This window comes from Juglans regia, chromosome 2 (genome assembly GCF_001411555.2).
Source record: "Juglans regia cultivar Chandler chromosome 2, Walnut 2.0, whole genome shotgun sequence".
Classification (NCBI taxonomy): domain Eukaryota; kingdom Viridiplantae; phylum Streptophyta; class Magnoliopsida; order Fagales; family Juglandaceae; genus Juglans; species Juglans regia.
In genome coordinates, this window is record NC_049902.1 from 17,845,065 (window position 1) to 17,917,153 (window position 72,089).

The 72,089-nt window shown below is 37.0% G+C and overlaps 3 protein-coding genes and 1 non-coding gene across 4 annotated transcripts; all 4 read right to left on the reverse strand.

Annotated features, from left to right (window-relative positions):
• Positions 1-5,562: 5,562 nt before the first annotated feature.
• Positions 5,563-7,338, reverse strand: LOC109005259. Its single transcript, XM_018984100.2, has 3 exons — positions 6,390-7,338; positions 6,133-6,204; positions 5,563-5,905 (listed from the first exon to the last, which is right to left on the reverse strand). The coding sequence occupies exons 1-3, from the start codon at positions 7,059-7,061 to the stop codon at positions 5,900-5,902; spliced, it is 750 nt and encodes a 249-aa protein (XP_018839645.1). The 5' UTR covers positions 7,062-7,338; the 3' UTR covers positions 5,563-5,899.
• A 29,354-nt stretch (positions 7,339-36,692) lies between these two features.
• LOC118347804 lies at positions 36,693-36,799 on the reverse strand. Its single transcript, XR_004800951.1, has one exon. It is a non-coding gene; the product is annotated as a small nucleolar RNA R71 (small nucleolar RNA).
• Positions 36,800-46,512: 9,713 nt separating this feature from the next.
• Positions 46,513-49,659, reverse strand: LOC109005268 (probable E3 ubiquitin-protein ligase BAH1-like 1). The gene is made up of 2 exons (XM_018984113.2): positions 48,246-49,659; positions 46,513-48,159 (listed from the first exon to the last, which is right to left on the reverse strand). Exon 1 carries the CDS (start codon positions 49,038-49,040, stop codon positions 48,261-48,263), a length of 780 nt encoding a protein of 259 aa, XP_018839658.1. The 5' UTR covers positions 49,041-49,659; the 3' UTR covers positions 46,513-48,159; positions 48,246-48,260.
• On the reverse strand, positions 47,332-48,239 carry LOC109005033 (cyprosin-like). Its single transcript, XM_018983799.1, has 3 exons — positions 48,234-48,239; positions 47,667-48,075; positions 47,332-47,612 (listed from the first exon to the last, which is right to left on the reverse strand). Exons 1-3 carry the CDS (start codon positions 48,237-48,239, stop codon positions 47,332-47,334), a joined length of 696 nt encoding a protein of 231 aa, XP_018839344.1.
• Positions 49,660-72,089: the final 22,430 nt, after the last annotated feature.

Below are 72,089 nucleotides of genomic sequence, written 5' to 3' on the forward strand. Positions count from 1 at the left end.
TGATTCATACCTTCCTAACCAAGGGATTTCCACATCAACTTTACTAACTCCAGAGTCGGCCGAAGAAACCTTGTCAAGATTATATACCTTCCTGACTGTAGGTTCACCGTCATCATTTTCATTCATTCACGCATACTTTGTATTATGATATTTTATGAGGTAAATTCGGTCACACACCCCTTATTCTATACCTGACTTTGGATTAGCTCCTTGCGTTTTTTATTTTTATTTTTTTTTTCCTTTTAAAAATAAGACATTGTGGTTCCAGTTATTTAGAAACAGGTCACTCCACTAATAACTCTTCAAGGTGGCCAGAGCATGGCGCCACCACTTATGGCTATGGCGGAAGTCACCAAATGTGCCTGTCATTTGTTTTTTAATTTTAATTTTTTAATAATATATTTTTTTACTATTAAAATTAGTTTTGGCTAAACAAATTCGATTTATTTTTTTTAAAGACTATAGATGACTTGTGTAAGCTTGTGATTGGGACACGTGTTTCCCGTTAATGTTGATGGACAGAAAAGTTGAAGGATGTATTTCTAAATAGAGGGCTGCTTTGGAGCGATCCGGCTGTTTTTATTAGAGAAGCAGCCCTTCTATTATGAGTTGCCACATAAGATATCACACCAAATAGAGAATAGATGCACCCACAGCTAATTACAAACCAGGTCACTAGAGCCCCTCCCTTCTATCTTGATTCAATATCAAACTCACCATCGCTTTCATCGAAGCAGCCCTCACCATCGCGATTTGAAGCTCATCTCTTCCATCTTTTTGCTCTGCCGCCCAATAGTTGCTCTCGTTCCACCGCACCTCCCAGTCCAACGTCGACAGGTTTCAACTGAAATCCACCTCTCACAATCATTGCTCGCTGCGAGACTTGAAACTCTTCCGTCGAAAAATCGTGCGATTCTCTCATGTTTTTTTTCGTTCCAGAAACAGTCCATCGAGTGCTATGGGATTTCTTATGACTTCTTTCAAATATTGAATTGGCTCTCCAATTTACATTTTACGTACAAACACATCGAGAGATCTCAAATCCAATGTTTCTTCAAAATTGACTAAAACAATCATAGATGCAATGGCTCCTTTCTCTCTTTTTTTGGATAATATATTACTCGCTACATTTTCCTTGTGCCTTTTTGTTTACTTTTTCTTCCAAATATTGAACTCCCTCTGCAGCACAACTTCATCTTATATGTTAGCATGGCAATATTCGATTGACACCGTCAATCCAAAGGAAAGCACTACAATTGCCATTGCCTCCAAGTCAGCTCCACGCAAGGCCTCCTCTGCGCAAGACTCCAACTCAGCATCACAACAAGATCTCCAATTATCATTGTCAACAGAATCCTCTAGAATATCTTTTCTTTAATTCTGTTTTCATTTTGTTGTGAATTGTATAAAGGAGTATTTTATGTTGTGATGATCTTATGCTGGGTCTACAAGCACTAACGCGCACCACCTGTTTGTTGGTGTGCCCAACTTGTGCAGTGCTCTTTTGTTCTTTAAATAGTTCTATCTATTCAGAATATTTCTCGAGACAAATGAATATACAAGTCTTCAATTTTACACAGAGCAACAAGTTTATAAATTCTAAGCGGGACTGTAAGTGACAAAGAGCTTTCGTTTTTGGAGCAAGAGGGGCGAAAGGGATGACGAGGAATCGGGTGAAACGCAGTCACACCATCACTAAGTTGTAAGCCTACGTGGCAACCAACTATTGGAGGGCTGATATTTGTAGATTATAAGCCCAACCATTCCCTAGGTTTTCTCTTCTAAATAATTAAAACCACGAGATCTTACTTCTGAAAAAATGCCAGGCCAGTGAGCTAATCAAAAGTCGGGTATAGCACAAGAGGTGTGTGACCAAATTACCCTTTATGAAAAACTCAAAACGTTACTAAAACAGGCTCATTGATTAAACTCATCATGGCATGAAAACATGCTATATGCATAATGCAATGGGCTATAAAACATTCATTTGAAAGCTCATAAAGGTCATAAGAAGCAACTTACAAACTATGTATCAGTTTGGGCTTTTGTCCTTCTTTTCTACGCAGTCGTCAATTATGAGTTGAAATCAGGCTTTAACTAACGAGTTTTGCTATTCATTATCTTACATACCACACTTATTTTTATTTTATTTTTATTTTTTTTAGTTTTATTCTTCCTAAACTAATTGATTTCTTTTATTCATCATTCATACACCAGATATTTGTTAAGGAAAAAAATAAACAATTAAAAAATCATGTGTGGTGTGTGGTATGAGTACGATGAGTAGAATTTTTCTTAACTAAGAATTCTTACCAAGTTGATTAATATCCTCTTTAATAAAATATAATTTACAAATTAGCCCTTGAACTTTCACTAATTGAAACTTAGCCCCTATATTTTCCAATATTTGCATTTTGACCCCAACTCTAACCGTTTTCTATGAACTGAGTTATCTTCATATCTAGCTAGACTCATGTCTAAGTTCATTTTCAATTTAGCTAGTATATTAAACCTCCTAGGGTCGAAATCCTTGAACCTTTCCTAAACCTCAATTTTTGATAATTGACTTACTTCGTTACCTTATAAATTTTATTTCATCTAGACACAAGCTAAGATTCTAAATTTATAAACTCTTTTTGTTAGTACTAATCCATTTTTACTAATTCAGTCCATTCAACACCTAATTATGCCTAATTAACTTGACATTATGCAAAGCACATATTATAATACTCTTCATTGGTGATCATAAACCTAATAACCGAATCTATCTTAGTTTGTAATTCTAGTTCTTGATTCAAACGATTAAATCAAACACTTAGCACACTTTAGTGAGGCATGAACCAAACCCAAACTTCTACATTTAAAGCAGTTTCATAATGATGATCACTAACCCTAAATCCAACTTGTATCATCTAACTTCGAATCGATGCTAATTTCACTTACATTCTTTCATAATCATCAATTATATCACAAGTTAAGCTTTAAACAGAACCTAATCACATCATTTAACCATTAACTCATCACTTACATAATAGTTTACACATCAGATTTGCATCTTAAGTATTAGGTGGTGGCACTTTAAGTTGGTGGTGAGTTATAGGTATAAGAGTGATGGGTAGTGAGTTACTGACCGTGCACTTGCTTGGAGGCTTCTAGAGTTATCTTGGGCGTTTGGCTTACGTGTAGGGCTGTTGTGATGAGTTGGCACATGTTTGACACGTCACTTGCCCATTGATCTAATGGTGTACCACTTGGCACCATGTCATTCAAAATTCTTTTTGTTCTTAACAAATTCTAAAATTTCTGTCTAGGACTAATACAACTTCCTTTTTCGAGGATCTTGATTCCTATATACCTCTAACAAATCTTTAAAATTTTTTAGTCATATGCGATCATTTCTAGGATTTTAAAGCTATTATACCCGATCTCGCATTCTTTTTCTCTTGGTCATCATTAGGTTCCACAAAAACCATATAAAACAGAGAGAGAGAGAGAGAGAGTCATGAAATCATACAAGATTTCTATCATTGCGGGAATAACAGGATGGTCTACTTGTAATATATATGTATAAATAGCCACCTAATAAAATAACTAGATTGCTATTTTATATGCCTCTTCAGCATCATAAACCCTTTTAACAGGCACAACTACATATACGGGGAGAGAGAGAGAGAGAGAGAGAGATTGACCTAAGAAGGAATAATCCAATTGTATTTATTGGCTTGGTGCCAGGGAAAAAGTAGGCACCAAGTACAAAAGTGGCTAAGCTGCCGTTTTTAATATGTACTGAAATTTAAGGCAAAAACAGAGTACATAAACGAGATTGATACCCCAAACAAGGCTAATCTCTCTTGTTCACCCTCACAAACAAATGCACACCAGCATTTGCCTACTATAGGATTAGGCTCCACGGCCTCCCTCCAGGTGACAAAAATTAATCAAATTACATCAAATCATAACATACCTGCAAAATGTGACATAATATTGGTTGCCACTTTCATTAGCAAAGTAAAATAAGATATTACATTATTATTTATTACAACTCGAAAAATTCCCAGCCACTTTCTTCATCCCTAAAAATACTTTGTTATTCAGACAAAATTGGTATATGATAAAATAGGAAATATAAAAAGATCATAAATTTGATTCTGCAATAAAGAAATGGGATTGGGCTGAGCTGTAGACCCTGACATTTTGGATTTGATTATGCAATAAGAGCTCCTTCGAATTATAGGTGGAGTCATGTATTTGGGTTTTACTCCTTAGGGGGGGGGGGGGTATGAAGTGTCCTACCATGGTGAAGTTCTACGTCATCAAAGAAAATAATAATCCATGAATATTCTGACTTAAGATTGCTAAGAAAGTGTACTTTTGGTTACCAAATTCCTCTCAACTCATTTCAATTCATCATTATAATTTTTTCAAATTCTAATACAAAATATAATAAATAATTCAACTTTTGCAAATCCTAAAATAATAATAATATTAAAAAATAATATTGTAACAATATTTTATCATCTTAACTCAACTCAGTTTAACATCAAAACGCAATAGTTAGCAATTGAAAGACGTCCACACCTCTCCCTTCTTAAACAAGTTTCAGGGGCTTCGATGGTAAAATACTATAATATGGACTGATACACAATGTTAGGCATGAATATACTTCACACTTTTCTTAATTAATTGCATTACTGAGATGCCCAAGAGATCCAAATCATGAAGTAGCACTTCTAGACTCTTCGAATCTATTCAATATGCCTAGAAGGTTTTATCAGAACCACAACTACATGGTTGGTGCCTTCCACATTATGATATAGATAAGAAAAAAAAAAATTTTTTAAATGTGTACAAATTATAAGAATATGCCAACATACTAAAACATCGGAATTTTCAAAAACCAATATGCTAGAAATGTTTATCCTGTCAATCATTCTAAAATATCAGCATGTTTAGAGTTACTATCAACCAATATTAGGCATTATATATGGTTACCAAGTAAAAATGAACCCAAACGGATTGGCCCAAGTGGTGACGGCCTTGGTCTTGGGATATCATTATCTTCAAGGTCCAGGATTCAACATCTCATGGGTACAAACAATCCTTTGGATCCATACCCCCTGGTGAAAAGCTAGTGATTTAACCAGTTCCGGATATGGAAACTTCTAAGGGTGCAGTGCACGAGACCGGAGTTTACTCTGCAGAGATGAGTCCGAAGGACCCTGCCTTGGAGAGGTTCACCAACATATATATATATATATATATAAATAAAAAAAATAAAAAATAAAAGGATTTTTTAAGCATCAATTCAGGATGGGGAAACATAGAAAGGGGGCAGCAGTCAACATATAAACATTTGAACCGCATCAGGGGTTCCTCTTCATGAAGCTCTTCGAGCCAAGGAAGCAAGAAATGCCCCCACAAATAAATCTTGCATTGAATAATGGTTTTGTAAAATAACTAGAAGCTTGATACCCTACCCCCACGTTGATGTAGGGAAGCCTGTAAAACATTGTAAATAAATCAATTAATCAGAACTCTTTCAAACTAGACACAACTTGCCCAAAGTCGCAAAACCGTACACAGGCACACACAAATATTCATTCCACTATATTTTCATGTTTACATCTTCAAACTACTTACTACATGTAAACGACAACTTAACTGCACTTCGAGAAATATACTCCAAATGCGCAACATAAAATGAAAAAAAAAATAAAGGACAGAGAAATTAATCCCTCTTCTTCTTTTTTCTTTTTTATTTTCTTCCTTCCATTGATAACTTGATTTCCTCTTTTTAACAAAATGCATTATACCTCCAATTGAAGACTCAATTTTGCAGAAGCAATGTCTCTAACCTTTCAAGAGTTCACAAAATCATGATTTTTTGTGGTCGTGTCTCCTACCTCTGCAGAGCCCGTCAAGAAAGTATTAGTTTCCCCTCCGAAACAATCAAGTATAAAATTACCAAGAATTTCAGAAAAATAAAAAATAAAACTAAGAAACTTGCCGAACAGATTGAAATGAAAACTTTCACGGATAGGCATGCCGACAGAATCTAGACCATTGTATCAGAAATTAATCTAAGCATAAGCAGAGCATATCTAACTCAGCAATGAGAGAGAGAGAGAGAACCTTTGCGGGAGCTTCGGTCATCCGATACGAATCAGCCGTCGTCCCCACCAACCACAACCCGGGAAAAACATTCTGAAACCAAAAAAAAAAGGAAATAATCTTTCAGCCACCATAACAGAATCTAAGCGCATCGAAAACAATCAAACAGCAAAACAAATATATGTATACACATATATACATAAGCATATATATGTGTGTATATGGAGAGAGAGAGAGAGAGAGAGAGAGAGAGAGAGAGAGAGAGAGGAGAGTTATACGTCGATCTGCTTCTGGATATTCCTGGGCCGCTTCCTGGGCCGGCGAGCGGGCCTGGACCCAGTGATGACAAAAATGTCCTCCTCGATCTCCTCCTTGGACAACGCGATCCAGAACTTCCTTTTCTCCTTCTTCTCCGCGCAGTGCGACTCCGCCGCTATCCCCCGAAGCCGCAGCGACTTCGGCTGCGCGTTTTCGCTCTGATGCTTCGGAGCGGCTGGAATCGCAAGCACCGCACTAGCGGTATTCTCCGTAAGAATCTCAATCATTGTGCCCCTCTGTACGGTCTTCCTCGGCCTCAAGTTCCACGGCTTCTGCGCCGCTTCCTCGGCCGCGGCTTCGGCTTCCTCTACCACCTCCTCCTCCTCCTCGGCGGGTTGCAGCATCCTATGTCCGACGTCATCTGTTTCTGCGCCGCTCTCTCCTCGCCCCGGCTGCTTCTGAGGCCTGTCGGCATGGTAGCAAGGAAAGAATCCGAATCGGTTGCGCGATGAACGGGATCCGAGGCGAGCGGGCGGGTCGGAGTCGTGTTGGTCGGAGTCTGGTTCGGAGGAAACCGGTGAGACGGTTCGGCGGCAGCGAGTGGCGGTGTTGGTGTGGCTCTTGCCTCCCCATTTTAAGAAAGGGAGGGAGAAGTTGTGCAGTGGCTGAGACTTCACCGGTGCCGTAGCCATTGCACATAAACAAAAATAACCTTCCAATATATATAAAAGAAAAATGGAATATGCAACTCCCCAGAGTGCCTCTCTGCGTAGCTTTGCTCCAAAACATAAAACCCACGAACCAGAACTTGAAGGTCTCTAGAGGAAAAGGAAGAGAAAACCCCGAGGACGTAGAGAGAAAGAGCGGAGCAGAGAGAAGTTGAGGATATGTGTAGCTGAAGCCATTACTTTCATATACAAAGGGGAAGGGGGAGGAGGAGTTGGGGTTGTATTGACTATTCCTAGCCTACCTCTACGTTTTGCAGTCTGCCCCATCTTTCTTTGTGTATTTCCATTGTTGTCCTTTTACCGTTGCTGACCGAAAAACAAAACACGGAACCCCGTAAGAACAGTTAGTACCCGTATTTTATTATTATAAATTTTTTAAATTTTAATATAAAATACATCAAACAATTCAATTTTTAAAAATTTTAAAATAATAATAATATTAAAAAATAATATTTTATTTAAATTTAAATTTTCATCTAAAATTATTACATCATATCTCACTATCTAAATGCAGGCGCTTAATTTTATATCCAAAGAAAAATTTACCAACTCTTTATGATACGAATGAAAATAATGATAGTAATTAAATAATAGGGCGAATCTTGCTAAATGTAAGTAATTGTGTCCGAAAATAATTATAATTTTTTTAAAAAGAAATTGTCATTATTTATTTATCATGAAAATTTACATTTATGACTAGATATATTTTAGGATGTCCTCATATTAAACATGACATGATAAACTAAAATAATACATTTAGAACTCTATCAGTACACTATTTTCTTAACAAACATTAATCTAGTCGAGTCAAGTTTAGTCGATAATGTGTCATTTACTAATCGAATAGGTTTCTGCTTTTACGTTTAAACTTGTTTTCACAAGTCAAGTCCAGTTCGAATTTAAACAAGTGACTATCGGGCGAACAATCATACAGAGCGATTCATTTACAACTCTACAAATAACAAAATTAAAATACAAATATTTTTTATATTAACTGATTTAATAAGTTTTACACGCTAATAGAACGGTTCAATCAATTATTTCTTTTTACACGGTATAAGTATTTATGTGTGTGCGCGTGCTTGGTATTGTTCTCGTTCTAGAAAAGGCACAAAAAAAAATTTATCTTTGGAGAATGAAATAGCATCAAGATAATTGTTATTTTTTAAATATTTTTCATAATTATATTGTAGTACTATATATAATAAAGAAAAAAATATAAAGAAAAAAAGAAAAATATTGAAGGAAAGTTTAACAAGAACAAAGATTACTCGTTATCAATTAAGGGTTATTTTAATTTTTTTAAAAACAAGATTAGTTTTTAAGAAAATAAAATATACCAAAACTTAAAGTCTAAAAACTTTGATATTTTTTTTTTTTATTTTTGGAATTTTGGGTGGGCAGTCCAGCCTCTTAAATCTACCACTGCATACCAATGATGCGAGAAACATGACTAAAAAGAAAAAATTTGAAATCAATTAATTCGACTGAATTTAACTAAAAATTGAACCGGCTTCACCTCATTAAACGGTTCCACTACAACAAATAATAGTAATTAGATATTAATATATTTTCTTTTAAAGAAGATAATGTATACAGTTTTATTAGGTGCAAGTTTGCACATTTATTTTTTATTTTTTAAATTATAAGTTGATACATAAAAAAATCTAATTTTTATTACTAAATCTCAATCCTTTTTTAGTAAAAATAGACTAAATTTGCCTACCCTATAACAATAGGATGATGCTAGGTTGCCTTATATACGTGCCTTCTAATATATATATATATATATATATCTGCCGATTACTTAAAAGTCGCTATATATATACTTTTTATTACTGTTTATCAAAAGTAATGAACAGTACAGAGGTTTTTTTTTTTTTTTTATATTTTTTTCCGCAAGTGTTTATATGTGTACTTTTTATTACTGTTCATCAGTATTGAAAGTAAATATATATATTTTTTTACATATCCTATTACTGTTTATCAACAGTAATGAACAGTAAAAAGGGATTTTATTTTTTATTTTTTTTCCTCACATATTTGTTTAGTTTTTCTTTTTTTTTTAATGGTTTGTCCGTGTGAATGCCAATGTGCGACGTAATACTACAATCGTGCGTGGTGAATGAGAGAGAGATAAAGGAAAAGTGAGGAAAAATATTAATTTTTGAATTTTAAATTTCAACCATTCATCTTTAATATTCAGATTTAATCTAACGGTAGAAGTTTAAATATTGATATAAACTAACATAAAATAGATAATTAAAATATAAATATTCTATCATATATTTAAAATTAACTTCAATTTATATATATATATTTACCTATATCTTAAAAGAGGCTATCTTATTACTGTTCATCAACAGTAATGAACAATAAAGAGGCTGTGTGGTTTTTTTTTTGCATATCCCTATACTTTTCATGACTGGTCATCAACAGTAATGAACAATAAAGAGGGTTTTTTTTTTTTTCACGTTTGTTTTGTTTTTCTATTTCTTTTTGGGTTCGTCTGTGTGAACGCCAATGTGCGACGTAATACCACAATCGTGCGTGGGGAATGAGAGAGAGGGAGAAAGGAAAAGTGAAAAAAAATATTGGTTTATAGGTTTTAAATTACAACTCTTCATATTTAATATTCAGATTTAATCTAACCATAGAAGTTTAAATATTTATTTAAACTAACATAAAATAGATAATTAAAATACTAATTTTTTATCATTAAATAAATTATGCAATTTTACTGTACATTTTTAAGAAAAAAAAAATTATCTAATTAATTTAAATTTTTAATATAATTTAAATTTCATAATAAATGATGAATATAAATAAATAATAATTTTATTTTTATACATTATATTATTTTAGTATTCAAAGTTATATTTTATTTTTTTCTTCAATTTGACAGATGTGGCAAACGTGCTTTGCACGTCTACCACCGCGAGTATATATAAATGTTAGAAAACACACACAAGTTTACTAAAAAGAAATATTTTACATAAAAAATATTATACAAAAATAAATTAAAAAATTAGTATGATTTGATATGGTACTTCAAATTATAAAATTATTTTTATTATAAAATAGATCTAACGAATCATATTAAATTATATTAATTTATACATTTAATTTTATGTAATCTCTTTGTGTATGTAATAATATTTTTTTAAAAATATTTTAAAAAAAATACACTAAAAAAACTTTTATTAGAGAACGTATTTAAAAGATGCCGAAGAATTTTCCATAACAATATTCAACTTCAGTTTTCTTGGGATAAAATAAACTGCTAAAGGTTTAAAATATACATAAATAAATAAAATCGTGTCGAATTGCTTGGTAAAAGGTGGCAGTGCAGAGGAGAGCGTGGCGCATGTGTGGATGTGGAATCGGAGGGATCATTGTTTAGGACCCCACCCACTGTCAGATGCACAAACAGAAAAATTTTCCAATTTATTCTTTGTATAATTATTTTTCTCACTATTTTTTCTTTTCCTTCATCACAAGTCCAAAACCTGCATTTCCATAATTCCCAATTAATTATATGAGTCAATTAATTTTTTTATATATAAATATTAATACCAACACGGTCAAACATTTTTTTTATATAAAAAATAATAATTTTTTTTTTCCTAATAATTGGATAAATTCTATGTATGGATAGTTTTTTATGAGTTCTCTATTGCATTTTTTATTAAAAAAAGTTGTATTTCATTTATAAGAAACATTCTATTTTTAATATTCTAGGCCAATGACCTACAAGCAAAATGCCATGATTAATTATTTATATTATATTTTTAAATGACCTACAATTAGTTACTGTAAATATTGTCTATATATATGGATGTAGAAAGATCCAACCATCTTATATGCATACTGAGAATTAATCTCATTATGGTATCCAAAGCCTACTGACCTACGTCCTCTGTTTTTTTTTTCTTTTTTTTTTTTATTGTTTTTACAACATAACCAAATGGCGTCCTCAGATTCTTCACCCATCTCCACAACCAAACCCATACTCCATTAATCATTCTATCTTCAACTCTTTGAATCATTTTGTAACAATTAAACTGACCATAGAAAACTTTCTTCTATGGAAAGCTCAGATGGTTCCCTTTTTAAAGGGAAATCAAATATTCGGTCATGTGGATGGCTCTTTTCCAATGCCATCTCCCATGACTGATAATCTCCCTAATCCTGAGTATAAGCAGTGGGTCTTAGTGAATCAACGCATCCTCTTTGCAATCAACTCTTCTCTATCTGAATAGGTCTTAGCTCAGGTCCTCGAGTGCTCCACTTCGAAAGAAGTTTGGACTACACTGCACTCTTTGTTTGCTACTCAATCATCTGCACACACAATGCAAACCCATTATCAGTTAGCAATCTTAAAAAAGGGCCCTAAATCTATTACAGAGTATTATCATAAAGCAAAAGCTTTAGGTGCTTCCTTAGGAGCTACGGGTCAACCTTTAGCACCATTTGAGTTTTCGGTCTATCTCCTTACCGGATTAGGAACCGAGTATGATGCTTTAGTCACTTCTCTAACTACCCGTACCGAACCCCTCTCCCCTCATCAGATTTATAGCTTCCTACTAAACCATGAGTCAAGGCTTGCTTATCAACAGCAAACACTCAGTGGCTCCTCAATATCTGCTAATGTCGTCACAACGAAATCACTTAGTTCCAGTCAATATTTTTCTCGTGGCCGAGAGTCCAGAGGCTCTTGTGGTTGGCATTTGGGAGGCAGTTTTCCATCCTTCTTTTCTCTACAACGACTAGACTCTCGCCCACTTTGTCAAGTGTGTAGCAAGCTAGGGAATACTACCCTTGTGTGTTACAACAGATTTTATCAGAGCTACCAGAATGCCCCTCCCCCTTCCCGTTCAACTAACCTCACCACTGCATACACACCCACATCACATATTAGTTCCTGGTTTCTTGATACAGTTACGACTCATCATTTTACCTCAGATTACAGCAACCTTAATATGGATTATTCTTCCTATCACGGCTCCGATCAAGTGAACATTGGAGATAGTTCAACCTTGCCGATCCAACATATGGGCACTGCCCAGCTACATACTCCTTCTAGCACCTTTCTTCTCTCTAAATTACTTCATGTTCCTTCCATTACAAGGAACTTAATCTCTGTTGTCAATTTTCTCATGACAATTCTGTGCATGTTGAGTGTCACTCTAATTGTTTATTTGTGAAGGATTTGCAAACACGACGGGTTCTACTTCAGGACACCGTTCTTGCATTGGTGAACGCACTTCTACCTTCAGCTAGGACACCCCTCACCAAAAGCCACAGCCTTCGTAATTCATAACTTTGCACTTCCTATTACTACACACACATCAACATCACCTTTCACTGCTTGTATCAAGGCAAAAGCACATGAGTTGCCTCATCCTTTATCCCCTTCACACTCCGCATGCCCATTTTCTTTATTTTTTCTTCATGTATGGGGTTCAGTCCCAGTGTTATCCACAAATAGTACTAGGTTTTATTTTTCTATAGTTGATGGTCATTCCAAATATATATGGTTATTTCCAATTCAATGCCTCATATGTATTGGGTCGATGCCTTTCAAACATCAGTTGTTTTGATCAATAGAATGTCTACTCCGGTTTTAAAAAATAAATCCCCTTTTCAAATTCTCTTTAAAAGATAACAATTTTTTACGCACTTTTGGCGCTGCTTTCTGGCCAAATTTATGTCCGTGTAATCGTCATAAAATGGACTTCCAATCCATTCGTTGTGTCTTTATGGGCTACTTCTCAGATCCTAAAGGCTATCGGTGCCTTCATGTTTCATCAAAGATTGAGATTGAATTTCATGCACTTTTGCAAAATAGAAATGAGACCTTGTTCCCCCATCCTCTTCCTACATTGTCTTAGGTCCTAAAAGGATTCTTAGGACTAAAAAGAAAGCTGATGGGTCTCTGGAATGGCGTAAAGCATGTCCAGTAGATCAGGATTTTTCACCAACAAGCTGGTATAGATTACATTGAGACTTTCTCACCTATTGTTAAACCCACTACTATACGTCTATTACTTTCACTTGTTGTTTCATTCAACTGGCCTCTACAAAAATTAGACATACATATTGCATTTTTACATGGTGATCTGGAGGAAGTAGTTTATATGCAGCAACCCACTTGTTTTGTACATCCTGATTTTCCCTAATATGTGTGCAAATTGAAAAAGGCTATATATGGCCTCAAACAGACCCCTCAGGCCTGATTTTCCAAACTCAATAACAAATTGTGTTCACTGGGTTTTCAAGAGTCCAAATCGGACACTTCACTTTTTATTTATCATCATGATGCACATATGATCTTTGTTTTAATATATATTGATGACATTATTGTTACTGGGTCCAATTTGTCTCTTGTTTCTTATTTTATTTTGGCTCTTGGTATGTCTTTTCATGTTAAGGATTTAGAACAATTGCATTACTTTCTGGGAATCGAAATTTCTAGAACTGCTGATGGCTTGTATCTCAACCAATCTAAATACACTTTTGATCTTTTTAGACGAGCCAATATGCATCAAGCCAAACCTGTCTCTAAACCCATGTCCTCTTCCATTAAAATTTCGACATTTGAGGGGACCTCCTTTGAGGCTCGCCATCTATACCTTAGCATTGTTGGTAGTTTGCAATACTTAGCCTTCACTCGTCCTGACATTTCTTTCGTTGTAAATAAAGTCTGTCAATACATGCATAACCCCAAAGTTCCCCCCATTGGAAAACTGTTAAAAGAATTCTTAGGTATCTTAGGCTTACTTCCAATTTTGGCATTCATTTTGCTAAGTCTTCCAAACTCTCTCTCTCTCTCTCGGCCTTCTCTGATACTGACTGGGCTGGTTGCCCAAATGATAGAAAATCCACAGGCAGGTTTTGTGTATTTTTTGTCTCTCATTTTATTTCTTGGGGCCCAAAAAGCAGCCAACCATTGTAAGATCCTCCACTGAAGTAGAGTATAAGGCAGTTTTCAATGCTACATGTGAACTTTTAGAATTCAATCATGTCTCAAGGAACTTGGTATTTACTTAGATGATCCACCAACCTTGTGGTGTGACAACCTAGGGGCAATTTATTTATCTGTTAATCCAGTTTTACATACTTGTACCAACCATGTAGAACTTGACTACTACTTTGTTAGGGACCGGGTATCGGCAAAGACTCTCATGGTTTCATTAATGTCCAGCAAAGATCAATTGGCTAACATTCTCACAAAGCCTTTGTCAGCAGCTCGCTTTCACCTTCTTCGATCAAGTATCATAGTTTCACAAGTGCCACTTGGATCGAGGGAGGCTGTTAAGGAAGATCACATGGCAAGCACGAGACCACCACATATTGCAGGAACACGCAACAGCAGCACTGCATGCATCACAATAGAGAACAAAGATGCACAGCAGAGGAAAATAGAATCATTTAGAATTCAGAATAATATTCTGGAAGGACATGTGTCAATAGATCCAAGAAAAGTGGAAAATTAGTTACCATAAATATTGTCTATATATATGGATGTAAAAGGGGTCGAAACAAGTAATGAAAATAATACATCAGGAATGAAAGTTCCTTCACACATTCTATTAAGCATTTGATATGCATACTGAGAATTAATCTCATTACTATTCCTATGTTCTAACCAATTCTACTCGGCTCCTCTAGCAAAGCATACACCTTAGTTTCTCAGAAGTTTCATTTCACCTACATAGGCTACATGTTCCCAGCTTTTCTTTTGTCCGAGGAGTAGCAATGCTTTTGAAATTGTTTCATTTTGAGCAAGTTGTGTTCTTGTCCCTTTGATAAGGAACTACAATACTGAAGTGCATCTCTACACCAAGATGAATTTTTCATTTTAGTATGTGACAAACCATCTGCTAAACATCTCTCAAGCTCTCTGATTAAGGTACTATGGGCTCACTAAACTATCGAGAAATGGCTTTCGACCTTTCTTGTGACCCTAACCCAGAAACTCTTCGATTGCTATCTTAGCAGCTAGCTAGAATGTTTCCTCTCTACTTCTCAGGCTTTTTGATTTGATTTGACACATGAGATTCTCTAATTTCTAGTTGCTCACGTGCTCATCGATAGCACTTCTAATAGCCACGTTTGTCTAAACATGTTTCAATATTTTTACTGAAGTAGTATATTACCATTTTACCCTTTATTGAAGTAGTATAGTACCATTTTACCATTTTACACATGAGATTCTTTAATTGTTTGAAAAACTAAAGAAATTTATACCTTAAACTCCTTTGAGTTACCATTATTTTTGTAATACGACATATGGAGGAGTTAATATTGGTCTGGTCCAAACTGGGGGCCAAGGCCCATCACCCATAAAGGGCTCAAAGGAATTGTATGACTTAACGAAGACCTAGTTGCCGACCTATTAGGAAGGGATAAATTTCACAGTTGGATATGGACCACATGTTATTAGGTGATTCTGATACATCAGAGATAAATCTTATAATGGCCAAGCATAGTACAAAGTTAATCAGTTTATGAAACTCATTATATATTCTTCAAGCCTATATATAGGAGCAACAAGTAACATTCGATCTCTACGATTTTATGCATTCTCAAATTATTACTTCTCATTACTAACTTAAGCATCAAAGAGGTCACAGGCACACCGTGCTGCCCACTCAACAGTTTGCAGGTAAGCGATCACGACTGGTGGTGGGACATGTCATTTACGATGGTGCCGTCTGTGAGATTCTATAACTGTGATTTCAGTTTTCATTGAACTTCAATGTGGTTCCCCAATGCCGATCGTGACACGTTCTCAAGCAACATGTGAACCGGAAGTAGCACCCACAGACATGGAGACACGGTTGGCAGCAACTGACGAAAAGTTGAAGATGGTGTTAGACGACATTGAAAGCCAAAGGAAGGAGAACGAGGAACTAAAGCATGGCAAAATTAAGCTCGGTGATGTTACCATACCTGGCCACAACGAACAGGGAGAAGGTGAAGCACATAGCAACGGGGTAGTGAACACGAAAGATGTGGAAAAAAAGAAGCTGCATGACAAGCTACGTAGTCTCGCCGAAAAATATGAAGAGATGGTGAAGAAGATGGGAGGATCTTCCTTAGTGGAACAAATATTGAGCTGCACGGATTGCCTTATAGTGCGGAAGTAATGGCTATGCCACTCCCGCCGAAGTTTAAAGGACCCAGTAGATCACCTAGAGAACTTCAAGGCGCATATAACACTCCACGATTTTCCAGGTGAAATCGCTTGCCGATCTTTTCCCTTAACTTTGAAGGGAGTGGCGAGAGGATGTTTTAGAGCACTCCACCCGGGATCAATCGATAGCTTTGAAGAGCTAGTCAGCCAGTTCTTAACACAGTTTATGCCCAGCAGGAGACATAGGTGCCCAGCAGCGTACCTCCTGACCGTCATGCAGAGGGAAGAAGAGAGCCTAAAGGCATACCTTACCCGCTTTAATAAATAAAGGTTGACGACAGACGATAAAGATGAGAAGATAACTCTAGCTGCCATGTTAGGTAATATTTGGCTAGGCAGCCCGTTCATGGATGAATTGGCAAGAAAGACCCCCTCGACCTTGAGGGAGTTCATGGATAGGGCAGACAACTTCGTCCATGCCAAAGATACATTACAGGCTCTTGTAGAGACAAGAAAAGGGGAGCTGAAAGTGGAACACAAAAGGCATTGAACCACCAAGAGAGGAGGCATAAAAGGCGACAAGAGCATAGTACCCAACTCATCCGTAATAATTTGAATGTACAAGAAAAAAAGGAGGTAGAAAGAGAATACCGCCAGCCTAGAACCAGCAAGCGCTACTACAAATTCCATCAAACAAGCTCACATTGGACAGAGGACTACACAACCATGAAAAAGAGAGTGACTGAATTGGCAGGCACAGGGGAGCTTGAGCAAATGGTCGCTTTGCTTGAGCAAATGGTCGCGGAGCGAGCAAAACCCAAATAACGATTTGAGAGAGGATACAATCCCCAAAGAAGCAGCAACCAAGATAGGCGGCGCCCACTAATGAAGGACGCCTGTAATAATGAAAGGGGCAGGGCGCCTTAGAATAACGATAGGGACAGGCCCCCCTAGGCAAAATCAAGACAATAGTAGGTGGATTTGTTGGGGGCGGTGCATCCTTGTCTAGCAAGAAGGCGCAAACCCGAAAAACCAGATACGACGAAGTTTAAGTAGCGGATAGGTCATCTAAACACCAAAACTTGACTCCTCATTAGCTATCTCTTTCAGGGAAAAAGAATGTGAAGGAGTATTGTACCCTTATGATGATGTGCTGGTGGAACCCTCCTAGTCACTAATTACACTACGAGGCGCATACTCATTGACAATGAGAGCTTGACAGACATATTATTTTGGGAGGCTTTCGTAAATATGGTTATAGATGCTACTAAGTTAAGACCCTCGCCGACACCATTGAAAGGCTTCTTTGGAGATCTGATCCAATCAGTGGGTGCCATTACTCTCCCTATCATGGCAGGAAAAGGGATGCTTATTGCGACCACGATGACCGATTTCTTAGTTGTGAAGGCACCCTCCTCGTATAATGATATACTAGGGCGACCAACATTGAACGATCTCAGGGTGGTTACGTCGACATACCATCTCAAGATGAAGTTCCCAACTGAAGGTGGAGTGGGGGAAGCATGAGGCGAACAAGCCCTAGCAAAAGAGTGTTATGTGCAGGAACTGAGGAGCAAAGGGGGAGAATTATGCACTATCAGGGGCGAAGATGACCAAGCAGCCAAGGAGGGAAATCAGAGCACATTGCCCCTACGCCCCACAGTCCTTTTGGACAGGAGTGTAGGAGTGAGGGATGAGCAAAACCTACAGCAAGTAGAGGCGAATGAGCCATTGGAGATCGTAATGTTGTACCCAGATCACCTTAACGCAACGACACAGATTGGAAATAAGATCCCCCAAGAAGACTGGCCCTAAAGCAACCATTAGTAGAGCACTGAGATGTGTTTGCCTGGATGATATGAACCAAAGGAATGGAATCCCTTGAACCCACAACCAATTTGAAAACTCCCCAAGAAAGTCAAAATCAAGTCAATGGATGGAGAACCTAGACCCAATTAGAACTCGTTTCAAGAACCTAGATTATATTAAAATCTAGACCCGTTGAAGAACCCGTCTCAAGAACCCAGATTACAAAGGAGGAAAGCCACAAAGGTTGTGATTTACCTTTGATAAGTTTAAAAGTTCAATTAAGAACAAGATGAGATAAACTCAACTCACAATGAATAAATTCATCAAATTTCATAAACTAATTAAAATGTGGCTACAAAGAGTATTTAAACCAAAACCTAATTAAAACCATAGCCAAAATAATACCCCATCTTCCAAAAATACCCCTGAGTGAACAGTGCCGCGTCTACAGTATGACGCTATAGTAACTCAGCTACAGTAACCCTAACCCTAGTTCAATAAAATAATAACTTTCCCAACATGCTCTTGCATAGGCCCCCTTCCAATAATAAACCCAATTATTCTAAACTAATAAAATATGTCATTTAAATGAATTAAATAAATTGAAAGCCTTCAAGTGCCCAAAGCCTTTAAGTCATGTTGTTGCGCTTTCCATAACTTATCGAATGAATCAAAACTGAATCTTCATGTTTTAAGCCCTTCAACTTGTATTTGGCCCATCTGGAACTTACAACATATCTTTGAGACTAGGCCCACCATGGTTCCCATCATTCCCCCTCTCCTCAAAAGGATTCGACCTCGAATCTTCACCTAGATCAAAAGGAAAAATGTTAGTAACATTATCATTAATTTCATATGCATTATCATTAATTTGTTCAAGAATTTGAACAAATCCATCCAAGATACTCCTGTTGTCAATAGATAAAGGCATTAAATCTAAAAGAGTAAATGGATTAAGTCTATAAATAATTTCAAAAGGAGAATATAAAGTGGTAGTATGCATGGTCATATTATATGCAAACTCTATAAATCCATCTAGAACCACAAAAATAAAATCTCTACTCCTTTCTTTCCTAGGCAGCCCCAAAACAAAGTCCATAGATATGTCTACCCATGACTCACTAGGAATAGGTAAGGGTGTATACAACTCATGTGGCAAAAGCTTAAATTTGGCCTTTTTGCATATAATGCACCTGCCACAAATGTGATTGACATCTTTCTTCATCTTAGACCAACATAAATATTCATGCAAAATGTCTAAAGTTTTCTTGACACCAGAATGACTTCTCCAATTATATGCAAACTCAATGAAAGGCAAATGATAGTCCCGCAAACGTTCATGCAACAAGTCAATGTATGGCAAATGATACTCCCACAAACGTTCAGGCAAGATGTTTAAAATCTTCTTTGTAGCCACATTTTAATCAGTTTATGAAATTTGATGAATTTATTCATTGTGAGTTGAGTTTATCTCCTCTTGTTCTTAATTGAACTTTTGAACTTATCAAAGGTAAATCACAACCTTTGTGGCTTTCCTCCTTTGTAATCTGGGTTCTTGAGACGGGTTCTTCAACGGGTCTAGATTTTAATATAATCTAGGTTCTTGAAACGAGTTCTCATTGGGTCTAGGTTCTCCATCCATTGACTTGATTTTTGCTTTCTTGGGGAGTTTTCAAATTGGTTGTGGGTTCAAGGGATTCCATTCCCGCGGGTTCATATCATTTGATATTCAGAGCAAGGTTTCCAATCAGGTTTGATTCTATCTTTTAATTCTAGCATCTTTAAATTTAATTCTAGGGCTTCATTGTTCTGGTTGCCAAAAAAAAAAAAAAATAGAAACAAAAAGTAGGCTGCCGAAATTCTTAGGGTTTTGAGTTTGACTAAAATTTGCATCACCTAGGGTTCAAAATTCTAGGGTTTCCTGCATTTCTAAGTTTGTCAAATGCTTGGAGTGTCGTTCCATTGATTCTCTTCAACTTTATTGTCCATGCTTGTGTGTTTGAATTCAATTGCTTAGTTTTCACAATTGAATATTATTGTTTGTGGTTGAATTAAAGAAAAGAAAGGAAAGGAAAAGAAAAAAAAAAATTGAAAAAAAAAAAAAACAGAAAGAAGAAGAAGAAGAAAAGAGAAGGTGGCGTATTCAAAGTTGCTACATAGTTACAACAAAGAGAAAGAAAGTGTTTGTTGATTGAGCTTTTATCATCATAGGAGCTAAATACATCTTTCTAGTTAGTATCTTGTTTTATAATTACTCTTTTCCTCGTATAAATTTCTTGAGTCTCGTGTCATTTTATTCATTCATCGTTTCTTTAATCTATATTACTGGTTGGAATAATATAAGGTTGTGTTGTCTTGATTTTGTTCAACTAGTTCTTAAAGAACTTGAGTGGGAAAACTATTGAGGTAAAAGGCAAGAGAGTGTGAGACTATTATCGGAAAAAAGCCATTAAGAGTGAAACACGAGTGGAGTGCCATTATTTGAGTGTAAACACGTAAGAGAGTGTGTGAGGTTTTCCACTACCATTGTTTTTGTGCAGCACATTATGATGTCTCATAGAAGTGACTTTTCACCAAAGGGGATGGCAGATAACTCATCCTTTGTGTTACAAGCCATGCAACAACAGTTTGAGCTATTGAACTTAGTGTTGGGTGAAGTGAGGGATAGTATGGATAATCAAGAAGCAGTGATTAGAAATCTGCAAGGTGAGAGAGATAGGAGGCGACGTCAGTCTAGTGTTGAAAATGGGTATGAGAAAGAAGAGTATGGTGATTCTCTTGTTACTAGACCTGCACTCAATACACAAATTAAGATGGATGATAGAGAGCAGCAGAGCGAGAACAATTTTCATATTAGATGCCACATCAACAACAAGGTATGTAGTATGGTCATTGATTTGAGGAGTTGTATTAATTTGGCTAGCACTACTTTTGTTGAGAAATTGAATTTACCTACCTTGAAACACCCTAGACCATACAAATTGCAGTGGTTGAGTGATTGTGGGGAGGTCAGGGTAAATAAGCAAGTGCTAGTTTCTTTTTCAATTGGGAAATACCATGATATGGTGCTTTGTGATGTTGTGCCTATGCATCCTGGCCATATTTTGTTGGGGAAGCCATGACAGTTTGATAGGAAGGTGATTCGTGATGGGTTAAGGAACATGTACAGCTTTGTAAAAGATGGAAAAACAATCAAACTTGCTCCTTTAAGTTCAACTCAGGCTCATGGCGACCACCTAAAACTGAAAAGTGAGATTGAGCAAAAAAGTAAAAGTGAGGATGGGATTGAGAAAAAAAGAAATAGTGAGACTGAAAAAGAGAGAGAGAGAGAAATGAGGAAAGAAAAAAGATGATGGTGGGGCTGAAACCTCAAGGAAAAAAGAGAATGAATTGTAAAAATATTGTGAGGTTGAGGGTTCAAGAAAATAAGAGTGTGGAAGAAAAAGAGAGCGTGAAACGAAAAAAGAGAATGAGAGGAAGAAAGAGAATGAAACCGAAACGTCGAGGGAAAGTGTGAGTGAAAAAGAAAATAGAGAGGTGGCTGAGAGTCAGGAAAAAATAGTGGAGCCACAAGAGGAAAAAGAAAGAGAGATTGAAGAGAGAAACAAAAAGAGAAAAGTGAGTTTTTATGCTAAGGCAAGCTTTTATACTAATGAATTTAACGATTCTTTGCCTAGTGTTGTTGTTTCTTTGTTGCAGGGATTTGAGGTCGTGATTCCTAGCTGTGTGTTTAGTGGATTGCCACTTATTAGGGAGATAGAGCACTACATTGATTTTGTGCCAAGTGCAACAATCCCAACCCGACATTTCTTTAGAGAACATGAGTCCTTAACACATTTGAAGGGACAAAGTGGAGATTCGAGGTCGAATCCTTTTGAGGAGAGGGGGAATGATGGGAACCAAGATGAGCCTAGTCTTAAAGATCATTTGCAACTTCTAGATGGGCCAAGAAGATCAAGGAGACAATGCAATGATTGATGCAATCCACTTGGGACATGTTTAGCAAGAGCCCAACATTCAAGATGGGGCTTGAAGGATGAAGATCCAGTTTTAATTCATTTGATCAGTTATGGAAGAGGGCAACGACAAGAGTTAAAGGCTTTGGGCTCTTGAAGAGTTTCAACTTATTTAATTCATTTAAAGATCTTATTTTATTAGTTTAGAATAATTGAGTTTATTATGAGAAGCACTTAAGGGGACTATGCAAGGGCATGTTGGGAAAGTTATTATTTTATTGAACTAGGGTTAGGGTTACTGTAGCCGAGTTACTGTAGCGCAGCACTGTAGCCGCAGCACTGTTCATCCAGGGGCACTTTTGGAATATAGGGGTTTATTTTGGTTAGGGTTTCATTAAGTTTTGCTTTAAATACTCTATGTAGCCTCATTCTAATCAGTTCATGAAATTTATGAAATTTGATGAATTTATTTATTCTGAATTGAGTTTATCTCCTCTTGTTCTTAATTGAATTTTTGAACTTATCAAAGGTAAATCACAACCTTTGTGGCATTCCACTTTTGTAATCTGGGTTCTTAAGATGGGTTCTTCAACTGGTCTACATTTTAATATAATCTAGGTTCTTGAAACGAGTTCTCATTGGGTCTAGGTTCTCCATCCATTGACTTGATTTTGGCATTTTTGGGGTGTTTTCAAATTGGTTGTGGGTTCAAGGGATTTCATTCCCGCGGGTTCATATCATTAGCTATGAAGATATGTCCAAAATTGACAACAACATTATCGAGTACCGACTATGCGTGGATCCCATGCACAAGAAGGTACGTCAAAAAAGAAGGTCATTCAGGATGGAGAAATACACAGCCATCGCCGAGGAAGTAGAATGCCTACTCGTCGGGGGGTTGATCAGGGAAAGTAGAATGCCTACTCGTCAGGGGGTTCATTAGGGAAGCCCGTTACCCTAAATGGCTATCTAATGTCGTCCTAGTAAAAATAGCAAATGGAAAGTGGAGAATGTGCGTGGACTTCAACAACCTAAATAAAGCCTGCCTAAAAGACAGTTTTCCTCTACCATTAATTGGTGTCATCGTAGATGCGATTGCAAGGCACAAGATGTTGAGCTTCATGGACGCCTACTTAGGCTATAGTCAAATCCAAATGTGCCCACCAGATGAAGAGAATACCTCATTTATCACAGACCGTGGTTTGTATTGCTACCAAGTCATGCCATTTGGATTGAAGAATGCGGGAGCAACCTACCAAAGGGTAGTCAAATGGATGTTTAAAAATCAAATAGAGCGACCATGGAAGTTTACATAAATAACTTGTTAGTTAAAAATAAAGAGCCCACCCAACATCTAGTCGACCTAAGGGAAGCGTTCACAGTATTACGACAGTACAAAATGAAGGTGAACCCATTGAAGTGCACATTTGGAGTAGGATTGGGCAAGTTGCTAGGGTTCATAGTGTTGGAGAGAGGAATTGAAGCCTCCCCATAAAAGACTGAAGCAATCATGAACACGAAGCCCCCAAAGAGCCTAAATGACACGCAACGGCTAGGGAGGAGAATAGCAACCTTGAACAGGTTCGTATCCAGATCCACGGACAAATGCCTCCCCTTCTTTAGGATATTGTGAAAAGTACATCCCTGGAACGAGGAGTGTGACGAAGCTTTCCAAAAGCTGAAGCAGCATTTAACCAATCTGCCACTTCTGAGACAACCTATAGAAGGAAAGACACTCTATGCATACCTAGTAGTATCCCTCCACGCCGTCTCAACAGTCCTTGTCAAGGAAGAAAGGGCGGCGCGACTGCCCGTGTACTACACAAGCCACGCTCTAAAGGGAGCAGAAGTCAGGTATCTGCGAATAGAGTTGTTGGTGTTTGCTTTGGTGACAACGGCCAGGAGGTTGCGCCTGTACTTCCAGGACCATTCGATCAAAGTGCTCACAAAAAGTCCACTGGCAAAGGTGTTACAAAGACCAGATAGTTCGGAGAGATTAATCACTGAATTCTCGGGTTTCCCACCAGAAGTAGTCATTGCCCCAACAGGAAAACCCTAGATCCTTTTTGTGGATGGCTCTTCTTGTCACGCTAATAGAGGGATAAGAGTCCAATTAATCAGCAGGGAAGGGCAGGAGCATCAATACATGGTAAGGCTCACTTTCAAAACCACCAACAATGAAGCAGAATATGAGGCCTTCGTAGTAGGGCTCTCTGTGGCTGAAGCCTTGGGGGCGACCGAAATAGAGGTGAAGTCAAAATCACATGTAGTAGTCAACCAAGTGTTCCATGACCGCCCAAGGCCCAAATTGGAGGCCCAAGGCCTATCACCCCATAAAGGGCTCAAATGAGTCGTATGACTTAACGAAGACCTAGCCGTCGACCTATTAGGAAGGGATAAATCTCACAGTTAGATATGGACCACGTGTGATTAGGTGATTCCGATACATCAGGGATAAATCTTTTAATGGCTGAGCATAGTACAAAGCTAATCAGTTTATGATACTCATCCTATATTCTCTATGCCTATATATATAGGAGCAACAATTAACCTTCAATCTTTATGATTTTATGCATTCTCAAATTATTATTTCACATTACTGATTTAAGCATCTGAGAGGTCACAGGCACATCGTGTTGCCCACTCAATAATTTGCAGGTGAGTGATCACGATCGGTGATGGAAAACGTCCTTTACAACTTATAAATCACCAATTTCGGCATTGTACATTATAATTTAAAACATCAAATGCGATGAACTCGCTTTTTTAAGGCTTTAAATTATTAAATTATCTTATCAAAGATTTATTTTAATACAATATATATAGCTAGTAAGGATAACTTGGTCATTGCACGGTTGTAAAAAAATGTACAGCATATTATAATTGAATTTTTAAATTCCCAAAATGATAATTGGATTAACATTATAAAAGGGCGGAGGTTATAAGAAACTCATCTTCGCGTGTAAACGAAGTCACATAAGATCACCAAAAAAACTAAAAACCAAATAAATAAATAAATAAAAGGCTATGGGACGGAAGGATGAGTTGGAGAGGATTTGTTCTACCCCACACCAGTACGAGTGGTAGGCTTCTGTTTTGTTTTGTTATCGTTGTCTTTTTTATTTTAAACGTTGACATGCTAATAATAATAATAATAATAATAATAATTAAGATTCATTTGAATTATGAAAATATTTCATCTCATCTTATAATTATAATTTTTTTAAATTTTTATACAAAATATAATAAACAATTCAATTTTTTTAAATTTTAAAATGATAATAATATTAAAAAATAATATTTTAATAATATTTTATTCAAATTTTAACTTTTATTTAAAACCATATCATCTCATCATTCAAACCACACCTAACATTCTAAATATTTTTAGGTGGCTTCAGGTTTATATACATGTGACGAAAAAGATCTCTTAATTTTTAAATTGGTACATAGAAGACAAGGTCTAATTATTTATAAATGGTCAAAACACGCTCTAAAATATCAATAAAATTCGAAATCCCTAAAACTTTTAAATCAGAAATTTCATATGTATCCTTAATTATGACCTTTTGTTTTTGTCCGAGACAGTTTCCACCTGCAAGATCGGTGAAAAGACACGAGATGGCTCGGATAAATTATCTTGTTTGTTTAGATTAAGGTTTCGTTTGATTATTAAATCTATTTCAATTCATCTCAATTCATCATTATAATTTTTTTAAATTTTAATATAAAATATATTAAACAATTCAATTTTTTAAGTTCTAAAATAATAATAATATTAAAAAATAATATTTTAACAATATTTTATCATCTCAACTAAATTCAACTCAACTCAGTTCAATATTTAAATGCAGCCTAAATAAGATAAGGTAAGATGAGTTGAGATAAAAATTAAAATTTATTTAAAATTTAAATAAAATATTTTTAAAATATATTTTTTAATATTATTTTTATTTTAAAATTTTAAAAAATGAAATTATTATTTTATTTTATATAAAAAATTTAAAAAAATTGTAATAATTTAAAAATATAAAATGAGATGAGATGAAAATGATTTGAAAATAAACGATACCGGCTGAAAAGTTAGAATCCTTGAAAAAAATCTCTGAGAGTCACGTAGCATTTATATGGGCAAATGTTTAAAGGAGACGAATGGCATCTCATCAAGGGATAGACTTCTTTGCCGAGTGTCCTCTCTGTGCAATTTTATTTACCTATTTTAGCAACAAGTTTATTTAGGGGTGGGCTCCAACTTTAATGAAGTCGGAATGTTCACATTTGACCTCTGATTCCTACTCCGACTCTGACTGGGGTTGGAGGTCAAATCCCCCTCTAACTCTAACTCCGATCGGAGTCGGAGTTTGACTCCAATTGGAGTTTGGAGCTCGAAGTCGGAGCTCCCTCGGAGTAGAAAATGGATTTTTTCAAGCCTAGTTTCCCTACTCAGCCCAATTGCCCTATTGAGAAAATGGGCTCCAATCGGTTCAATATCAACCCCTGTTTAATAATGTAAAAAAATAATTAAAAAAATATAAAATACTATAAAAATAAGTTAAACAACTAAAATTTAAATACAATAACTAAATCAAACTACAAATCGTAATAAATTTAAATTTATAGTATCAAAATATTGAATAATGTCATAGATTTCATTTAAATATGAAATAGCCACAATGCACCGCATCAGTCTTGACAATCCATGCATTTGAGTCGATGACTTGGTAGTGATTTTTAATTTTTCTGCATGAAGTTTTAACTTTTATTGATCAGATGCACTATCTTTTCTTTAGTCATTTAATTAGACTTCTAAACCATCAGCCAAGTGATATTATGAATTCACCTCCACATTTAACTCTGACGAGTTTTGCATGATGGTAATCATCCCAGGGTGCATCAGTCTCAGACTCTCAGTCATCCACAATTAGTTTGGGATTCACAGCTAGGTCTACAAAATTATATAAATTATAAATTAAATAATGAAAACATTAAAATTATATAAATAATCATTTAAAATCATAAAGTTACCTAATTCAAGCCTACAGCTCTCGACATCAAAGGTGTCTACTCTAATGGGCATTGAATTTAACCAGTTCTATGTACAAACGAGAGCCCCAATGGTGGTCGGAGACATTGAATTCCGATAGACACGACTTCCGGTGCTAAACGTCAACTTAGAGGCAACCGTAGTGATAAGAATGATAGTACATCCTTGGCTATTCATGAGAGGATTGGAAACTTACCAGAATTCACCTTCTACCAAGTTAATATCTAGAATGTATCACTAGATGCCTTGACATCTTCCATAAAGTATCGCTCAACCTCAAACTTACACTGCATAATGTTCCTCGGTGCACGATTTTGATGATATCGTCATAGCCGCAATAAATTTGAACTTTGTGCATGTGTGTCATCTCAGGAAGATGCCAAATTGGTCGGGCAAGAGGAGCTACCCATTCGGTTGAAGACTGACCACTGCTATTGTAATGGTTATACAAATAATCAATATCACATTTAAGCGATCTAATAAACTTTTCAGCATCCTCATCACTGAGGATGTTCCTAATCTAATCCTCTACAATCGCCTATTTATATTGAGGGTCAAGGATTGTAGCCAGAAATAATAATCTATTTATCTTCTCCACATCCCCCTAGTATTTATTTTATTTGTATTTCATCCTCATAGCTATTGCATTCAACAAACTCACATTGTCAGCATAACTCTTTTGCAAGTGGTCAAAAAGTCCTCAGAGCTCCTCGAAGTACATATTCGTGGTAGGATATTTTGTCCCAAATATCTGCATAGTTATGTCATAAAATAACTTTACAAATTGAATAAAAAACCTGACATTAGCCCAATCAACCGTGTTCGGCACATCGAGCCCCCTTTTTCCCTCAATTGACTCCAGCAAAACATACCTCATGCCCCTATCCTCGACCTCCATCCCCCCGAATGTTGTATGATACTTTTGTGCTACATCCAACATCATGTATGTAGAGCATCAAGTTAGAATGCCCAGTTGCAACATACTGGAAGATGAGATCTCAAGTTGTTTGGCTATTGCCTTAAAGTGGCGAAGCCGTTGGGGGAAAGCCCTCACATATCTCACAAGGTTCTGGACTTTAATAATGGAATCATCAACCTCCTTGAACCCCTCAGAAACTATGAGGTTGATGATATGGGCACAACATCGAACATGAATAAACTGGTTCTCACGAATGATATCCTCATTTACCGTCGTATTCCACCTGAACCAATCAATGGCAGTGTCATTTGCACTGGCATTGTCAACCGTGATACAAAATACTTTTTTGATCCACCAATCATTTATACAGTCATCCATCTCCTTGCCAATGGATGAACTCTTGTGATCAACAATTTCTTTGAAGCTGATAATCCGCTTCTGCGACATCCACTCACTATCAATAAAGTGGGCTGTGATACACATGTAACCCACATTCTGTATAACGGTCCATATATCAATCGTAAATGATACTCTCTGGCCAATGGCAACAAACATTTCCTTCATCGCTGTCTTTTTCTTAGCATGCTTATTCAAACAGTCGCACATCAGAGTATATCGTGAAGGCATGAAAAATCGTGGCTCTGAAGTGTGCACATATTTGCAGAAACCTGCCTTATCAACCGTGGTAAAAGGCATCACATCAGTGATGATAATCTTTACAAGAACATCTCTCAACATCTTTTCATCGTATTGAGGAATTGAAGTGGAATGACGTCGTTTTGATCAAGTGTATTTTTTTAAAAAAAGTCAAAGTTTCGAGTTTCGAGTTTGAAGCCCACATGGGCTCCGATTCCGACTACCAGAGTCGGAGTAACTTTGACTCCGACTCCAAATTCTGCAAACTCAAACTCCGTTGGAGTCGAAGCTTGGATAGAGTTCGAAGCTCGAAAATTTTGTCCACTCCTAGGTTTCTTATAGAAATATAATGATACTCCACCCACCTCAACTCATCTCAACTAATCTCATCTCATCTCATCATTACAACTTTTTCAAATTCCCACACAAATCATCTCAACCCATCTCTACTATTCACAAACCATCTCAACCAATCTCAACTCATCTCTGAATCCAAACAACGTTGAACCCTCCCATTCAAAAATCTGAAACCCCCCACCCACCACCACCGTTCAGCGGCATCGTCTCAGGTGAGTCTCTCTTCTCTACCTCTCACCTCGACTCTCTCTCTCTGCAAAATTAACATTTACTGTTACAGTCACCTTCGCTGCTGTCTAGACTCCAACTGCCGCCTAAGACACTCCTAAAGGTAAGCGCCACAGTCACACCTCTCTCTCCCTCATACTCTTGATGTGCCCTAATTCCACTTGTGCAAAAATGTAACGCCCCGACCCCAGAGGGTCCGGAGAGTTAACTCATATCACTAAAAAATCATTTCCAAATAATACTTTTAAAATAAACCCGAATCTCAATAACATATTAACCTATTTGTTCAACACAAATATTCATGTTCCTACATAAGGGCACATCAGTGGTGTCTCATTGATATAGATAAACTTTTCCACAAGGACTAAAAATATCCAATACTCAACATACCAAAGCCACATAAAATATTAACGCTACCAAAAGACTCTCCAAAAGTCATTGTACCCTAGGGTACATAGTCTTCTATGATCCACAAAATTTGCAAGTATTCCCTATCCCTGATTTCCAGCTGTTGCATCAAAATTATCTGAAACATATTATGGAGATAGGGGTGAGTTATCAACAACTCAGTAAGCAGAGAACATATACTAGTATGCAAACATGAGCATTTACAGATTTCAGAATGCAGAACAAAACACTTTATTTTCAGAATGCAGAGTCAGAATATGTTATCAAAATATCAGAGCGAAAGTTCAAAAATATTCTTATTCAAAATTCTTTTGGCATAGCATAACTGACCACCATCGTACCAGAGTATCATATCGCATCAGAGGCCATGTTTAACCCCCGTGGTAGGGTTGTGCAAACCCCGGTAGCTAACTGAGCAGAAACAGAATGTGAATCTTCCCCTTATTTATTCTCGGAGCCCCGAGTGTGCACACAGGAAAGATCACCAGAAAATCACTTTGTTTCCAAAGTGAGTGCACCAGAAACAGAACAGTTGGTACCAACCCAAACAGAAGCCACTATTAGCACCCGTGGTAGGTCAAATAGGTCACCATCCACAAACCACATCCCAATTCAGAATGTCATGCCAAAAATTTTCAGAAATCACATCATATCAGAATACGGAACACCTTCAGAACAGAACAGAATTTTCAGAAAGCATATCATATTAGAGTACAGACCATCTTCAGAACATAACAGAGTTTTTCAGAAATTACAAAACATTATTTTATGCACAAACTTTCATATTCGCTCTATTTTTCAGAGTTTAGAAGCAAAATGCAAAATAGCTCATGTCTACACCAGTCATGCCAAAAAAATACTTTATTCTTAAACAGAATCTCATGAGTAATGCAGAAAAAATAACTGAGGTAGTTCAAGTATATTTTTATAACAAAACATGTTCATTTTCAAAAATCAACCTTAGTCCATTTTATTTTTATGCAAATCTAGCATAGGAACCCCGCTTACCTGGAACTCTTTAGTCTTTCAAGATTCCTCAACGAAGCCGAACAAATATTAATCGTCACCTATAAAATTACGTAAATTCTTTAAATTTTCAATCAATCACGTATTTCGATAGTTGAACCTAAGAACCTATTTAAATCCTCAAAACCTAGAATTCTAATAATTCCTATAATACCACAATTTTCTAAAGCCACCAATATCCACTTAATCAAATTCGTACCAATAAGAGATTTAATCGAGCAAGTATTTATGCATTTACCGAACTCAATAAAGAGTCATATTTGAAAAAATAAAATAAAAATCTAAAGTACCAACAATATATTATAACTTAATAGAATACTAAGACCACTTTAAAAATCTTGTTAAATTCACTATGCAAAACTCCTCTCTCAAAAATAGGTTTACCTCTTTTTGTTAACAATATTGTTAAAATATTTTCTACACAAAAATAATGTTTTATAAGACTTAAAACCAAAACTCATTTTAACATAACAACAAAAATACATAAATAATAAATACCCTTCATCCGAAAACACACTTCTGGAATGTAAAGGGGTAAATTTGGGAATTGAAATCAACTTTCAAGTTACCACTTTATATATCTATGAAATATAATATATGTATGTACGTAAATCACTTATGAGAAGGAAAACAAAAACTGCTGCACACACAAAACTCGGAAAACACTCAGTGAGTGGCGGCAGCAGCACTTACCGAGAGAGGGAGCCACGATGGCGGCGAGCTGGGCGGATGCAGTGGACAAGGGCTGTCCCGACGGACGCGCACTGAGTGGGAGAAAGCGACGAGCGAGACTGAGAACGGTATGAGGGGCACTGAGAGGGAGACGGAGAGTGAGGGAAGGAAAGAACACGGGAAGGGAATACAGGCTTACGGCAGCAAACTGGAGGTGCCTCGGCTGAGCTATGGTGCACAACGATAGAAGGATAGAAGTTTCGGTTGTTGGCTGTGGAGGTGCAACACTAGACTCTGTTGTGGTTGCTGGAAAACAGGGGAGTTCGTGAGTAGTGCGTCCGTGCGTGTGGATGACTCTCGGTTTCGTGAGGCTGAGCAGCGGCCAAGCAGAGGTGTTACGGTGCAATGGCTGAGGTTCCGCGTGGACTGGGTCCGGTGGGTAGCGACTTGATGGCTTGGCTGGTCCTCTGTTTTTCGGTGGTGCAACAGAGGCGGTGTTTACACGGAGAGGGTGGTGGCGCACGGCTTGAGTGGTGGGCTTTGTGTGGCTGGGGTTCCGTGTGCGTGGACTGAGTTTGGCGGAGAATGACGCATTGGCCTGGCTGTGCGGGTGGCTGGGCTGCTGAACGAGGCTTGCGGTTTGGTGCTTTACGGAGGGTAGGGACTGGCTGCAATGACCACGGTTTCTTGTGTGCTGAGGGCATGAAATGAGGGCAGCGGCAATGAGTCTAGGGTTGAGGAAAACTTAGACTTATATATAAGCTATAAGTAGAAAGTAGATTAAACCTAATTAAAAAGAAAGGGTTGGACGTGCATGAAATAGAACTGGCTTGACGCCGTGCGATGAAGTCTGGACCCGCGCGATCCCACGGCTGGGCTCTGAACGAGATTAATGCAGTGCTTTTATCTAAAGCTTCGGGTCTCTAATCAACTAAAAAATAAAATAAAATATATATATGTATAGATATAATTATCCCATAAATTTTGATGAATATCCACTTGATCCATTAAGCTTTAAAACTTAAATATCAAACCTATAAAAATATATATATATATATATATATATATATATATATACTGCCAAAATATATTAGGCTCACGCTCTCTCTTCTAAAAAAAATTTTACTCGCAATCTCAAACGCGCTCGGGTGTTACAAAAAATCCCTATATTAATCCACCCCTAGTTGAAACCCATGCTTCTCGGTCCATAAACAAAGTGCACGCATTGCTCTTTCGATAAGAGCAACCTCATCTTGAAATTTCTATCCCTAAGCAAGATGAGACACTTTCATAAGATAAGATTTAAAGTCCCACCTTTCATTTCCAGTGCTAAATTGGCTCTATCACCACCACGTAGGAAGCTTCAAGCACTCATAATAGTTTGGGGTTTCTCTCTTCTTAAGTGTTTTCTAACTTTCAAGTGCTGCAATTCTGAGTCTTTATCTCTTGAATCTTCAATATGTATTAGCTTTTGTTGTTTTTTTACACTACTTTGTGAATTTTGTTGGCTTTCAAATAAGGGGTTGTTCTTATTTTACATGTGTTTTGATTATTTACAGTTAGTTTGCATTTTTCTACGTTGCCCCTATTCTGTTGTGGTTGGTTATGGTATAACCTGTTCTTATGGGCTGTTTTTGTAACTTGTAAATTCTTGGGATGTTTGTTGGACTGATGTTCGCTTATAACTCATTGGGTTGTGGGAGAGAGCTTGACTTTGGGTTGTTTAGTAGTGAGTAAATGATTTGCCAAGGAGAGTTAAGAGAATTGGATACTGTAAACCCAGGAATGGGAACAGAATCTTGGGTCCTCAAATTTAATTTTTCTTTGAAATGCACCTTTAGGTTGTATTTTAATTATCATTCAGTAATCGAATTAGGTTTTTGACAATTTTCATTTAATTAATACCTTTAGCTTGGGAACAAAATCTTGGGTCCTTCAGTTCTTTTAGCTTTTTTATGTTTGAGCAATTTACCATCTCAAACATAATACCTTATTTTCATTTATACTTTTTTTGTTCAGATTATTAGTAAAAATAGATAAAGATATAGAAGTGAAAGAACCGAAGGTGGAATGTAATTTTCCTCTAAAAAATAAGTCTTGAAGACACAATTATGGATGTGATTTAGAGTTTGGGATGTGGTGTGGTTTGGAGTAGTTCTAAATAAGCTTGGAAATGTTAGATGCACTTTTTGAACATTGGCCAGAATGATGTTATTATATATTTTGAACATTTTGTTTTCTGTACTGGCGAAAATATAGTGTAAAGTTTGAGATTGTTGCACTTGAAAAGGTTGTGTACTGTTTCGGAGTACTTGTGAAAATACATTGTGTAAAGCTTGGGATTATAGATTGTTATAGCAGGCTTCACCACTACATTTTGTTTCTAGAGTAGTGGAAGAATTTTGTGAAGTTTGGAATTATGGCACCATTGTGAGTATAGATAGCTTTTGGAGTACATTTGACAATGAACTTTTATTTTGCAAGATTATTGCAATGAACAATGTTTACATTTTGAATCCGATTGTACTAGTAGTTTTAATCAGCCATCATTTTGCATAAAGTCTTTAAGAACTCAAATTGCAATTCAAGTTCCATTACTTGTGCATAGTTCTTTTAAAGCGAAAGCAAACAAAGGGAAGCATAAATAAACATAAAAATAAAAACTTTACTTATAAAAAAAGCCAACAACACAAAATAAATATTTGAAAATATTTTAAGTATGTTACTAATCATGATATCTCTAAATAAAGATGAGAATGCATTCATAAAAGCATTAATTGTGTATCATTTACATTCCAACTTTGCCGATTGATAACAATTACAAGTCCAGAAAAGTTAATGAAAATAATTTTCAGTTTATCCACACATTCTCTGATAAAGTGTCAAAAACTACATGATTAAGCTGCTAAAGTGAATGATTTGTTTAACCAAAATATGAATGAAGCACTTAATTATGTAGTAATTTTTAGTTCTTGACTCAATATTAAATTTTGATATTTTGCACTTGAAAGGAGTTGTATTGCAATTAGTTCACACCAAAATTAATATTTTAAAATTTTACTCCTCATATTTTATTTGTGTTGCAGGGCATTATGGAAAAAAATATTAAAACACATGGGTATTCTTGGAAATACCCAACTGGCACAACAACATGAAAATACCAGACTCACGCACTCAGAAAAGTACTTCAAGGCAAAGAAAAGTGAAGCAAGAAATGGAGATGCGAAACAGCATGGTGCTGGGCTGAGATGAAACGCGTAGCTGAAGGTGCGCACTACAGGGAGCCGGAATTGAAATGGTGCTGGGCAGATCAAAACGCAGACCAGGGAGACGTGCAACGCTCCCTGGCTTCGATGCTGTATAGACACTGGGCTGGATTGAGCAGCTCACGCGAGCAGGAGCAGAAGGCGCAATGCAGAGGGATCAGGCCTCACAGCAGGCTGGCTCAAAACGCACGAACAGCAGACGTGAAACGCGGAAGCTGGGCTGGCTCAAAACGCATGAAAACGCCATAGACTCATGCACGGGGCTGAGACTCGAAACGCACGAAAATGGAAAACGCACGAAGTGAAACGCGGCTGGGACGCAAAGCTTAGAGGAAAAACGCAGAGAGAGAGAGTATAAAAAGAAAAGATTTTTGGCCGAGCAGAGGCTTTCGCGGATATTTTTTACGGATTTTTCCAGGCGGCTGGTTCTTCTTCTTCATTTTTTTCCAGTTCTTTTTGGCTTCTTCTTTATTTTTCGTCTGGTTCTTATTCGGTTTTTGGGTTTTCAACACATTTTGAGATTACAGTATTTTTATTTTGCAATTTTCTTTCAGTAGTAGTTAAAGATATTTGAATTTAATTTCTTTGGGCATTTTGTTAATCTAGAGATGATAGGCTAGATTTTTAACTTGGGATTCAATGAGTAACCCATGACTATTTGGGGTTGGATTTTCTTCAATATTAGTACTTTTGATGATTAACTTGATGGATTATATTTCAATATGCATTTAGAAAAGATTAGAGTTCTTTGTTCTTGGTTTAGATCAGTTGTAGATGTAAAGGCACAATTGATACTCGAACAAGTAACATGACTTTGATAGTTTTCTTTCATTTTTCTATGATTGTCATATAATTTGTCAAGTAATTTTATTAGAATAAAAATTGTGGTTCATTGCTATATTATCCGACCATGATTTCTAGGAATGAGAGAATGGTTGAGAGAAAATGAAAAGAAAAGTAAATCCATCACCAAATTAGTGGGCGAAAATTGCATCCCAAGTGTTTGTTTAATTGCTTCTTATAAGTCTAAGTCAACTTCAGCACATTTTCTTAAAATCTCTTGATTCTTAGCAATTTTTGAAAAAATAGATTCACTTTTATTTTCAGCTTTACTTATGCTTGAACGTCCCGACAATTTTACTCATAATTCATTCTACACTCCCTTAGTAAATAGCCCCATTTAGGTGTCAATATTGTTAGCGGTTAAGTTTTGAAATTTATTTCTCATTTCATATTTTTTTTTTGTTCATTGTTAGCTCATTTAGTTTACTCTTTTCTTATCATTTTAAACTTTCGTGTCACTACAAACGGTAATATGTGGTCTTGGAAATATGAAATATTTGCTAAATTCTCATTGTCCCTGTGAATTCGATCTTGAGATTTACCCTTGTATTACTTTGACAGTTTCTACGCTTGGAAGTCAAAATTAAAAGCTGATCAAGTTTTTGGCGCCGTTGCAAGGGACAACTGGTGTTTAGCAAAGCATTCTCATATTGTTGAGAAGACGTTTGTAGCGCTGTGAACCTCTTCACAACTTGGGTGACATTTTTCTTAACTTTATTTTACTTTATTTTTTTTGTTTTGTTGCCTTGCATATTCTTTTATTTTCTGTTCTTGTTTGTATGACTGGTTGGACTAGGGACCAAACTTCTCGGTTGGTTAGGATAGAATCACAAGCATCTTTTACCTCAGCATCGCTTTCTCTTGAGTCATCTTCTGACACTAATAGTACCATGGCTGAAAATGAGAATCATGAACGGGAAGTAGTGAATCAGAATAGGACACTTAGAGATTATTTACAACCTGTCAGAACTAGCACACCCTCATGCATAATCCTACCTTTGAATGCAAATGTCTTTAATTAAAAACCTGGAATGATTCCATTAATTCCACATTTTCATGGCATGGATTCCAAGAATCCGTACCTTCATATCAAAGAATTTGAAGAGGTTTGTTCTACATTCATGGACCGAACATGCACTAAGGAGGTTATTAGACTAAAGTTGTTTCCATTTTCCTTGAAAGACAAAGCTAAAACGTGGCTAAATGCATTAATACCTAGATCTATAGGCACATGACAGGAAATGCAAATTGAATTTTTGAAGAAATTTTTTCCAATACATAGGACAAATGCACTTAAAAGAAAAATCATGAACTTTATCCAAAAAGATTCTGAAACTTTTTATCAAAGTTGGGAATGGTTCAAGGATCTTTTAAATGCTTGTCCTCATCATGGTTATGAAAATTGGCATTTGATAAGTTTTTTTATGAAAGTTTGACACCTAAAATGAGCCAATTTGTACAAACCATGTGTAATGGAGAATTTTTTGACAAAGAGCCTGAGGAAGCATTTGAATATTTTGATTACCTTGCTGAAAATGCTCAATCTTGGGACACAACTGATGTGCATGACAGGTCTAGGCAAGTTGAGTTTGGTCATGAAAAATACACTTTAAAAGAAGATGATGATTTGCATGCTAAATTAACCTTGTTGTCTAGAAAAATGGAAGCTATGTAATTGAAAAAGGTAAATGAAGTGCATGCTGTCCATAAAAATTCAGAGAAGTGTAGCATATGTGAGAATCATGGGCATTCAACTAATGAGTGTCCCACGATCCCCGCATTCAAAGAGGTATTGTTGGACCAATCTAATGCTGTAAATATGATACAAAAACCATATTCTGGTCCTTGTTCTAATTCTTATAATCCAGGATGGAGAAACCACCCAAATTTTGGGTGGAGGAATGACCAGCAAGTAGCTCCAGCAGCCTTGGCTCCGGGACCCACTCAACTCACAATTCAAGTACCTCCAATGCAAAAGAAGGGATTTGAAGAGACGGTACAGCAATTGTCAAACACCTTGCAGCAGTTTATGCAAGGTTAAGCAACAATCAACAATCAAAACTCTCAAGCGATAAATGACATTCGGAGCACACTTACAAAGATGACTACGGCATGGAGCTCTCAAGAGAAAGGAAAACTTCCTGCACAACCTCAACCCAATCCACAAAGTCAGCCATCACAAGGAGCGATTGATAGTTCAAATGTGAGGCAAGTGAAAGCGGTCACTACTTTGAGAAATGGTAGGGAGGTGAACATTCCAGCTCAAGGTTCAGACAAGGCTAGTAAGGTCTCTAAACCTGTACAAAATGAGGCTGAAAATAGTGAGTTTGAACAAAATGAAACTGAAACTGAAAAGATTTCATGTCCTGTACCTGCTCCTTTTCCTCAAAGATTGGTTCATCTGCACAAAGACAAACACCAATATGAAATTTTAGAAATATTCAAGCAAGTTAGGATTAATATCCCTTTGTTGGATGCTATTCAACAAATTCCTACATATGCTAAGTTTCTAAAAGATTTGTGTACGGTTAAAAGGAAATTAAATGTGCAAAAGAAAGCTTTTCTTACTGAGGAAGTCAATGCCATAATTCAGAGTAATATCCCACCAAAATATAAAGATCCCGATTCACCAACAATTGCTTGTGTTATAGGAAGTTCAAAAATTGGTCAAGCATTGTTAGATCTAGGTTCAAGTGTGAATTTACTGCCTTATAATGTTTATGAGCAACTTGGTTTTGGGAGAATTAAAACCAACTCCTATCATTTTATAACTAGCGGATAGGTCTATTAAAATGCCAAGAGGAGTTGTTGAGGATGTCTTGGTTCAAGTGGATAAATTCTTTTATCCCGTTGATTTTGTTGTGTTGGATGTTCACTTGATACCAAAATCTTGTTTTCAAGCACCTGTGATTCTTGGAAGACATTTTCTTGCTACTTCAAATGCATTAATAAATTGTAGGAGTGGTGTTTTAAAGCTGAGTTTTGGGAACATAACCCTTGAACTAAACATTTTCAATATTTGTAGGCAACCTCAAGACTTAAAAGATGTACAAGAAGTGAATTTGTTGGAAAGCATCCTTGAGGAAGAGACATATTTGGCATACCAGCCCACTAACCTGCTGTTTGAGTTGGAAAATATTTGTGAACTCCTCACTGATGACACCCACATTAATGTTTCTCATGTTTTTAATGCAGAAAATAAATTTGAGACTAAATGGATGCCAAAGATTGAGCAACTCCCACCATTGACAGCAAGTTTGAAGCCTTCAGCAAATGAAATCCCAACACTAGAGTTGAAGCCATTGCCGAATGACCTGAAATATGCATTTCTGGGACCGGATAGCACCTTCCCAGTGGTGATTTCAGCCCAACTCTCTCATGATCAAGAAGGGAAATTGATGGAAGTCTTAAAGCAGCACAAAGGTGCCATTGGGTGGACAATCGCAGATATAAAAGGTATAAATCCTCTTGTGTGCACTCATAGGATTTATTTTGAAGAAAATACTAAAGTCTCTAGGGAGATGCAAAGAAGATTAAATCCTACCATGAAAGAGGTGGTAAAAACAGAGGTTTTGAAACTACTTGACGTGGGAATCATCTACCCTATTGCGGACAGCAAGTGGGTAAGTCCCATTCATGTAATTCCAAAAAAATCTGGGCTTACCATCGTGAAAAATGAGAAAGATGAACTGATTCCTACTAAGATTTCTACTGGTTGGTGAATGTGTATAGATTATAGGAAGTTGAATGCCGCCACTAGGAAAGATCATATCCCTTTGCCATTTCTTGATCAAGTGTTAGAAAATGTTGCGGGCCATGATTTCTATTACTTTCTTGATGGATATTCTGGTTTTTACCAAATAGAAATAGCGCCTGAAGATCAAGAGAAAACAACTTTTACTTGCCCGTTTGGCACTTTTGCATTTAGAAGAATGCCTTTTGGACTATGTAATGCACCAACTACTTTCCAAAGATGTATGCTTAGTATTTTCAGCGACATGATTGAAAACTGTTTGGAAGTATTCATGGATGATTTTTCAGTATTTGGTAGTTCTTTTGATGCATGTTTGACTAACTTACAAGCTGTTTTAGCCAAGTGTGAAGTGAAGCATTTGCTTCTCAATTGGGAAAAGTGTCATTTCATGGTTCAACAAGGCATAGTTCTTGGTCACATAGTCTCATCACGAGGTATTGAGGTTGATAAAGCTAAAATCGAGCTTATCTCCAAACTTCCTATACCCAAAATAGTAAAAGAAATCAGATCATTTCTTGGACATGCTGGGTTTTATAGGAGATTCATTCAAAATTTTAGTTCTATCCCTAAACCCTTGTGTGAGTTAGTTATGCATGATGTTGCTTTTGAATGGACCTCTTCTTGTCAAGATGCTTTTGATAAGCTGAAAACTTTGCTCACTACTACCCCTATCATGCAGCCCCCTATTTGGTCTATTCCTTTTGAGATAATGTGTGATGCTAGTGGTGTAGCCATAGGAGCTGTTCTTGGACAGCGTAGAAATAAGTTCCCGCATGTCATTTCTTATGCAAGTAGAACTCTAAATGGAGCCCAAAGAAATTATTCTACCACAGAAAAGAAATTGCTTGCTGTAGTTTTTGCATTAGACAAGTTTCGAACTTATATTCTTGGTTCTCCTGTGGTTGTTTTCACTGACTATGCAGCGTTAAAGTACTTATTGTCGAAGAAGGATGCTAAACCACGTTTAATCCGATGGATTCTTCTTCTCAAAGAATTCGACCTTATCATCAAAGACAATAAGGGTGCTGAAAACGTAGTTGCCGACCACTTGTCTCGGCTTACATTTGCTGAAAATGAGCACATTATCCCTATCCTTGACTCTTTTCCTGATAAACAATTAATGTCAGTTGAAAATTTGCCTTGGTTTGCTGACATAGTTAATTTTTTGGTGACAGGACAAACTCCACCCCATTGGAGTGCTCAAGACATACAAAAATTCAAGCATGAGGTAAAGTCATTCTTCTATGATGATCCTTACTTGTTTAAATATTGTTCTGACCAAATCATAAGGAAATGTGTGTTTGATCATGAGATACAAGCTGTTCTTTCTTTTTGTCATAATGAGGCTTGTGGGGGGCATTTTTCTGCAAATAAAACCGTTGCAAAAATTTTACAAAGTGGGTTTTATTGGCCGCGTATGTTTAAGGATGCGTATAATTTTTGCAAAACTTGTGAGCCATGTCAAAAACTAAGCACGATCACTAAGAGAAACATGATACCTTTACAACCCATTTTGGTCATTGAGATTTTTTATTGTTGAGGGATTGATTTTATGGGGCCATTTCCATCTTCTTTTGGTTATTTGTATATCCTCGTGGCTGTTGATTATGTTTCTAAGTGGGTTGAAGCCATTCCATGTAAAACAAATGACCATAAGATTGTGCTTAAGTTCTTGAAAGAAAACATTTTTGCTAGATTTGGCATGCCTAGAGCTATCATTAGTGATAATGGAACTCATTTTTGTAACAAATCATTTGATGCCCTCATGAAAAAATATGGTATACACCATAAGGTTTCCACTCCATATCACCAGCAAACGAATGGGCAAACTGAATTAGCTAATAGGGAACTTAAGAACATCTTAGAAAAAACAGTCAACCCCAACAGAAAAGATTGGTCTTTAAGGCTTACTTTGGGCTTATAGGATAGCCTTTAAAACCTCTCTTAACATGTCCCCTTATCGCTTGGTATATAGAAAGGCATGTCATCTTCCCATTGAGCTTGAACATAAGGCATATTGGGCTGTTAAACAATTTAATTTTTCTATTGACCATGCTGGTTCTGTGAGAAAATTTCAAATTTCAGAATTGGATGAGTTTAGACGAGATGCATATGACAACTCTAAATTGTCAAAGGAACGCATGAAGGTATTACATGACAAGCACATCCAAAGAAAGAATTTTAAGCCCAATGAGCAAGTCTTACTTTACAATTCCCGCCTCCATCTATTTCCAAGAAAGTTAAGATCGAGGTGGAGTGGGCCTTATGTAGTTAAGGCTGTGTTTCCATATGGAGCTGTTGAGATTACTAATCCTCAAAATGGAAATACTTTCAAAGTTAATGGCCAACAACTTAAACATTTTTTGGCAAAACTTTCGCATGAGGATACTTCCATTCCTTTGGAAGATCCCACTTATTCTCACGGTCCTTAGCTCATTTTTGTTTTGCTTTAATTTTTTTCCTTTTATTTTTCTGCTTTTATTTGTTTTAGTTCTATGTTTTGTTCTTTCCTTTTTTCCTTTTTCTTTAGTATATCTTTTCAGGTTCAGCACCGTTTATTCTTTTATGGTTTCATTTTTACGATCACAATCCCTTCAGCCATCTCAGGTATTTTCCTTCGGCCCTATTTTCTTTCATGCCTTGTTTTATTTGTGATTTGCATTGAGGACACTGCCCATTTTTAGTTGGGGGGTAAGGAGAGTCTTCTACCATTAGTCTCTCAGGATTAATAATTGTGGGGTCTAAATTTTTTGTTGCTACCAAGCTACTGTTTTCACACTTCTCTACTTAAGATCGGATAGTTGCAGTTTTGGGCTACTCTAATTCCCATTAGTTTAGGTTTAAGTTAGACACTTGACCTTATGATAAGTCTTAGCAACTCAAATTTGGGAAATTTACTTCAAAGCTATTGGTTGATGACCTTAATTGACACAAGCAGAGACTTTTTGTGGTTTGTTTGATGACAACCAGTGGTTTCTTCTAAGCAACTCAAGAACTACAATGAACCATATCTTAATAGCCTAGGAAAAGTGTGATGATAATAAATAAAAAAAAAAAAAAGAAAGGTTGTAAAAGTACATGAGAAAAGGGGCAGGCTAGAGATCATGCACAAAAAAAAAAGTGCAAGTACATTGAAAAAGGCTGTCTATCATCGGGATCTGTTTAAAAAAAAAATGGGTCTTTCAAAGTGTGATAGCGTGAAAGCCGCTAATGTGATGGTTTTGAATTGAAGTGAAGACCTTTTGGTTTTTCTTGAAAAAGTTGCTAGGTTGAAACTATTGTGAGAAATCTTGAAACTAACAAATGAAAATCTGTTCACACACTTGGTGCACTCAAAGATCTCCAGCTTAAGTACATTTCCCTTGTTTGAGCTCTTGAGAATTTTATAAGTTTTTGTGTTGAGCTAAAACCTGACTTGACTATATTCTAATGCCCAGGATTTCAATATGATTGATCTTTTGTAGAGATTTTTGAGTTTAGTAGCTCATTCTTAGAACCTACAATATTTTTATCGCATTATTTGCTAGAGACTAGCAAAAAGCTAGTTGGGGGGTGTGATAAAGTGTCAAAAACTACATGATTAAGCTGCTAAAGTGAATGATTTGTTTAACCAAAATATGAATGAAACACTTAATTATGTAGTAATTTTTAGTTCTTGACTCAATATTAAATTTTGATATTTTGCACTTGAAAGGAGTTGTATTGCAATTAGTTCACACCAAAATTAATATTCTAAAATTTTACTCCTCATATTTTATTTATGTTGCAGGGCATTATGGAAAAAAATATTAAAACACATGGGTATTCTTGGAAATACCCAACTGGCACAACAACATGAAAAGGCCAAACTCACGCACACGGAAAAGTATTGCAAGGCAAAGAAAAGTGAAGCAAGAAATGGAGATGCGAAACGGCATGGTGCTGGGCTGAGATGAAACGCGCAGCTAAAGGTGCGCACTGCAGGGAGCCGGAATTGAAATGGTGCTGGGCAGATCAAAATGCAGACCAGGGAGACGTGCAATGCTGCGTGGCTTCGATGCTGTACAGAACCTGGGCTGGATCGAGCAGCTCACGCGAGCAGGAGCAGAAGGCATAATGCAGAGGGATCGGGCCTCACAGCAGGCTGGCTCAAAATGCACAAATTGTAGACGTGAAACGCTGAAGCTGGGCTGGCTCAAAAAGCATGAAAAGGCCACAAACTCACGCACAGGGCTGAGACTCGAAACGCACGAAAATGGAGCAAAACGCACGAAGTGAAACGCGGCTGGGACGCAAAGCTTAGAGGCAAAACGCAGAGAGGGAGAGAGTATAAAAAGAAAAGATTTTTGGCCAAGCAGAGGCTCTCGCGGATATTTTTTACGGATTTTTCCAGGCGGCTGGTTCTTCTTCTTCATTTTTTTCCAGTTCTTTTTGGCTTCTTCTTTATTTTTCGTCTGGTTCTTATTCGGTTTTTGGGTTTCCAGCACATTTTGAGATTACAGTATTCTTATTTTGCAATTTTCGTTCAGTAGTAGTTAAAGATGTTTGAATTTAATTTCTTTGGGCATTTTGTTAATCTAGAGATGATAGGCTAGATTTTTAACTTGGGATTCAATGAGTAACCCATGACTATTTGGGGTTGGATTTTCTTCAATATTTAGTGCTCTTGATGATTAACTTGATGGATTATATTTCAATATGCATTTAGAAAAGATTAGAGTTCTTTGTTCTTGGTTTAGATCAGTTGTAGACGTAAAGGCACAATTGATATTTGAACAAGTAACATGACTTTGATAGTTTTCTTTCATTTTTCTATGATTGTCATATAATTTGTCAAGTAATTTTATTAGAATAAAAGTTGTGGTTTATTGCTATATTATCCGACCATGATTTCTAGGAATGAGAGAATGGTTGAGAGAAATGAAAAGAGAAATAAATCTATCACCAAATTAGTGGGCGAAAATTGCATCCCAAGTGTTTGTTTAATTTCTTCTTACAAGTCTAAGTCAACTTCAGCACATTTTCTTAAAATCTCTTGATTCTTAGCAATTTTAGAAAAAATAGATTCACTTTTATTTTCAGCTTTACTTATGCTTGAACGTCCCGACAATTTCACTCATAATTCATTCCACACTCCCTTAGTAAATGGCCCCATTTAGATGTCAATATTGTTAGCGGTTAAGTTTTGAAATTTATTTCTCATTTCATATTTTTTTTTGTTCATTGTTAGCTCATTTAGTTTACTCTTTTCTTATCATTTTAAACTTTCGTGTCACTACAAACGGTAATATGTGGTCTTGAAAATATGAAGTATTTGCTAAATTCTCATTGTCCCTGTGAATTCGATCTTGAGATTCACGCTTGTATTACTTTGACAGCTTCTACGCTTGGAAGTCGAAATTAAAAGCTGATCATTCTCCATAGGCCTTGGCTTCAGAATATTAGACGACTTGTTTTTAGATGTGCGTTGACAGACACATGCAAGCGTGAAATACTTAACCTTCCCATCATCTCCTGTTTTGGAACTCCTTTTTGTAATACCAAAACCAACTTGCTTCCCATATCTTGTATAAGTATGCTCTTACTTCTTCTTCTGAAAAAAATGACATTCCCACCTTAGGCTTTTCAACACCCACATTTTCATCTCTCTTTTCATTTATATTGGAACTATCATCAACATTCTCAAAACCTTCAATGCCTTTTTCCATCTTTTTTTTAATTATTGACAAGGAGTGTGACTCGCAAAATAATCTAGCAAATTAGAATAAATCAAATAACCATAAGTTCATCTCTTTAATAACATAGTTCATTAATGTAATACATAATTTCACATGCTAATGGCAAATCAAATACAAAAGAATAAGGGGAAGATGGAGCTCTCATTCAATGCTTTTGTTTTAAAAAAAAAACATGCAAGAGATAAAGCTATGGGTGGAGAAGCATTGTGTATGTGTTTTTTGTGTTCTACTGCATTTTTTTATGTAAACTTCACTATAACTTCTTTAAATAGGATTCCGAGAAGGTTTGCAAGGAAGTATGGAGAAGGGTTGTAAAATCTAGTATTTCTTAATCTTCCAAATGGTGCAGAATGGAAAGTAGAATTGGCAAGATGTGATGGTGGAATTTGGTTACGGTAGGGTTGGCAAGAATTCTTGGAGTATTACTCTGTGAAGCCATGGCACATTTTAGTTTTTAGAAATGAAGAAAATTCTCACTTTTATGTACTTATATTTGATGAGAATGCAACAAAAATAGATTATCCCACCCATAGCTCCCAAGTTACGGATGAAACTTTTGGTGTAACACGCCAAGTTTCACCGATGGAAGAAATTGAAAATAATAGTTCTGTTAAGATATTAGTAGATAGCTTTCCAATAAACCCCAAAAGAAGGGAGAAGTTGTCATGTAATCCAAGGCCTCAAAAGATGAAGAGAACGAATCCAAGTGCTAAAACAGAGAAAACCCATGTTTTATGGTTGTCATGCAACCATCATAAGAGCAATTTGGATGGTGTTTGGTAAGCTTTCAATTTGAAACCCACTTCATCATCACAAGTTCTACCACCTTCAAATTCTAGATGATTTACTATTAAAAGATAGAATAAATATGTGCAAAGATGCTTTGTTAGGAACAACAACACTACCCAAATCCAGTTTTGTACTAAACGAAGAATTTACTAACCCTTTTAAGTTTTCTTCTTCTTAGTTTCAGAATACACCATCAAAATTTGCAAAGAGATATTTGGTCCTTCGGGTTTTAGATGGCAGAAATTGGTTTGTTAAGTACAGTTCAAGCAAGTTTTTATGTTGGAAGGAATTCTCACTGGACAATAACCAAGGGATTTTGCACAAAGACAAGTTAGGGCACATGCAAGGGTGAAGAGAGATGAAGGGTTATGGGGCTTACCGACTCCAGCGACAGCTATAATTGTATACGTAACCATTTTTGGTCAAAACCCATGTAGAGAGAGAGAGAGAGAGAATCATGGTGCAAGGTAGAGGACAGAGGAAAGAAGATAAACTCACCTAAAGTGGTGCCAAAGGGCGGTGCTGGGCGCAGATGACATAGAGACAAGTCAGACAACGCAGGGAAGGGGAGAGTGCGGGGTAACGTACACTGGAAGTTTTTTGTGAAATAATTTTAAACATAAGAGTACATTTAATTTTGTTAAAGAAATTCAAAAAAAAAAACACTGGAGAGGTAAAGAAGTTGTAAAGTGGTGGGCGGAGTATCATTATCCCTTATAGAATAGTCTTGGGACGAAAGTAAAAATTGAGCTAGGATTCTTACCAGTGGTGTTTACTCTGTACACAGTTCTATCCTATCAAACAGTGCGTACCATTCCCTACCATCAATCTGTTAGGAACTCTTCCAGTAATACTTTAAATTGTAATCAGATTCCAAGCAACACAAAAAGATGAAATGAAAATACTATCATAAGATTGGGGATTAATTCAAGGTAATCCGGCCTCCACTGATTCAAGGTTCTACAAGAGATTTTCCATAACTGTTTTGTTCTATCCTCTAGAATTTATATCAACGTTGATGGAAATCTGGTGTAGCAAAACTGCTGCTTCTAGAATCCCTTCAAAATGACCGTGTTCCAAGCCCCCCATGCATCCCGTTTATTCCTTCTGTATGTTGCTGAAACGCTGTGTTGCAACTTAATTTCATATAGCTCATCCCAAAAGACATCGTCCTAGTCAAGTTCATAACAAATCCCCACCCTTTAAAGAACCTTGTCGTCAAGGTTTAGAGCATTAATACAACTTGAGGTTCTGCTCCTTCCCATTCAGCAGCAACCCATTCAGCTACCTTCCTTAGAACTCCTTTTGTAATAAGCATCTCTCTTGTCAATTGCAGGATTGGTGTTCCCAACATCAATGCAAATAACTCTTATCTCTACCATGGCTATTACATCCCTATTGTAGCAAGTCCTATCAACCATTTTCCCATACTCTAGATCATACATGACGTTGTAGTTGCACAAAAACTGTCTAGCAAACCCCCAAAGCCAGCCATAGGTACACGAACAAATTATTCCCAACAAGGCAAGAATTATACCCAAACTGCCACCAAAACCAACAGAATGAAGCCAATTCAATTGCATTCTGGAATAGAATAAAATGGATCAAGGACAACAATAGTTTCGGCTTCATAAACCAGAAAAGATCATCTTGAGGCCTCAGCTTTGATCATGTGAAGAATCTAGTTATACCCTCTAATGCCAATGTTGCATTAACATGCTGTAGCTTTGTGCCCGCCAGAAGAATAAGAGCAATAGGAATGATTGCTATCCATAAATAAAAATCAGACTCGTTTACTTCAAACACCATTAAAGCCAACAGACCGAATCCCATTCCAGCTACATAACCCACATTATTACCAACCTCCTCTGAGATCACCGTAGGATTTCTCAGAGCCTCTTTTGGAATATTCCCTTCTCTTTTCCCTAAACTGTAAGCACCAACATCACCTATTATGAAATAAGTACCCCTACCATCAAGCTATGCCACTAAAAATGTAATACCAGGCTCTCTAGTTGCCTTCATAAATTTCTGATCCTTCACAACTCGATTACCAACTTTGACTTTGTCATAGCTAAAGAAACCAGAAATTGATCCACTACCATATTGGATTGCAACCGATGTCCCATTTTTATTGTAGGTACTCAAATCGCTTAGTTTGTACATAATATGGAAATAACATGGCACCGAGAGATAGCACTTAGATGATGGCACCCACAGATTAGAGCTACTGGTGTCAACAATTACAGAGTAATTTTGAGGGAGAGTACTGATGCCAATCTCACCATGGTACTGAGCATCCAAGTAGTTCTTTAAAACAATAAAGTCTATCTCCTCAGAGTCACCTAGATTACTGGGAATACCATACTTCTTTGTCAAAGCTCTTAAAGACTCTGCATCCTCGATGGGAAGCTAGGATTGGGTGAGCGTGAAGTAATTTGGCTGGTGCCCGCGACCCCTTTCCTCGCTGATCTGGAAGGTCTGTTCATCATCAACCTAAAATTCCAACATCCCAGAACATAAATCTCGACTGTTCATTTTATCAAACAAGTTGAGTGCAAAACTCATACAGCCATGCGTACCTTGGAAGATAAAGACTAAAGACAAGCACATGACTTGCAAAAAAAATGGCTACAACTCATTGCGTATGAATTAAAAACAACATCCCTGCAAACAACGCAAGTCAAATCATATTCCAGCTTTATAGAATGGAGAAGCCTCAATGTCATTACAGGTCGGGTTGCATCAAAATCACAAGAAAACTCATTAAACTCTCCTTTTTTCCCATTGAAACTCAAATAAAAAGTAGCCAATTCTATGAGCAAAAGAGATTGCAAAAGCTCAATGTGTTCTTCCCGCAATCTGGATTTGAAATTCCTCCCATTTTCTGAGCAATGAACTTTATCATACTTCTTAAGGATTTTTTTGATTGTAATCGCATTCATTGTAACATATTCACCCAGTATCCATCCTTCTAGTACCATTGCTTGTTGATCATTCTTGAAACAATGACGCAAATGAAATAAATATCCCTGCATTCCGGAGGCAACATGAAGATCAAGGAGATGCCTGACTCTTGAACTAAAGCATCCGTTTATTTCCGAAGCTTCCTTTGTCAGCTTAGAAAAGAACTTATGGTCAAACACTTGGATCGCGGCATAATCAACGGCAGTGCCAATGGACGTGTTGGAGTATCCCGCGATGGCAGCTCCCATGACCCGTATGTCGTTCCATGCTCTGCAGGTTTGAAAGGGAGTGCGAATGCCAAGGTCAAAAATCCTCCACCCAGTAATTGATTCGACCAAGAGTGAGGGTGAGGTCGTTGAGCAAGATGAGGCTCGGTGACTAGAGAGGTTCTCGAGAGAGAAGGGGTGCATAAAATGGGAAGAACGGGATCAGATCTTTGGGAATGTATTTGTGAGGAAGAAGAAAATGATAATTATAAACATGGGATTTGAGGATTTGATGATGTTTGTGAATGCGAATGTGGCAGATACGGTTCTTGCCATTGGGAAGGATTATTCTAGAGTTAGGAATGAGAGGTTGGGTATGGAGAGGGAAGAGGGGAATTTCTTTGGGGTAAACTCCCGTCGGCACTGCCACAATATCTTCCACCTTCGTTGCATTTTTTACGTCTTCCTCTGCAACCTGGTCTTGCCACTCCCCGAAGGATTCCTTTAATTGATGTTTGAAAACCTTGTAATTGTTATGCGTTCGATCGACTAAATTCCTGAGATGCTGGATTGCTTCAAGAATTTGTTCCATGGATTTAATCAGCAGCAAATTTTCTTGCTGCTTCTTGAATCTTACACCGTCCGCCATAAAGAATCATATGGCTCTGATGCCAACTGTTGGGAACCCTTCCAGTAATACTTTAAATTGTAATCAAATTCCAAGCAACACATGAAGATGAATGAAAATCTACTCAGCCTCCTTTTATCCCTTCAACACCGCACGAATACACGTATCATTTTTTTCTTTTTTTTAGACTTCCGTGCGGTCCCCCCCCCCCCCTCCCCTCCCTTTCAATTTTCTTTTGAATTAATTTGTGGATCAGTCGGAAGCTTCAGCACACTTAATATATTGAGTAAAAAAAAAATATATATATATATATATATGTGAGGTGTGCTGCGACTTCCGGCTGATGCCCATCAAACCTCTTTTCTTTCCCACTCACCCCCTTTTGATCTGCTCTCTCTCTCTCTCTCCCCCAAATCTCTCTTTCGATGTATTCTCTCCCCCCCCCCCCTTTCGATCTGCCGTTTTCCATCTCCTCTTTTCCCTCACTCACCCACCCCATTTTTCGTACACCCATTAAACTTATGGATCTCCTTTCCCCTGTGGGCCGCTCCTCCTCCGCGGCAATCTCCTCCTCTCCATGCGCTACTCCCCCACCGTGCGAATATTTTCCCACATCATAGCAAACCTGTGCGAATCTGTCCCTTCTCTCCCTACCCATGATTCTTCCTTGAAAGCCGGTAAGCATGCTTCCATTCGGTATCTTATTTTTACTCTCATTTTTATTTTACTATTTTTTTAGGCAGTGGTAGCACGATTTGTCTGGGGTCATTCTTGATTTTTGTGTCATTTGAACACTGATTTTGTAATTTGATATGGAAATTAGTGTCTGGCAGTGCATTATTTTTTGGATTTTTTTTTTTAATATTATGATCTGTAAAATTTATGTGATTTTTGATTTATTGGGGTTAAGTGTTTGGACAAATAAACAACTAGGATTTTTTCTTGAAAATAATTTTTTCTTGAGTTTAGGGCGACAAACAGCAAACCATTCGACTAGTTTCTTTTGAAAAAACTCTTCAAGTAATCTTGGATGATGGATGAATTGGTACGCATTTTAACACAAAATGTCATAACATATGTCTAACAAGGTGCTGTAATTTGTGCTTGTTACTTGCCATCTGACGAAGTGCTGTAATTTTACATGTTAAAACAAATGAGTTCACTTTAAGCAGGCAAAATATTTTTTGGGCAAGTGAGCAAGTGAACCCATTTTGTAACCATTCGACTTCTGATATAAAAAAACTTATTTATATACTTGGTCCCAGTTTCAGTTGTTTTAACCTTATCAACTTATGCCTAAGGATTATTTGGGTCCATGCTTTTGCACCTGTGATTCATTAGGCTATTAGGGTGTTTTGAAAGGGCATGGCAATGGAATACGAAATTTTGATTTCTCTATTGTGTTAAAATGGCCATTAAAATTTTCTATAAATTTCAGAAAAAGCTAAGGGAGTTACATAGGTCCTTATCTCTTTTACCTAAATTGCCTCAGTTTGTTGTGATCTTTTGACATGTAAAGGGCCAAATCAGTTTGCAATGCTAATCACAACCATCAATATTTGCCACAGATATTATAGTGCTGGAATTTAACCATTACACCCCTGGTTCGCGGTGGAGACCTACAATTATCAACAGGAAAGACTACAGGGAAGAGGGGAATGAGGTAGATGGGTTTTATGGAGGAATCAGAAAGCTTAAGAATGAGAATGAGATTTCCACATGGAAGCAACTTCGGCTAGCTGAAGTCTTGGAATAGCATGCATTGTATGAAAAAAGGGGCTTCGTAAAATGGTCTCCCCATTTATGCCAAATTAATGTACAAAAGTAACCCCAACAATATGTAATTAGTAGAAAATCTCTTCAGGTTTTGGTTGATATTATGTTAGAAGAATGATAGCTTTCAAGTCATACGACATCCAATCCATTTCTTCAGATTTCAGATTATCTATTTTTTGCCTGTCTTATTGACAATCAAATGGACATGAAATTTCGAAGTCAGAGATGCAGACCTTTCAGACAAGTTTCTTCTACATAGATGAATTTAATTTAAGTATCTTTTGAAAGAGAGATAAGAGAATATCAAAATATCACAAACAAGTGATAGAACTTTAAAACTGGTGACATCCAATCATGCCCAATTTCAATGCCCACAATAGATAAGCATAATTTGAAAGCCATCAAATCCGAAAAGGGATTAAAAGGAGGACATAAACTATGCACTAACAAATTATACAAAGTTCATTCCCTTCCATTCACAACAAACAATCATCTACACAATATGGAGTTTGAGACTCTTTTTTTTCCCACAACACTCCAAATATTCACAACCAAACAATCATCTACACAATGGTACCAACTCCCCCAGAAATGCACAACCAAAACATTGGTACAAACTTCCCAACAAAAAAATACTCAAAAACCAGTACATCCTCCATGTAATGACACATCAAACTTGCATTCATGTCTTCGGTTATACATGATCAGTACCAGCACATTTCTGTAAACATCACAATATAATCATCAATTAATAACACAATATAATAGCACCCCAAGGGGATCAATATTATAACTAGATCTTTTGATTTAAATAAAGAACAAATAGTTGACTTTTGTTATGATTCATGTTAAATAGTCAAAGAAGAAATCCAAGGGGATTAATATTATAACCAAATTGTTAGATTTATCTAATATTTCAATTTGTCCTGTTATTCTAATTTTTAAGGATATTTAAACATGTTCTTTTATTTTAGATTTTCTTTTTTTAAAGATGACTAGAATTCCAATCTAATCAAGTCCAAATTAAGTAATTATACTTCTGCCTTTGTGAATTATATGTATATGCTCCATAATTGTACAAATTCGCAAGTATACTTGTGCTTGCATATTTAAAAGCTCTAGTACTTCGGCGACTGCCATTACTATATATGTATGAATTAAACTTAAGAATAAGATCATTGTGTTAGGTAAGAATAGGATCTTACCTCCTCATTGCCCGATGGTGTTGGCTGTATGACAGCACTACATTGGGTTTCAACAACAAAATTATCCACAATAGCAACCTCTGTAGATTCTAGGCCCCGCATGCAATTGTTCTTCGTCATTGAATATTTTCCTGCATTTCTAAATTTCAGGACAAAAACATAAACAACAATTACAAAAGTGGCATCTCATACCAGTCCAATAAGCATAATATTAATACAAAAAAAAAAAAAAAACTATTAATGCAAAAAACTTACTACTTGTTTCTTCTTTCTCTTCGTAATAGCGTTCTCCACAACCCTTACCTTTCTCTTCATTGGGGGTCTCCCTTTCCCCCTGACAACATGGGGGCTTAACACTTTCTTACCCTTTTTTGGGACCATGTTCTTTCTCAACTTGGTTAAACCGTCGTCGATTGTTAAGCCTGTACATTGCGACTCAAACTCATCTAACAACCGCAAAAACGCATTTACATGCTCATCACTGGGGGATACATGCATGGCAAATTTCAAACATCTCTTAACCACGAGCTCATACCTCTGTGCATCCACATTATTCCGCAAGTCATCATAACTACTTTTGACCAGTGTATATCTTCTCTTTAAGTCCTTTTGCCATCGATCCAAGACATACTTGTCAGGCAACACATTAATATTTTTTGTTTGACAGACTTTAAATACATGCCTACAAATAATCCCCCTCATCTCAAACAAGGCACACGTGCATTTAACGTCGCATTCTTCATCATTATAATAAACTGAGTACGTCACCTTTTTTACATAGTCATCCGTGGAAATTTCGTCGAAAACATCGCATTGAAACTCTGTGAATCATATAAAGCACTCTGAATGGCAGACTTCAACCCTGCATTGAATTGGGAGTGAGATCCCAATTTCTCTAGCAATTTCCGCGTGATATGCCAGAGACAATATCTATGGCAACTGTCTGGGAATACAATCGCAATAGCACTCTTCATTGCTCAGTCTTGGTCTGTTATAATTGCTTTGGGAGCCTGACCATTCATGCACTTCAACCATACTCGGAACAACCAAACAAAAGTATTTGTGTCTTCATTGGAAATCAAGCCAGCCCCTAACAATATGGACTGCCCATGATGGTTTACACCAACAAAGGGAGCGAAAGGCATATTGTACCTATTTGTTAAATACGTCGTATCAAATGTGATAACATCTCTGAAGTACTCATATGCCGCTCGACTTCGTGTGTCAGCCCAGAACACATTTCTGACTTTGAACTCGTCATCCACGTCCATGACTGAAACAAAGCCATCATTCATCATACTCATTCTCTCAAAATAGTCACTAAGTGCTTCACCCCCTCCTTTACCTAACCTTAAGTGTCTGGCTTTATTAATAAAATTTCGAGCATCTTTCTCTTGAAATTCAAGGTTCTCAAAACCCCTGGCATCAACAACAAGTGCTTCGAAATTTTTGTTCATTCTAATACCTGCTCTGTCATTCAAGTCATGCATCCTCTGACTGTATTCATCTAAACACTTATGGGATCTAAAAAATCTGGATTTCTGTGAGCTGACAGTATTATGATTGTGAGTAATCTGAATCGTCGTCAAAACCCATACCCCATTCACCAATTTCGCATTTACCTTCGCTTTACAATTCGTTTTGGTTGTTGGTCGTGGTCTCGAGACATTACTGTGGCTAGGATGGTAGGTGCCGCCACATGCACACCCAATGGTCAAATACTTTGCACTCCCATTTGCCTCTCTCTTCGTCCTAAACGTCTTTACACCAAAACCCGACTGTTTCGCATATTGTTTCTAATAGGCGAGAAAGTCTTTCTCAGTGGCAAACTCCATACCAGATTTCGGCTCTTAAACTCGTTCACCATCATCATCCGATACTTCATTAGTCCCCTTCGCCTCTAATACTTCATTAGTCTCATCCGCGTTCGATACTTCATTACTCCCCTCCACCTCCAAAGCATTCATGTGTGATATACTTGCATCATTCTTTTCACTTTCATCAAGCACAATTGATGATTGAACTGGGTGTTGGGGGGTCTCTTGGAATTGCTCTGGATTACTAGACGGAGGGTAGGACATAGTTGGAGGATGCTGCAATTAAGCACAACGTTAGAAAAAATGAATTTCACATACAGGAAAGACTTTTTGAATGAATCGAAAATGTATGTACATGGATAGTCTCTTGAAATCGTCTAAACTCTTCCGGATTACTCAACGAAGGGTAGGGAATAGTTGGCAGATGCTGCAATAAGGCACGATGTTAGGAAAAAAAATTGTACGTACAGGAAAGAGTTTTACAAAAATAAAACGCATCTACCTGGCTACCCCAATGATACGAATATCGATTTGGATACGTATTTGGAGGCATCATATACGCCGGGTGGTATGGATTTTCGGGACTAACATATCCCTATCATAAACAAATAAACAATATATTAAGTACTTGGAAATATTGATCACAACGACAGACACAACAACATATCCAAATGACGAACGTTTATCATACTTGGATGGGTGAAATCACTGTAGATGGCCTGGGCGAAATTCTATCTTCCTCTGTGCCTTCCATCTTGTAATATTCTTCTCTAACCTTACAATATTTGCAACTAACCAATGCCATAGCGCCATTGCTCATAAGTGAATCAATGACATCCACATAGAGAAAATTTGATATCAAAATAGCATGGCCAAACATTTAAGAAAGAGAAAAGCCCAAGGCAATGAACAACTATCAAGTGGCTTACCATATTTGCCATCATCAAGAGCATAAAAGTACAGGACGTTGGCCCTTTATCTTTATCTCTCTACACAAGTCACTTCTACCTAAAAGATAGATTTTACATCATCAAATTATGGGCTAGAGAATTGTTTAGTGTTGTTATTGCCTTCTAGCTATATAGCAAAGCTTCAAACATGTGATTCAACCATAATGAATTTGATAGGGATGAGAACGCATTCTATATAGGAGATTGCAGTCACCAGACATATTAGTACTCAAACACTCTTGTTTCCAGTGGTTGATGTCTTGTATACACAGCACCACATTTTCAAGCTTAAAAGGTTTCTATTAGGATTTTTTTGACAAATGTGGGCAGTGAACAAAATACTACTTTCTAATTAAAACTAAACAAAAAGTTGTTGAAAATTACTACTTAATTGCAAAGCCACTAAATCTTCTTCTACTTTGTTTTTTTTTTCTTTTAAAACATCTTTTTTCCCTTTTCCTTTAGAAGATATGAAATAAATTAAAGAAAAAAAAAAGAGAAGCTTAAAAAGAAAGAAAGGAGAAGCTTAAAAGCCAATAACTGGAAAGGCAACAACTTGTTGAGCCATAAATTCAGACATGCACAGAAAATGTGTTTTTAAATGAAGCACAATACATCAAACTTACCAGTGGGGGAGGAGCTCGCACGAACTGGTATAGGCAAGAGCTTTCGACTGAATGCATGGGAGGGGGGAAATGAGAGGGAGAAGGTATGGGCTTCCGTCTGATGCAGGGGAGGGGGGCTTCTGTACGATGCAGGGGATGGGAGAAATGACAAGGTGGGACGGCGGGGTAGGGACGTGGGGGGCTGGGAGGGAAATGGTAGGGGAGGGAACGGGGGGAGAGAGAAAATGAGTGGGGTGGGAAATGTAGAGTTCGAATAGGACTAAGAGATATTAAAAAAAAAATCAGAAATTCATGCGGTGTAGTTAAAATGAGGAGGCTGTATAGTACTACTCTTCACGAAATGTTGCATTGCAACTAAAGTTCATACAGCTCATCCCAAACGACACCGTCTCAATTAGTTTCATAACGCAATTCTCTTCTTCCATCGTGCATACTCCTTTAAAATGCAACTAAGGTAGAATGAGATACAAAATTCCCATCTCATCATTACACCTTTTTCAAATCCTCATATAGAATATAATAAATAATTCAACTTTTTCAAATTATAAAATAATAATAATACTAAAACATAATATTTTAAACACTAAAGCAAAACACAAAATTCTTATCTCACTCTCCAAACCTGCCATAGTCGCCTTGTCCGCTTTTCACAACCTGGAATAGCTATATGTATTATGTACCCAATAGTTTTCAAATTAAACCTTAAAACTATCAAAACCATTAATTTGCATCTTAAAATGCTATATTTCCTCAATTTACACCCTACAGTCAAATCAAGTCACTCTATTTTTTGAGTAAATTGTCTCTAAATAGATTTAGGTAGTTTATACGGTCATACACCTCTAGTTTTTGTAAATTGTAGATTATGTAACCACCGAATGAAAATAATAAAAAAAAAAAATCAGATAATAATAACAATTAATAAATTACAAAAAGATCAAAACAATAATGAGAATAAAAAGTTATAGAAGAAGCCAACATAACAATAATTGTGAATAACAAATACAAAAAACAAAATAAAAGAGAAAAAATCAATTCTCTCGCACATGGAATGGTAGTGGTGGGGTTTGCCCATGACCCTTGGTGGAGATCTCCATCTTGACACTTGATCTTGCCACGATGAGATTGCGATGGAAAAAGATCTCACCTCTCGTGTGTTGCGTGGCTTTAGTGTTACAAGGCCCTTATTGCCATTACCATTCATTCTAATCATAGCCATAGATCTGGGTTGTGGCACCCTGTCCCTCATGTAAAAGTTCAGGCAAGACTCTATGGTGTTAAGGGTGTCAGCCAGGCGGTCAACACCCAGGATTTGATCAGGTCATATGCACCTCATCCAAATGAAAGTGCACATATAGAATATGGATATAAGATTGCAGTGAAAACATTAAGGGTTTAGTTGGTAACTAGACCTTGCAATACTAGAGTTTAAAACACATTTGAAAATAACGTTAATTAATTCCAAAAAATTGCATAACAGGCCGAAATGGGAGAAAAAGTCATTTCCAGCCCATTGTGATTATTCGGGTCTCGATTGGTGTGGTTTGGAGCCCCTAGCGGCAATCCATAGTGGTTGTACGACGTCCATACGTATAGTCATGGCAATAAATAAGACATAAATATAGGAAAAATAAAAGAGATAGAGACAAACAGATTTATGTGGTTCGACATGGAGGGTAAATCCACTATAATATGAATATTTATAGTCTCTCATGGTCTCTCATTTCTCACTGTATGATGGAGGTCAGAGAGCTATTTTCTAGAGAATATCTTCTTTTTGGATCTCTCATCGTGAGGTTGTAGAAGCTGAAGAAGTCCCAATCCCCTGGTCTCCAAGAAGTCCCCCCTTTTATCTAATCCGATCCCTCTTTTCATGTGCCCCTCGGGAGTGGTGAAGAATGACCGTCTTTTTCCTTGCATGTTTGACTTCCTCTCTTTTCTCTTCTTTACTCTCTTTTTCCCTAACACCTACCTTCTCCTCCTCTGACATTTGCTTTCCTTGCCTCCTCTTTATCTCTTCCCACTTGCCTCCTAATGATGACCCTTTAATGGGCTGGGCTTGACATGGGACTATTATTTCACCCCTAACAACGCTACTGTCTTTTTTTATAAAAAATAATCCTTAGTTACATACAATGCAAAATGATATGTTCATTGCCTAATAGGCAGTAGACCAAATACAATGGTTACCCCTTTTCCAAAGGCCAACTACAACACAAAACAGTGCATGGCGCCTACGACAAAGACAGACCTACATCTTCAGGGTTCAGGCGAGGTAGGCTCTTCCTCCTCGGGCATCACTTATGATCCTAACTCTACACCAAAGTGTATGGTTTCGAGAATGAAACCATATGTAGGTTAGGCATCTATGAAAAAAACTGCTAATGAAAGATAATGCTCCTGAAGATGGAATGAACAATTTATGTAAATAGTGAGGGGCACTTGCATAGATGCCTTAGCAAAGAATCACCCTCAAGGGCAGAGACGCATGAGTCCATAAATATGGTGAAGAATCACCCTCTTAGTCACACACACACACACACACAAGTATGATGAGAAATCACACTCTGAGGATTTACCCTCTTATGCAAAGTATTTTAAGGCATGAGTACTACTTAGGCAAGGAATCACCCTTCACTCGATTCGGTCAAATCCATAAAATCATATTGGTTTCACTTGTACAACTCCCATCACATAGAGATTCATCACATAGATGTTTGCCACACAGACATTCTATCACCTGATGGGCAAACAAGGGATGAGTTGCTTCACCGCTCAACATAGAGGAAATCCCTTCTACCCGATCTACCTCATGCAAGCCAACTCACCTATACCCCAATACAGGTTGACTCTCACACAGAGACAACATGTTGCACAAGAGAACGTCTACCCAGCCAAATAACTCGAAGACACCAACACATCATACGTCGGGAGATTCTACATCCCGACTATTAGGTGTGGCCAAACATTATACCACCCCACCTCAATCATTCACGGGGAATCCCTTTACCCATTTGAAGCTCGCGATGATGTCTCGCAGGAATGGACATGGGGAACTCTGTCCCGCGCCTTGAAGGTTGAAGCACGGTACACAATATTCACACATAGATATAAATATTCACATAGAGATTCTGATTCAATGAAAACATCAAACACATTCAAAGTCTCTGAAAATAAATATAAGATAAACATAATGCTCTAAAGACATATTTATTTATGTTTAGAAAATGAGGAAGATTACAGAAATGTGAATGCCTCTTACAACAACATTCACCCCACATTCCCCATCCCTACCTTAGAAGCTAACCTACCTCACAATGTTGGTCTTGCTACTCAGTCGCATCACTCCCTTCCTTGTTCCCTTGGCAACTTTTGGCTATACGAGGTTGCAGTTGTCTAAGATCTTAAAAGCGAAATTTTGTCCCAATGTGCAAATCCCTTGGAGGGACTCAAACCTCACCGGAAAATGAGAGGCAAGACAAGTCATCAGACTAACTGACCTTCCTCAAGATGAGTCCACAGGCGGGAAAGGTCCAGGATTGCCCGTCCTCACTCAAATCTCACAAAGAAACGACAAGTCATCAGACTGTCTGACCTCCCTAGTAACGAGTCCATAGGTGGGAAAGGTCTAGGACCGCCCCACCTCACTCAATCCCACCAAGAAACGAGAGGCGGGGCAAGTCATTAGACTGCCCTACCTCCCTCGAGACGAGTACACAAGTGGGAAAGGTCCCAAACATCCCAACCTCACTCAAACCTCGTCGAGAAAAAAGAGGCAGGACAAGTCATCAAACTCTCCAGCCTTCCTCGAGACAAGTCCAAAGGTAGAATAGGTCCGGGACCGTCCGACCTCACTCAAACCTCGCCGAGAAATGAGAGGCAGGACAAGTCATCAGACTCCCCGACCTCCCTCGAGACGAGTCCACACATGGGAAAGGTTTGGGAGTACCCTACCTCACTCACACCTCACCGAGAAACGAGAGGTGAGACAAGTCATCAGACTGTCCTACCTCTCTCAAGATGAGTATACGAGTGATAAAGATTCCAGAACCGCCAGGCCTCACTCAAACCTTATCGAGAAACGAGAGGCGGGACAAGTGCCTTCACTGCTCGACCTTCCTCGAGACGAGTCAATGAGGGAAAGGTCCCGGACCACCCGACCTTGTTCAAACCTCACTGAGAAACTTGAGGCAAGAAAAGTTACCAGACTAGCCGACCTCCCTCAAGATGAGTCCACAGGTGGGAAAGCGATACAAGCATAGCATATTCTCCAACAAACATCAAGTTTTTACACTCGTGCCACAACCGTCTCATGTGGGTTGCCTTCGGGAACGAGTCGACGAGTTCGGTAACTATCTAAGATGGACCCTAGGGGTTGACGGGCCCCCTGACCACTTAGAGCGGGTTACTATAAACAAACTCTAAACATCAAAACGGAAACACTGAAAACAATTCACGTCAAGGGGCAAAAATCTACTAACACTATAAAAAAACAAAAGCGTCAGAAGAATAAACACTATTTGCTTATGAGAAACAGTATCCTACGACCTATCAGAGAAATGTTCATGCAAAAAAACTCAAAATCGAGTCACTGGACTCGTCACGAAACAACAGGCAGTGACAGTCACTTGATTGTCTGACCTCTCACACACCCAACAGGTGGGACTAGCCACTTGGCTGCCCGACCTCTCTCGCACTCAACAGGTGGGACAAGTCACTTGGCTGTCCAACCTCTCTCGCACCTAGCACATCAAGTACATCTCCTGTAAAGCTTCAAAGCAGAGCTCTGCAATCGCATTTAGTGCGACATAGTACATCTCTCGCCTAGCTTTCCAAGTCAAGCTCCACTCTCACACTTTAGTGTGGTCGAGTACATCTCCCACCTAGCTTTCCAAGCCAAGCTCATGCTCGCGCTTAGTACGGTTGAGTACATCTCCAGCCTTGCCTCATGCTAGGAAATTGTTATCACTTAAACACAAACAAAATAGAAAGCTGAGGACCTGCTCTCAAAATTTATTTTTCTACAACTTTCTGCAAGCTATCTCCGTCGCAATTTGACATAAAGATTCCCAAGGCCTTCTTGTTGAACAAGATGGCCTTAAAAATAACTGGCATTTGCTAGGGGGTAAAATAATAGGCCCATGCCAAGCCTAACCATTAAAGGGCCCATCATTAGAAGGCAAGTCGGAAGAGATAATGAGGGGACAAGGTAAGCAAATGATAGAGTAAGAGAAGGCAAGTGTCAAAGAAAAAAGAGTAAAGAAGAGAAAAGATAGGAAGTTTGTAATGCCCCCAGATTCCGCTTGAGATCAGACAAACTCTAAAGCGTTGGGACATGCAATACAAGGTTACATGCCCACGTTCATGACAATTAACGATGCAATGCATCTAGTATGCATCTAGTAATATGCAATATTCATAGCGGATAATTTTTTTTTTTAAGCAATACATAAAGTACCAGAATGCTAATCCCAAACTTAACTACTTATTCATAACTATTGACATATACCAAACTCACATAAACCATTCAGAGACTAGTTTAAACCATGCATAAACAAAAGTAAGGTCCCTACAACATAGGCCCTCTCAAACCTCAAAAGATATGTACTTAGTACAGATTATAATATCTTAGTCCTTATCCTATACTTTCAATAGTTTTACGATCTCTTCCAAGATTCCCGCGATATCCTTCTCTAGCCATATAATAATATTCATGTAGCAGGCTACCTGTCGAAAGTGATCGTGTAACATACGAGTCCTAGACTAAGATTTAGAATTTTAAAATTTTCATTATTTTTACTATTATTATTATTAGTAAGGTTATTATTTTTTGGAAATATTTGGAGATAGTGTTTGTTTCTTCTTCCACCCTTCAAGCTTGTATGTTTCTTAGTGTTTTAGTGTCCTAATGGGAGACCAACTCTCACATCAAAGCCCTACTATAAATCCTCTCTTCCTCATAATATTCCCATCAACAAACCCACGATACCTCATGGCCAGAACCTCCAACGAAATCAAAATTTTCCCCCACACTTCAAACCAGAGTGACACAGTAAAAATAGAGAAAACCACTTCCCAACAGCCACCGTAGCACTTCTCTTCATGCCAAGTAAGCCACCTCACCGAAAACTCCCACAGAGCACGTCGACGGTAAACTCTCCTTCCTCCACGACTTGCGTCAATGCCTCTAAGCTTCTTGTCCATCGTTCTCTCTCCACCGTGAATACTAAAAGGCAGTGGTGTTTTCCACTCAATCCTTTGTCGACCACTAGAAGAGTCAGATCACCTCACTACAACCACAGAACCCACCAACCAGGCACCTCCCTCTGCCTCGCACTCCTTTTGGTCAGTCCATGCTGGAATCTTTCTCCCTCCTCTCTCTTTGTTATTCTCGACTAGGCAGTTCTCTCTGTAACTCTCTCTCACTCATTATCTCTCTTGTGCCACACCACTGCCCAGAGAAGCCTAGTACGACATCGACCACTCCTAGCCACCGTGAACCTCAACCAGCCACCACGACCCTTTGTCGTAGCTGATCCTTCTCTCAATGAGGATCGCACAATCCTCTTCTCCCATAAGCCTATGAGCTTCTCTTCTTTTTATTTCTTTTATCTTCAACCTTCCCAAAATGCCCATGCCCATTATTTTGTTTTCGCAAAATGCCCTCCTATTAAGCTGAGTCTTGTTGGACGTGTCTTATATTTTATAGTAGGTTGGGCTGGGTTTATTTTTCAGAAAACACCCTTGTATCATGCATGTCGTTTTAAATGTGCCTAGCTTTTAATTGAATAAATATATTAGTCATAGACTTAGCTTTATAAGAAAATGTTTAAAGAGTTTAAAGCATAATTTAAAGTATAGTATTGAGCCCATTATTTTATTAATATCCCAATCGTCTATTTAAGTAGATTTTTAATAAAATTATTATGTTATATCTCAAATAGAAAATCAAGGAATATGTTATGAGTCTTAGATAATACTACTATCTAATAATTTTAGTATAACTGGATAGTTATTAAATTACCTCATTCCAAGTAATTAAAATACTACGACACGTTGTTCTAAGAAACGTTAGCGATGATTAGTGTCTTGTATAGGTCACAAGCTACAACATGAGATTGTGGAAGCAACACTAAGAGGTAAATAGTATGATCATATAAATGCATGCGTACTATAAATATTATTGTCATGTATGAAACTAGATATGCTTATGATGGTTATCTACACTACGCTAAGAGCCAAGTCAAGGATTGATTCCCTTCACGATCTTTGATGAATTATGACATTATGCTGGTATGGATGAATTTGTTGCTTGATGGATTGAGTGTTACTAAAATCACATGGAAGCCATGAAATGTTCATGTTGTAACTTAAGTCAAGTATGTCATGTAATAGTCAGATCATGTATGTCATGTTCATGTAATACTTAGACCATGTATGCCATGAAATGCCATAAAATGTTTAGATCATGTTATGTTATGCCATGTTATGCTATGTCATGTACAAGAATATGACATGCACAAGAATATGTCATGATATGCTATGCCATGTACAAGAATATGTCATGTTAGAAATGTTCATGAAGCCAAATAAATTCTCATGCATTAAGAAAGATAAAAAGTTTTAAGGTGACACGGACCCAAGTGTGTTCATGAGAAGTTATGCTAAGACGGTGTCATGGATTCAAGCGTGGTTAACCACAAGTTAAGTGAAAAACGGACCCAAACGTCTTTCACTCCATGTTATGCAAGTTAAGTGAAACACGAACCCAAGCATGTTTCACTTCATGTTATGCAAGTTAAGTGAAACACAGGCCCAAGCGTATTTCACTCTATGTCATGACAACACATGTAAGTTAAGTGAAATACGGACTCAAGCGTGTCTTGCCACATGATAAGTGAAAGACAAGATAAACAAGTTATTTGTGCATTCACGTTACATGTTTACCGTGATTATGTATGTTTCCGCTCATGTTAATGACGAATAGATATACTATGTGAATTTGTAACGATATATGTATGTATGTAAAGTTAGTTTTCAGAAATTAAGTTTATGATCAATTAAGTTCTGTTACGGTAGATTATGACTCTATGATGATGTATGTATGTATGAAGAGTCTTTCAAAAGTTAAGTCTATGCTAGGCTAAGATATATTTTACAGTATGATGTGCTACTTACTGAGTATTTAACTCATTTTTGTTTGTCTTTCTGTTTTCCTCTATGTTTAATTCTCACAGATGATGATTGTGAGGATGTAGAACTGGAGGGCCAGGAATAGATTTAGTGCAAAGACTTAGAAATGAATAAGTGTTATTTACACAAGAATTAGTTTAGTTTATGTTTTTACTTTACGTTTCTAGTTTCATGTTTCAAAAACAGTTATGTTCAGTTCAGTTTTAATATTTTGATGCTTTTCAATAAACGAGGTATTTTAGGATATGAATCTCTTTATCAGGCATTATGTTATGAATGTTAGTAACACGTTTATCCTAAGGGATTGGGGTGTTACAGATCACCCATAGTAAAATCAGCACAACTCAGTTCTAGCCATGCAAACCTTAACCTGGTCCAGTTTGGTACCGTCGATCCCTGTCATAATACCTACCATCCTACCGTTCTCACCAGGGGAGAATGATAGGTGGGACTATTACGGTGAGATTTGATTACAAGTCTTAGCAACTTAACAAACAAGTTAAACTTATAGTTTAAAGATACATGCATGACAGTAAAAGCATGAATACAAAATGTGATCATAAATAACCATGATGTGACTTGAAAAATAATATGACATGTACTGACATGACTTGAGTTGACATGAAAAGAACTGAAGTGACACGAACATGATATAAAGTTGAGCGTGAAACTGAACATGAATTGAACTTGAACTGAACGTGAACTAGACTGAGACTAAACATTAACTAAATTGAACGTTAAATAATATGAACTTGAATGTGAAATACATGAACTTGCAATCTTGTTCAATAATTAAGCATGATTAATAAAAGTGACCATATAGATGCTATACAGTTCTCCTTAATTCGTGTATCCTTACTGAATATCGTATCGCAACACATGTATCTATATCAGTTGTGATGGCATTATCATACGTATCAATTCATAAGTATATGCACCTATTATGAAAAATGTAATGTACGTATCCTGTGTTAGGTATCTGCACCAGAAGAAGTACATATAATATGAAATTGAAAGTATGGGGGACACCATCGGCGTTAGCGCCAAAATTCACTCTAGTGACCAGTTAATTAGGCCTCATTTCTTAGCCCATTGACCTTAACCTTGTCAACCTAGGGAGTCTCACACTAGTTTAGACACTCCAACTTGAACAAAGGAGTTCCACTAGGAAATTACCTTATCCTAAAATTTAGGGTCGTGATAAATGTAAATAGACTTAACTTGACTTGGAAAACTGTTCTCGAAATAAATAAACTGTACTCAAGACATAACATGACATGAAATACAAATGACAGATGACCTAACATAATGTAACGTGACACAAAAGACGAATGATATGATGTAAAATGAAACATACCAACATTTCGTGACATGGCATAACATATAACAAAAAAATGTTTCGTGACATAGTATAACATGAAACAGACAAACATTTTATAATATGACATAACATGTAACAAATAAACATTACATGATAGAACATAATATGTAATGGATAAATTTGAGTGACAAAATATAAGGTGTAACAAATAAAAATTACCTGACAGATATAATAAATAACAGACAAACATGTAGTGACATGACAATAGCATGTCATATATGATAACATAATCACATAGACAATAGTTTCCTTACCAACACATATACACAGTAATCTGATAGTAAGTTAGATGCTAACTTACAGTGACTGTCGTGTTACGGAGAAATGTGCAAAATACGAGAAACTGTAAGTAAAGATTTCTAAACGATAGAAACATCATCACTAATAACTTAGAAACATGAATATACTATCTTAGAGTAAAATTACCATTTTATCCTCTACTTGTGGAAAAATGATCATTTTATCCCTAATTTAAGGATTTTACGTCATAACTCCAAAACTCACCAAAATTTACATTACTCATGTAAACTTTGTCCTAAATCCAAATATCTAATTAAAAAAAATTAAAACATATCAAAACCATGACAAACACACCAAGGCCGAAGAACACGTAGGCCGTTTTTCTTGGTTTTTGTTCAATTCTATCAAACCTTATTTCTCTTGCTTAAACCAAAATATTGCAACATAGAAAATCATATCCTATGTCCAAATAACATACTAAAACAATCAATAAAAATCCACTTCACAAAATCATAAAACTTTTTAATAAAAAGTTTCAAGCTTTTTCACTAAAACACAAACCTTGGTTCTCAAGGTTTTGTCTATTTTTAAAACATCTCCAAGAACTCCAAAAGTTCAAAAGCTTTCTTCCAATATGTTCAAAACACACTCCTAAGAAATATTATACTTTTTATCATCAAGCAAAACCACAAAAATTACAAAAATCTATTTCTAATCTTCTGGCTTCAACACTTTCTCACAAACCAATTTCCACAATGTTTGGTTTTGATTAACCCTCTTGATCTAAAACATTTCATGAAAATAATCATAAGCAACCAACATCATATGGATTAAAATCATGACCTAGATCCAAGCTTTAAACTCAAGATCACCTAACCAAAATTAAACCAAAACATAGATCTATACAAAAACCTCAAATATGTGACCTAACCTAACCTTTTCATGTATAAAAAATCATATATTTAAAACCAACACTAGAAATCCTTAAACTGACATGCTAACATGAAATTAAAGTCTTAGTATCATCATATAAAAATATCAAAGCCATTGGATCATGTTTTCTTATCAAAATATTCAAACTTAAAAAAAACATAAACTATTTTACTTCTTCCAGTTTTCAACTTCTTTGATCTAAGTAAAACTTTCATCAGAAGCTTATAAAATGCAATGAATCCTCATCAAACCTTCATATAAGCATGTTAACTATACTCCATAAAAAATTATACCAAGATCTTGCCAATAACTTGATCCAAAATCACCAAAATATCAAACATTGTCCAATTTATCGGCTAGACTGACCTTTTCATGCTTAAATCAACTTTTGACCAATAAAATGACCACGAAAATAAAACAAAAATATATCCACAGGAACTAGACTAAAATAGAAAAAACTTTCATGAAGGAGACTATGATAAAATACTTAAAACAAAACTGCTTCAAAAAGGCCGCACAAAGTTAGCTAGAAACTTAGCTCGAGAGTCTCTGTGGTTTGCTTTCCTAGAAAAGACTTGGAAATTGATGAAATGAAGTGGGAATAGACTTGGAAGCCTTTTACACTTATAGAGGGTCATGGGAGGCTATCAATGACACTTAGAATGATGGTTGTGTCAACCAAAACAAGGGGCAAAACCAGCCCTTGGTTTTCTGCCTTAGACTGCTGAATGAAAGGGAGGTGTGAGGTGACCTTTTTTTTTTTTTTTGTTAAATTAAGAGAAGGTAGTCACATGTCCAATAGTGACCCCTGCCCAAGTTTATTAATGAGCCCTTGTGACAAAGGAATACCATGATAACAATCACAGTACTTGGCATTTACAAAGAATTGAAAAATAAAATAAAACCCCAAGTACTCAAAAAAACCTAAAATACCTATCAAGACTACCTCTAACCAAAGTCAAATCACACGACATGAAGTTAACAAGATACATTCAACACTTTCTAAGCTAAGGTAACCCACATGAATATGTTTTGATGATCCCTTTCAAAAGATGAGGAAGCTCCGTCTGACCTAACCATTCATGGGAAACACCACTACTTCATAGCTTGGCCAAAAAGTCGATAGCCTTATTTCCTTCCCGATATATATGATTAACGTAAAAATTAATCTCTCCCAACATATTAACTATGTCTTCCTGAAAGTCCTCTAGATACCAAAGAATACATCTTCAGTTTTTAATCCAATTCACTACTATTAAAGAATCCATTTCAATGATAAGGTTATTGAACCCTGATCGTTTACAATGTTTAAGACCTGTCCAAAGAGCCATAACTTATGCAAGATTGTTACTACCATGCTCAAACGATTGGGAAAAACTGTATACCACATTCCCAAACTCATTCCTGACTACTCTTCATGCACCCAACATTCTCAGATTATTGATGCTACTTCCGTCCACGTTCATTTTAAGCCACCCTCTATTTGGCTTTGCCCATCTTACTACCTTAAAGACTTCATTTTTCCTTGCAATAATAGGCAAATTCAAAGATTTTAACACCTTAATATCATTATCCACTAACCGAGAAGCCTTGCTAATTTTAATACCAACCCAATGAATCCAATACTTTACCGATCTCCATAAAACATGAACCTTTTCTTTCTTACCTTCCATCCTGGCTTTACATCTCCACCTCCATAAGTTCCGGGAAATGATCACCGGTACAAAGCCAATTAGACTACCAAGTTGTGATGATTTTAATGCTCTCCAAAACCAAGCCTCCACCATTGCTTTCCAAGACCGAATTGGGACAAACGGAATTCCCAACATATTTGAGCTGAATTTCCAAATGGCCGCCGCTATGTTCCCACTATACATACAACACATGATTGATATCTCTCAAGGCTCCTTGTCGACAACACTCACACTTGGACACTAAAGGCACTCCCAATTTCCTTATACAGTCATCCACATTCAAACTTGAATTTAGGGCCTTCCACATAAACACAGAAAACTTTTAGGAATTGCAACATTCCATATCCAATTCGACCATTCATATTTATGGTTACTCTCTCGAACAAGATTCCAGGCACTTCTAAACATAAAAGAGCCCTTCGAATTGCCCAACCAGATAAGCTTATCTTCCCCTATCCTTCGACCCTTAACTTCGTTGACAATATCTTCAGCTTTTTCAAGCCCTACTAACTATTCCAGTTTATCCAAATCCTAGCTATTATTCAACATAACTTGTTTCACCTTCAAGTTCAAATCACCCACAATCGGATAATACTCCCTCAAAGGACCAGGACTCATCCAATTGTCTTTCCAAAAGTACGCATTCCCTTCACGAATTATCCACTTAGATTACAAAAGAACAAAAGGTAATTCATTAGCTACAGATTTCCAGAATCGGGTACCTCTTGCAACGTTAATGTCCAGCGGATGCACACCATGCACATTCTTTGCACAAAAGTACTTTTGCCAAATAGAATTTGAACATAGGAAATTCCAGGCAAATTTTAGTTTGAACATCACCTAAATTCTTCAACCCAAGCCCTCCCTCATCCACCGGTTTGCAAAGTTTCTCCCATTTAATCCACTTTTTCTTAGGACTCCCATTAATAGAGCCCCAGAAAAAAGTACTAAAAATCTTATTAATCCGAGAATAAACCATTTTCGAAACATGCATCACCGAAAGAAAATGAATTGGCATACTCGACAATACCTACTTTAATAGAATCAATCTCGCCCCAGTGGAAAGGAAATTAATTTTCCAACCTTCAATCCTATTACAAATTCTTTGAATAATATCCTGGAAATGTATTGACTTCAATCTTCCAGATACAATTGGAACCCCTAAATATTTGAATGGAAACACCCCTTCCGAGAATTGAGTGATGGATAAAATATGCCTCTGTCTAGCATTATTAATATGCTTAGAGAAAAAAATATGAGATTTGGCGTTGTTTACCTGTTGACCCGACCATAATGCATAGGTGCCGCAAAGTACCAACAATCTCCAAAATAGAAGATTTCCCTCCATTGGAAAAAATTATCATATCATCAACATATAATAAATGTGAGATTATAGGGCCATGTCTCGAGTGAGAGTAACACTTTACTCTTCTATCTTCGAACTTCTTCTTAATCAATCGGGAAAATACTTCCTCCACTAAAATGAATAAATATAGGGATAAAGGATCACCTTGACTGAGACCCCTTCCACCCTTAAAGAACCCCTTTGTTGTGCCATTCATTACAATCGAATACCAAGGTGTAGTAACACATTGCCTCAAAAGCTGGCAATCTTTCAGAGAGAAACCAAAAGCTTCCAGTACACAAAATAAGAACTCCTAGTCAATCGTATCATAGGCTTTTGCAAAGTCAATTTTCATCAATATGTTACCTCCTCGGGCTTTGTTATTAATATCATGAATAAGCTCCTGAGTGAGACTAACATTTTCAAAAAATACTTCTACATGGTGGAAAAGCTCTTTGTTCCTTTGAAATTATTCTGCTAAAGAGTGATGTAAATCGGTTCACTAATAACTTAGAACATATTTTATAGACCACGGAACAAAGACTGATCGGCCTAAAATTCCCAAACAACGTTGGATTCTGTACTTCAGGAATTAGAACAATATAAGAGGAAGTGTAGAACTTTGGAAATTTAGTCCCGCTAAAAAAAATCAGTAATTGCTTCAAATAAATAATCTTGTACTAATGACCAACAATACTGATAGAACCCCGAACCGAAGCCATTTAGACCAGGACTGTTGTCCTTAGGAATAGAGAATAAGGCATTTTTTTACTTCCTCCACCGAAGGAGAACTGCCAAAAATATTATTCTCCTCATCCGACACTTCACCCACAATTAACGTAGCCAAGTTTGGCAACGAACTTGACTAGTTTGCCTTCAGAAAGTCTTCAAAGTAGACACAACCCTCCTAATGGATGCCTTCCGGTGTGTTAAGTACACGACCATCTGGCAGTTTCATTTCCATAACCACATTATGTTTCCTGGATTGTAGTGCTTTAAAAAAAGATGATGACACTTCACCCTGCAAAATCCAATCTTGTTTAAACTGTTGAGCAAGGTGAGCTTCCTCCCTTTTTAACCAGACATCAAGCTCCATCTTATTAGCTAATACGTCCACTTCAACCTCTTTCGAAAACCTTTCTTGCAAACTAGCTTCACCTTCTTCCACTTTTGTCTCTAACTCTTTAATATGCCACCCAGTCCAACCAAAGACCCTCTTATTCCAAGTTCTAAGTACCTATTTAAGCCTCTTCAATTTTTCTGCTAGCTTCCACAAACTAGTTCCATTAACCTCTACCTTCCAGGAACTCGATACACAAGGTGTGAGGTGACCTTTTGCCTTCACATCATGTAATATTTGGGGCTGCTATGGGCAATGTTTGGTCAGCCATGGTAGTGGGAAGACTTCCTTCACAAGCCTTGCTAAGGTGGCTCAATTTCATGGGCCTTAACCGAATTGGCTCCCATTTAGGGTTTCAATAGGGTTTGGTTGGGGTTTCGGTTGCTATCAAGCCCAAATCTAATTTTTCTTGGCCTAATAAAATTTCCAAGGTTTAAAGGATTAAATAATGATGTCATAATATGAATTTGAGTGGTTAATAACATGTGAAAGTGATTCTATCAAGTGATTAGATACTAAAATAAAATCGAGTCCATTTAGGGTTTGGAGGCAAACTTTGGCGTTTAGGGAAACCGTTTAGGGTTTCAGTTTCAACCAAGATTTTAGAGTTTCAATTGGATTCCAAGTATTTTAGGTTTCACTAGGGTGGCAACCCTTTTTGGTTTGGCAAAAAATGGATGGTAGGATGGAATAGTATTTTGCTTAGGTGGCATAATCACGAAGCTTGATTTCCTTCACATTTTCCATCTCATGGTTCCTCCTGGTCTCAAATATCCAATACTATTCACCAAGTATGACTAAGACCTTATCGAGTGTCAAAATAAAACTTCTCTAACCTAATTTAGACGTTACACAATGTGATTTTGAAAACACTAATCCAAGTGCTTCTATCGAGGTTATTATTTACTCTGAAAAATTGAAAAATAAACTTTGCACTGGAAAAATCCAAAATAAACATACTAATATCATAGTGCAAATCATTTATCAAAATTCGACTCTAAAGTGCCTCGAAATAACTAAAACATGTTTTCAAACAAGCATTTCATCTAGAAATTGAAAGTGGTTTTATTGTGCCATAAAATCCTAATCATTCCTCTAGCACATCTAGGTATCTCAAATAAATAAAATTGCACTTCGGGCACTATAGTGAGTGGCAACACTGATTATGCTGATAGACTAAAACCTATACGATTACTCAATTTGTGAAAACTTTTGAGATTTTTGCGAAGTTCCCAAAGCCTAAAGAAACTCAATGATTGAGTTTCTAGCTAGCTGTTACAATGTCAATCACACAAGGGAAAATGCGGTCTTTCCTCACTACTCCCAAGGAGCACGAGAAAGGAGG

What these genes read in the sequence shown, in the direction of transcription:
- LOC109005268 (XM_018984113.2), bottom strand. Translation starts at nt 49,040, where the DNA reads ATGCACCCCTTCTCTCTCGAGAACCTCTCTAGTCACCGAGCCTCATCT.
- LOC109005033 (XM_018983799.1), bottom strand. An exon ending in GAAGGCAACTAGAGAGCCTG is followed by an intron (nt 47,613 to 47,666) that starts GTATTACATTTT and finishes ATTTCATAATAG; the next exon opens with GTGATGTTGGTGCTTACAGT.
- LOC109005259 (XM_018984100.2), bottom strand. Translation starts at nt 7,061, where the DNA reads ATGGCTACGGCACCGGTGAAGTCTCAGCCACTGCACAACTTCTCCCTC. An exon ending in ATATCCAGAAGCAGATCGAC is followed by an intron (nt 6,205 to 6,389) that starts GTATAACTCTCC and finishes TTTTGGTTTCAG; the next exon opens with AATGTTTTTCCCGGGTTGTG.